The 72,089-nt window shown below is 40.2% G+C and overlaps 5 protein-coding genes across 5 annotated transcripts in view; 2 read left to right on the top strand and 3 right to left on the bottom strand.

Moving 5' to 3' along the window:
* The window catches only part of LOC147853457 (uncharacterized), a 2,474-nt gene extending 2,109 nt beyond the window's left edge, over positions 1-365 (top strand). The window contains exon 6 of the mRNA XM_087331811.1: positions 78-365. Coding sequence (XP_087187937.1) covers positions 78-184 — 107 coding nt within the window. The 3' untranslated portion in view covers positions 185-365. The remainder of the gene's footprint in view (positions 1-77) is intronic.
* A 2,869-nt stretch (positions 366-3,234) lies between these two features.
* Positions 3,235-11,251, bottom strand: LOC147853456 (thioredoxin-like 3-1, chloroplastic). Its single transcript, XM_087332658.1, has 4 exons — positions 10,848-11,251; positions 7,293-7,367; positions 7,133-7,209; positions 3,235-3,506 (listed from the first exon to the last, which is right to left on the bottom strand). Exons 1-4 carry the CDS (start codon positions 11,144-11,146, stop codon positions 3,499-3,501), a joined length of 459 nt encoding a protein of 152 aa, XP_087188784.1. The 5' UTR covers positions 11,147-11,251; the 3' UTR covers positions 3,235-3,498.
* A 29,701-nt stretch (positions 11,252-40,952) lies between these two features.
* Positions 40,953-44,051, top strand: NADK3 (NAD(H) kinase 3). Its single transcript, XM_087331873.1, has 5 exons — positions 40,953-41,107; positions 42,315-42,560; positions 43,027-43,107; positions 43,213-43,364; positions 43,460-44,051. The coding sequence occupies exons 1-5, from the start codon at positions 41,018-41,020 to the stop codon at positions 43,833-43,835; spliced, it is 945 nt and encodes a 314-aa protein (XP_087187999.1). The 5' UTR covers positions 40,953-41,017; the 3' UTR covers positions 43,836-44,051.
* A 1,960-nt stretch (positions 44,052-46,011) lies between these two features.
* LOC147853454 (polyprenal reductase 1-like) lies at positions 46,012-48,339 on the bottom strand. Its single transcript, XM_087331906.1, has 6 exons — positions 48,188-48,339; positions 47,503-47,774; positions 47,058-47,268; positions 46,879-46,980; positions 46,339-46,410; positions 46,012-46,238 (listed from the first exon to the last, which is right to left on the bottom strand). Exons 1-6 carry the CDS (start codon positions 48,281-48,283, stop codon positions 46,134-46,136), a joined length of 858 nt encoding a protein of 285 aa, XP_087188032.1. The 5' UTR covers positions 48,284-48,339; the 3' UTR covers positions 46,012-46,133.
* Positions 48,340-68,469: 20,130 nt separating this feature from the next.
* Positions 68,470-71,381, bottom strand: LOC147853453 (polyprenal reductase 1-like). Its single transcript, XM_087331841.1, has 6 exons — positions 71,283-71,381; positions 70,082-70,353; positions 69,676-69,886; positions 69,495-69,596; positions 68,978-69,049; positions 68,470-68,815 (listed from the first exon to the last, which is right to left on the bottom strand). The coding sequence occupies exons 1-6, from the start codon at positions 71,376-71,378 to the stop codon at positions 68,711-68,713; spliced, it is 858 nt and encodes a 285-aa protein (XP_087187967.1). The 5' UTR covers positions 71,379-71,381; the 3' UTR covers positions 68,470-68,710.
* Between the last annotated feature and the right edge of the window lie 708 nt (positions 71,382-72,089).

The following is a 72,089-nucleotide window of genomic DNA, read 5'->3' as shown; positions in this document are numbered from 1 at the left end:
ATATTTTCTTTATTATATTTGTGTATTTGGTTACTGTCAATCGACAATATCTTGTGAACTAAGGCACACTTTTGCAGGTACGACACTGTACCGACTGAACAATGATGGTATTATTTCATCTCATGAAGAGACATGGAATATCTCGATATGGACAGCTTTCCGTGAACTATTTACACCCTCTTGAAAGGATCTCTAGTGAAAGTGATGGAATGTTCTATGGTTAACAATCAAAAAGTAGTGGAGGTGGAATGTAAAATCAAACCTTAAGCTCCATTGCAGAGCTATATAATATAACTCTTGTTACATTAAACATTGCTTTGATTGTTGCTCAGGTGAAGAAATAATATCATCCTCTATTTCTTGAACACATGTAGTACAGGTGAAAGAAAATTTGTAGTGCAATCATTTGAGATGTGATAGTTCAGTTGTTGAAGGTTACCAAGGATTGGAATGCCATTTGAGCGACAAAGCTTTAAGGGAAGAAAATTGATCAAGACAGACGAGTTAAGAAGTGGAACATCCAAATATGTTGCTTGAAAATGGAAAATTAATTCGGATAATATCGTAGTTGATCTATAGCACCAAACATAGAACTAGATACATTCATAAACTGGGAAGATATATGATTTGACCGGATTTACAATCATTCAGTAACCCTTACCTTCAGGATGTGGTGTTTGTGCTTGAATCAATGAACTTACCTCTGACTTTGCTGAAGATGAAATGTACTTGCCAGAATCCTCAAGAGTATGTTCTTGATGCTTATACCTGTCAAATCGAGATAGTGGAATTGGGTACAAAGATGATAAGATTTTAACATACGCAAGTTGCGGTGAATTTTGGTAAATGGACATGCATTTTGCAATGAGTTTTGGTAAATAGAGTTGCATTTTCATTCCTGAAAAATCATTATTTCGAACTCAAATTTGCACTTCTTCATGACTTTGAAAAGATCTTTGTCGTCCACAAACACAACAGCCAGTACTAAATAGGAATTAACAATCATTGGAGTGTTTTTTGGTTGAAAGCCTTCGACAGTCATGGAGAGATTGTCCAGACCCCATGGGCATTAGGATACTTTGCTATGCTATTTCCTCTTTGCTCCATTGTTTGCTTGGGTAACTTGAATTAACATTCAACAAGTGTGGCATGACATTTTCCACTCATGGTGAACTTGATATCCAAATTTACATTGCATTTGGTGTGGGAGATGGCAAACATGGAAATCACAACACACAAAAAGTTCTCTTCATTAGGCCTCATATTCCTTCGGATAATTGTGTTTGGAAATAAAAACCTCGCAAACATGATGCATATGTAAAATTCTTAGCATTTGAACTTTTATTATTGACACGCTATTGCTTTGGCAATGTTCTAATTTGTTTGCATTTCTATGTGACCATATGACTATCTTTCTCGAACATATATTTCATAACAATTCCTTCCCACATACAAGGAGATGTTGCACTCCAATCATACCTCCTCAAAAGAGACGAGGGGGAAGAATTTTGTAATTGAGGGTTATTTTAAACGTTTGAAGGTTTTGGTGCGAGACAAGAGTAAGGCATATACACATAATATCATCAACATCAACAATGGAACCAATAATGGCAAATTCCCCACATAATTTCTAACTTTCTTTTCATTTAACATACTTTAATCCATTTTTCTTTTGGGCATTTTCTAATACATCTTTCCATTGTATTTCTGTGAACATGTATGCGCATTCTTCTAAATCTTATGTCATATTCACATTGTTTTGATGTGAGGAATCATAGATATTTCCAAAGTGTTTGAGATGTGTGTTTGTTGAGTATAGTGTGATTGTGTTGTTTCTTTTGCTTTTTTCCAACCTTTGAGTTTCTTGTCCTTTATTTCCTTTTGTTTCTCTACCAACATCCCACAAAATATCTACACATTTAGTGCAACATGAAATTATTCTTATAATTGTTTTTAAATTTTGAAAAACTTTGCAAATGAATAACTTTTATGGCCATTTTGCAAGAAAACTAATCACTTTTGCGAAATGTACTTCCATAACATCACAAAAGATACCTCAACAATCCTAATACTAAATGATATCCATTATTTTTATCACATGCACTGTTAGTCATTAAGAGAAAATCTTTTGCAACATTTGAATTCATAATCTCACAAATGTGACATGCATGTTAAATTGGGGATCCTATTGTCTTTGATCAAGGAGTTATGGGATCTTCTTGCCATAAAGAAAGATTTTGTTGTAATGGAAGAAATAAGCAGTCTGTGGTTGTAAAGATATTTACACATTTGGCATACAATTGAAGATTTTTCCCTATAGAATCTAAAAGCATAACAATTGGTATTGAACAAACTCTTATAAGCTTTGTCATTTCAATTTTCTCTTTTTGTTCTTTATCTATAATCAGCGTTTGTATCTTGGCATAAACTGACAACATATATTTTACGCATTGGTGCGTATTGAAGTAGAAACCAAAAAGGGATCAATCAACACGGTGATTGTGGGTTTGATTGAATGTATGACGTCTAGTGATTTATAGAACTTCACTTGAAAAGTTATTTCTTTTCTTCGTTGCAATTCTCCTGTTGCATTAAATAAAGCAAATAGTCACGTTTATATAGATGGTCTTAGTCATTAGTTTATTAGTTGATTTGTTGGCAAAACTCGAAAAACTTGTTAGCACCAAGTGTTTAGTAGCATTCAGATTGAGTTTTGGCTATTTATCTTTGGTGTGTATTGCTTACCCTAAATGTTATGGACATGAAGATTTGATATAGTTAGTCCTCCATCAATGTGTTAGAAGAGATTCGTCAATTGATTTCTCATCATAATGTTGATTTGTTGGCAAAACTTGAAAAACTTACTAGCACCAAGTGTTTAGTAGCATTCAGATTAAGTTTTGGCTATTTATCTTTGGTGTGTATTGCTTACAATAAATGTTATTGACATGGAGCTTTGATATAGTTAGTTCTCCATCAATGTGGTAGAAGAGAGTCGTTAGTTGATTTCTCATCATAATGTTGATTTGTTGGCAAAACTCGAAAAACTTATTAGCACCAAGTGTTTAGTAGCATTCAGATTGAGTTTTGGATATTTCATCTTTGGTGTGTATTGGTTGCCTTAAATGTTATGGACATGGAGCTTTGATATAGTTAGTTCTCCATTAGTGTGGTAGAAGAGATTCGTTTTTTATGCCTCCAAGGATTTAAGAATCAATATAAAAAAGATAAAGGTGAAGAATAAAATATATTGTAATAATGCATTACACGCTTTGCTTGGGCTCAAATTTTAGTATGTACATGGATGGAGTCTTTAGATGTACATCAACAAATTGTTGAGTTTATAGTACATTGATGCTAATGCACCCCCAATAAATGCAAAGTCAAAAGGAAAGGTTACCTCAAATGCTTCTGAACCATGTCTCTGACCTCGTCGATGACTAACCAAGCCTTTTGACCTCCAATTACTTCACCACATTTCTCACCATTCTTCCACACCTATATAGGTAGATATGTATTATAACTTCATAAGGATTATATATATGAACTACTCATTACTTTTGTAATTTGTTACAATGGTCCTTTACATACCTGGATGGTGGGCATTTTCTGAAACAACCACAAAGTTCAGATCGAAAATAGTTAGAATGAATGCTATCAAGTATACTTTTAACGAAGAAATTGCCTACTACATGAAGGTTTAACAAGACAACCACCATAATTCTGAAATTAATTACAAGTATTCAAGCCTTTGAAGTTGGCAAACCTCCTCTGAATAGATGGGACTAAGCGGCCGCCCTCTAAGACCAACACCTATGCACCATTAGATTTCAATCCTTCTTAAAACTAGGGCGATATGAAGCACAACCCGTAAAAAATATTCACATTTAAGGGTGGATGTTCTCCAATGCATAGTTTCATTGCTTTGACTGGTTATAGGAATCACCAAACTAGTAGAGATATTATCACCTTATCATTGTTATCCCATTCCTAGTTATGGGGTACTGCTCTTAACAACCAATAGAGTGTTAGAAAAATGGTACACTGCATCTTCAAAACATCACAGTGAATGGAATTTGCTTGAAGGGCCAGTTTCATGCACATTTAGGTACTGAAAGCATGAAGGTGTTAGATTGGTATTATATGTATGCCAGTCCACCTATTTATCACATGAGACCACCTCCACAAAATCTCTCACTAACACATGAACAGTAAAATAATCATAGGAGATAAAAGAATGCTTCTACTAACATGCAGTTATCATCAAACCTTTTCTCATGTGGATCATCTTACTATAGTTGAGCTCTACAATTACCACACCTCCCCCAAGACCAAAAACCAGATTTACATTCACAACTTCCAATGGAGAAAAACTTTAATGAGACTATATTTCCATCTTGTTTCGAGAAAAAAATTATGCATTACAAATCTCAAGAAGTAACATATAATATTTATTGGCATATGCATATCAGCTTTATGGTCTATGGTTTGATCCCAACTTAGAAATGCGCAAGATGACATGTCGTTACGAGCGTGGGAGGTATTAGGAACTCTACCATATGCTCATACGCAATGACTGTGCCATTGCATGGAAGAGACTACAGGAACCAAGATCACAAACACCCATTGCCTAATAATTGGCATACATATACAGAGAGACTTTACCAAGCCTTGAACTAGTCACACATTCCTAAGCCTTCTATACCTCGACCTACCATGGGAACATTTTTCACGACCTATAGGGTCACTAAGGTCATAAAGATTACAACATAGAAAGTTCATTGATCACACACAATTGCGGGCTGAACACATCATATATACTCGAGAGTGCCTAGCTCCTTTTCTCACTCTACTCTTAGAGTGTGCCTTCGTTGAGGGTTTTCCACCACAATGGCCCCTATACATAAAGGACGGGATCCCATGGACCCAAATACATATAGGACCATTATGATTGGTCATATGCTCGCTAAATTATATGGTGCGATAATATGGAGACATTAGGTCTTCAAGCACCCGAACAGGCCGGCTTTAGACAAAACTTCTCTATTATTGACCATATCTTCACACTTAGATGCTTAATTGACCAGACCAAGGCTCACAATAAGAAATTATATTGATAATTTGTAGACTTGCACAAAGCCTTTGACACAATCCTTAGAGGGCGGTTGTTTGATAGGCTTAAAAGCTCGGAGATAACCGGATGACATGGTTTAGGCCATCTATGCTTTATATGAGCAAGTCTCTAGGTGCATACGATGTCTGGGCAGCCTATCCAAGCACTTCACTAGCACTATTCATGTAAAAAAAGGTTGTCCCCAATCACCAACTCTTTTTTGGATCCACATTGATGAGATCCCTGATTTTATTCTTCGTAAGGGAGGCAATGGAGTAGTCCCAAGGGGTACGCAAGTCAATCTCTTGCTCTATGGAGACAACATGACCTACAAAGGCACCTTAACGCCTTAGATGACTTTTGCACACAAAGAGGATTGGTAGTCAATCCAAGTAAAACTAACGTCCTTATCTTCCACACATCTGCTTGAGTTAGGACTAAATGTCACCTAACACTCTCTCATAGACCACTTGAGGTAGTTAGGATCATATGTATATCTTGGAGTCACTTTCAGTGCTCGCTTAGGTAAATTTTCGATTACACGGGTAGCCAAAGATAGACTAACAAGAGGATACGTATCCCTCTCACTCTTAGAGAGACAATGCCACCAAGCATACTTTCAAGAGCCATGAACTAAGGGGTGGCTCTTCGACTCATTAGTGACCCTCATGTATGCATCGGTGGTATAGGCTCCAGGGCTACCACCTTTTATGTGGGCACAATTAGAGAGACCATTGGTGGCGATGGTAACACGTCAATTGTAAAGTAAATCAATTGTGCCTCATGACATCATTAGAACAGAATTCACTTTACCCCCTATGCTAGTAGAGTCACTTTTTGACCTAGTGGAGACAGCCAATCACAAGATAAGATATGTCGACAAGCTTTCAAGGCATCGCGATCACTCTATGAATCCAGTGATATAGCTCTTAGTATAACACTGTGGTAAGTTGGCTTTTGTAAACAGCCCAAACATTAATAACCTACCTCCTCTTAGGTATGACCACGAGACCGATAAGACTTTAATCTTTCATGAGGACCGCCATAAAATAATATGGCAAATTTACTCTAATCTAAAATGTTGTATTATATAAGGAACACTTCATGCACTTCTCTAAGTTAGGTTTAAGAGTTGCCATTTGAACAACTTAAGAGTATCATCTCACCAACTTGAGGTTGAGAATGGTCGTGCTAATGGAGTCCCTGGAGAGGAAAGAACATGTAGATTATGTCACATAGAGGTAGAGGACGAGTATCAATTTACATGCAAGTGTCTAGCTTATGTTGAGATAAAGGCAAACTACCGAGACATACTAGGACCCTCTCCAAACAATTAGATACCCTAGATATAAAGATGGGACAATGAGTGTGCACTCACCCACTACTCAGCCTCTCTCTCACTGAAGCAGAAAACCAACGAACAACCAAACACCCTCGGATGCCAAGCCTCAAAGCCACTTGTTGTGTAGAAGCAATTAAGAAGATAAGGGAACGTGAATTACACCGCCTAAAAGCTATGATCTGGGCTACCTTTTACATTGAGACCATGGGTCACACCCACATCGAAACCCTTCGACCTCCCGCTCCTTTTCGAGAGACTTGGATGGAAACGAAACTAGGCCTAGCACATAGCCATTTCCTTTATAGAATATGTTACACCATAACACCTTTTGTACAATGAACTATTTTATCTATGTTTATTTTATTTTTTATTTTCGATGATTGGGTACACATCCCATTTCGTTATAACCAATTGTCTCATGGGCCAAATTTGGTCATAGAAAACGTTAATATATCTTTCTTCCTTTCTCTAACCTATGAAACCCTTAATTATGCATATACATATGCTCATACTATAGATGCATTGTTAAGGTGTGTCCAACATTGAAAAGAATATTATAATGTAAAACCTATCAAACATTCCTCTTTTTTCTAGAATGATGGATACTGTCCATTTTGCCTTTTACTAAAACAATCAGCGATACATAAAACAAAATGTATAGCATGAAGATGAGTTAGGTTCAATTACTGTAACTTCAGCACGTTTGACCAATGCCTGGGGTACAGTATTTACATCCACATAATAGAATTTTACACTGCAAGAAAATCAGAGTAATATCAATATCTTCATAGCACCTTCTATAATGCAAAGAAAAAAATAGAAAGAAAAACAACTCACTCTGACTTAAATTCTGTTGCCAGCTTCGTTAGCTTGGGCTTCAAATAGATGCATTTCCTGCACCATGATGCCATCCTACGAAGGAAGAACAATGTCTATCACGATGGCATTCATCCTATCGCTATACTTTTAGTTTGTGTGAGAAAAGGCCTTAGGCAACTATGCACAAATGATGAGTATATGGACTACAAAACCAAAAAGAAAGAAGACATTATGTGATGCAATGCCTCTTGTATGTAAACATAGTAATTAAGAAACGCAAAATTTCGTACCAATAATCCTTCTCATGTTTCTTTTACTAAAATGTAAACAGAGCATAAGCATTCTTCTTCATTATATATATATATATATATATATATATATATATATATGTATGTATGTATGTATGTATGTATGTATGTATGTATGTATGTATGTATGTATGTATGTATGTATACATATAACTTGGTTATTTAGACCTTACATCAAACTTCTCGAAGTAGGCTTCTCAAAAGAAGAAAATGGTAACAAAAAGGAAAGCACCAATCCAAGAATCATCACAATGGTGCCTTTTGACATGCTTACAGAATTACACTCTTGGGGTTTAATAAGGGCTAGCGTGAGCGTATTCCATATGAGTGGTAGTTTGCAATTGTCCCTCTTGGGACAGTACTCCTATTCACCTTCCCATCTGAAATGAGATCTTGTATGAATATCGATATATTTAGTCTGTCCATGGAACACTGGATTCTTTGTGATAGTGGCACAGCTCTAGCTGTAATATCCTATCCACGTCCCACTCAATTTGCATCCTGATTTCCGCTATGAGCTTTCTTAGCCATATTGCTTCAACCCTTGCACAATGTACAGCCTTGTTCTCTACTTTCACTCAAGATAGCAAGAAAATCAATTGCTTCTTGCTAGTCTACAAAAATAAATTCCACACCTGAGCAAATAGAATTCAGAAGACGATCTACTCTCTACTGGATCCCCAGCCCAGTTGGAATCACAGTATCTGGATAGCTTTGTCTCCTGGTCAAGACTGATGCCACATCCAACGAAACCCTTCTAGCACCTAAATTGCAAATAAATAGATTCATGGGAAACTTTGCCAAGAATCCCACCAAATAGGCTAAGTCTACTCTTGACCAGAATTTGATATTGCACAAATATAGGAGATCCCGACCAGAATTTGATATTGTCCACTCTATCCAACCACCTGTTATCCTGCACACCTCAAGGGTCACTGCCATAAGTGCAAGGCTTGCAATAGGATGCACTGCACACTGCTGGCATGTGTGCTCCTGTATTCTTCTTAACCTTGGCGGACCCACGCGATTCTCATTTGTAAACTCTATCTGGAGCCAAGGTGAACCAACTCTAGAGGAGCCTCAACTCTCTTGATTTTCAATGGTAACACCTCCCAAACTTCTTTGCCTAGAATACAAGCCCAGGACACTTCAACTAGTTCAGATAAGTTGTCTACCAGCCCATTTGCTTGCATCTACTGCAAGATCCGAAACCTCAAGTGCCTAAAATATCCGTGCAATAATTTAGCATTCACAACAGTCTTGCACTCTTCCATGTCTAAGCTCAAGTTGTTAGTTCAAACAGATTGCCTCTCTGCTCATCAGATTCTGCAACTCATTTGGGTCATTGCAGATCTCCACATCTGCCTTATGAAAGACTATGCCATTGCCTACATCAACCAACTTTGCTACCAGCAGTACATCTTCTAGATGCTTTGTTCCTCCTACTTGAGACTTTATACAAACTCGTCTGCATTCCTCCACCAGAAATTTCTGGTTGATCCTCACAGTGATGAACACATTCCACTACATTCCTTGTATGTTGAACCAATGTCAACACCAAATCAGTTGTTCCCATGCATACAGAGAATAACAAATTTACTATTGTATGCCCGTAAATCTACTGTGAATAGTGGCATCATCTATGCTGGGTTCTGTGATTTATGGATCCCACTGGCTCCACATCAAGGCTAGGATGGTGTTTAGGATTCCATAGGAGTTCAAATCGTCGTGATCTTGAACTTCCGCAATGTTTAGTTCAACTCTACTAATTTTACCTCAAATATTGTTAGCAGCCATGGCCTGGCACAAACAAGAATCCCACTAGTACTTCCACCTGTTGACATCACTGACTGAGCATCCACAAACTTGTTTAATCACCATATCTTCTGCAACTATCTCCTCCTCCAAAGCTTTGTCAAGAATCAGAACCTCAAAAATCTGATATCATGTATATTCTGTGGAAATACGAGAGGATTTGTACAGGTAGATGCTTGACAAGAACACAATGAAGCAAAGACACAAGACGGAGATGTATAACACAGTGATTACAACAGGTGTTGTACAAAGAGAGCTATGTCTCATGTGCTCCACCATGAACAAATACAGCAGGAGTAGTTAGTGGAATGTAGTTAGTGTCCGAACCTTAGGATACAGCCTAAGGTTCTTTATACAGCAGGAGGTAGACCTAAATGCTTATCCCACCAACCATAATGAATATGCCTCTTCTTATTGTTCATACATGTGGAGTTGCTGGCACTTTTCACACCCAATTATGAGCATACTGATTCATACAGGATTAGGGGTATTAAGAAGAGCATGAATCCATTTGCTATCAGACAGCCTTCAGATGGTCAGAGTCCGGCAGATGATGTCTATAGTTGAGACACAAACTTTTGGGTAATCAGTATAAAAAGGCCGAGCTACCTTTTCCATTCTCTTCCGTATTATATGTTCTGTATAAACTCTCCCTGATCTAGGCTGTGAGCATATCTATTATAAATTCATATGTACACTGTTTCCAAGTGAAGCTGGATGTGTTATGGGATGCATTCACACTTTTAGCAAGGTGATGCGCCTCAATATATAGTTCAGGGGAGAGTGAGATGCATATCCTCGATTATTGATTTCATAAAACAGCAAGATACCCCCACTCTTTGGATATATACCAGAATATACCTCTGGTAATTTGGAAACTTTGTGGATATTTGCCAGAACCTACCTGAGGGCTATTCTGGAAAATATCCAAGGAGTTATGGGTATTTTTCTGTTTTGCTCTACACCCATCAGTTCAGGCATGATACTCTGGATTTCCACATGTTTTCATTGAATTAGTAATGTTAATATTAGGTTAAATAAGCAATTGAGGAGAGTGTGATCTTAACACACTTCATATGGATAAACGCTACACCATGGCATTAACTTTAAGAGACATAACCATAGATCCTTGAACAATTTCCCAAGGGTCTACAACATATTCAACGATCATCAACAACATATGAGACTTGAGTAAATGAACTTTATATAAAAATATCCATCAATCCTATATTGATATAATATGGGCATTATATACTACATCCATGATAATAAAGGAACAAAAACCATAGATCCTTTAAGCATCTTCCAAGGATTTCAAAGTTTAGAGTTTAAAGTTTTAGCTTTAGGGTTCAATTATTGATGCTGCACAAAAACTCAAATATCATCTGCAACATAATAAAATGTATGCTCACGCATACACACACGTAAGGTTAAAGAATAAGGAACTTACCAATCAATCACTATAGGTTTCGATTGTTGCTGGGCAACAGATAGAGCAGAGTTAAAGTTATCTTCATTGGCTATGGCTTCCATCTCCACATGAGGAGCAATACCCTCTTCGGTGTTTATGTTATTAGATATATTCCACATAGAGAACCCTCTTGATGCTGCACTCCTTCTTAATGTGTGGTTAAATCTCCTCCTTTCTGGCAATCTCTTGAGAGAGGAAGCTAACGAAGGGGAAGGTGCGGAGCGTGGAGCTCTGAAGCTGCTCTGTGAAGAGGGAAGGGAGGCCATAAGGGTAGCCATAGGATGTAAGTTAGTTTTAGTTAGTTAGATTGGGATAGTCAGGTGAATGGGAGCACTATGTATGTATGTATGTACGTATGTATCTTCACCCTGAGAGCCTCCACAGAACCATTATCATCATATCCATACCTCTGTCTCTCTCCCCCTTCATTTCTTTTATTTCAGTGTATAGGCAGACCCAAAGTCCCCAATACATACCTTCTACAGTTTCTTTCTTCTTCTTTTTTCCACTATAATTAGCTTACCCTAGTGGTAAGTCTTTTACATTGATAGCACTACATCTTGGGTTCAAATCCCAAATTTCTCACCTCTCCATTACTCCTTGGATATCTCTTATTTCACTAGATGTCACCATTGTGGAATGGAGAGGTTGAACCCATGACCACCTTGTCTCCATTACCAATTGAGCTACATCTCTCTCTCTCTCTCTCTTTCTTTGGCTCCATTTGGATGGATCTCTCCGAAACCATTTTGATCTCATAGGTCATATTTGACCTCCGAAGACGATAATATAATCAAGCTATCTACATATCTATCTCTTTGGTTCCATTTGGATCTCTCCAAAACCATGGCTCTGGAGAATGACCTACCCCACTCCCTCCCTTGGGTCATACTATGGCTATCGGAGACGAGACCAATTCGATGTGATGAAATGTAAACATAGGCACAATATCGTCGCCTAACCATTCCAAGGATGTATGCGGCCATCATCACCTTTTGACCACGACAACATGCAACTACTCATGGGCTAATCATATGGTCCAAATACAAGAATGTGAGTTCAAATTTGTGTAATCTATAATCTAGTTTGATGTATATATCATTTGCTAATAAGATAATCTAATTATGTTGTATTGTTGGCGTGTATGCATGGCTTTATCACATACTACTACTCCAAGGATATGCATGTGTGGGCACCCTCGCCTTTTCATCTCAACCATGGACATGGTTGAGAGACAACGTGAGATAAATAAGATGTAGTGTAATTGCTATGTGTGTATCCATTTCGTGACCTTAATTTGGGCAAAGGAATTTCGGGAAGCCCTGTGTGAAACTATTGCTTTTACGCATGCATTCCCTAAAGTTGAATGCTTCATAACATTGAATGGTATGGGTTCGAATCTCAAGTAATGGCTTATAAGAAGTAGATGTAGGAAATAAGATTGTACAGGAGGAATTCACACACGTCTATTTGGAAGACTTGATGTTCATTGAGATGGACAAGCACAATTGGCTTTTTCAATTTAGACATGTAATATGAACATGGATAACTTAATATATTTTCAAATGTAATTGGCATGGAAAACGGCACTACATTCTATATGTATAAAAGAGTTCTAGAATAAATGTCAATGTCATCCAAGGGAACACTCTATGTGTTCAACTACTTGAAATATGGAAAAACATGTTAAATATCAATTTTGTAAAGATATTTTTTAGTAGCATATTTTAATAATGAACACAACGTCAAACCCATGGCGCAAGTTATAAATCCACAACCTAAATGTTGCAAAACATTGCTCTACATTTGCACCGTTTGGTTCACATATTTGAATTTTAGAATAAAAACAATGGCTCATATTTGAAAACAATATTTTCTTGACACATCCAAAATCTCTTATTTGATCTAGGTTTTTCCACATTGGTTGTAGAACATAATGTCTTGTTATTTTGTAATTATATTTTTTTCTCAATTGTCTTACCTTGCTTTCGTCATGGAGATATGATATTGTTATTAATCATTCATTACCGATTAATGTTTTCTTGTTAATCTAAATCATTGAGAGTACTTTGGCCACATTGCTCAACCGACACGTGTAATACTAAATTGTCTCCTCTAGAATATCTCTTTTCTATTATAGATATGTAGTTTACATAACCAATGAAAGTGCAATACGACCTACTTTGTCATTTTTTGTTCTACTTTTTACAATGGAATATTCGTGTTGAGAGCTTTTCAATGTTTCCTAGAATTTGTACACTTTTAAATACACATAAAATACATATATGTCAACTTGTAACAATATAACTTCATTATAAACATAAATCTATTTTAATTGTTGTGTTATTAATGAACATAACCATTGGCATTGTATTCTATTAGAGCAATTGGTCAAATACACCCAACAATGTATCTTCAAATTACTAGTTAATCTTGAATCTTCTCAAGTTAATGGGAAGTGCAACTTATTCCTCGAAAACATTTATTGCCATATGGTTTTCTATAAGGAATGTATTGTTTTCAACCCATGGATCATGGAAAGTAAATTCACAAAGCCATTTCTAGGAGCATAGATTGACATATTCGCATTCGTGAGGCCTACCCCACGAATGCTTATGAATATGAATACATACATGTAAATGTATTCGTTTTCTTCTTCTTCTTCTTCTTCTTCTTCTTCTTCTTCTTCTTCTTCTTCTTCTTCTTCTTCTTTTCGAGTGAGTGAGCATCGAGCAACAAGGAGGAAGTCCCACCTTGCTCACTGTGTGTGATGTTTACACCCCTTGCATCTCTCCGCATCCTGTTCTTGGCTAGTTTCAACCGTATTTCTTCTTTTCGGCTTGCATCCTTTCCTCTCAATCATGCTCTATGCTAATCCTACATCCCGTTCTCAGCTGCAAACTCAGGGTTTCACGGAAACCCTAGGTTTACCTCAAGCCCTAATTAATTAATTAATTACTATTTTTTAATGAATTAAATAACATATTAGTAAATTAATTAATGTATTAGTGAATTAAATAATTATTATTGTGGTGTGCAATGTGCATGTGTTCCTTTGTGCCACCCTTTTAGCACATCCTTTTTAGCATGCATGTACCTAAGCCAACCCACCATTTTAGCACACCCTTTTTGGCACGCATGTAGCTAAGCCAACCCAAATAGGTACCTTTGTATCAACTATAAATTGAGCAAGAAGTAAGAAGCTAAGTAGGCTGGTTTTGATCTCTTATGTGCATTTCACAAGGTATATACTTTTATAGCGTGGAAGGGTTCATAATGTCATCGCATTGGTTTCTCATGAACGTTAATAGTGTATTTCTTTGATTATATGCACATATATAATCTGCTTACCTCAAGTTGTGCTAGGCCAACACATTTTACTTTGGTCCCATAGATCATGTTTGAGCTTGCTTTCTCCAGAATTTCAACCCCTACGTATACCTCACACATATTTCTCTTTTATTCAATGTCCACTTTTACTTGCAATGTTCATGAATAAAAAGAAACATTGAATATCGAGAGACACCACAACCCTCCCTCCCCCCAAAACACATTAGATATGAATGAATCATCATCAATTTGTCAATAAAATAATAACATATATTATTGTTTATTCACTTCCCATAAAAGTAGTGACAAAACGAAACACATGTTTTGTCCCTACTACAATGAGGGTATGTGTTAGATTCTAATGAATTAAGCAAAACATAATGAATTATTGACCAAAGAAAGGAAAGGGGGGGTGCTGTCAGGAATAGTACTAAAGCAGAGATGGAATTAGTACTAAAGAAGAGCAGTACTATTAGTACTAAGAGGACGGGACTGCGTAAGATTCCCGAGAGAGGAAGTGAGAAGAGGAGAGAGAGAGATAGCGAGAATGAGAGAGAGAGAAAGATGATGACAACAGCTAATATATTATGTGAAAAGATAAGTACAAAGTGGCTAAGAGGCTTAAGATTGGCATTGAACCAATTTGGTTCAAAACAATGCCTTGTGCCTCCTTTTATAGTGTTTTTAGGAATAATCCTGAGGCTTCTAGAATGTTCTAGAGAGATATGGAATATACATCAATTTTCCATGATAAAGCATAAATGAAAATAATATCCTACAAATTACAATTCATAGTCTAATGGTAAGAGCTCGACCCATGTAGCATAAGGTCATGGGTTCGAGTCTTGCCATATCATGACACTATCTCCCCCGTAAAGACGACGAGTGGAATGAGTCGGCGCTGAGTGCGGACCGGGTTTGTCTGGATACTTTCGGTGGAAATCAACAAGAAGATCCTGAGCATTGGCACTCGGACTATAACTGAGCCAATTGACCAAATAATAAAGTTTGTTGCGAACAAGTTTGGAATCGAGGATGGCAACAACTTCATACTCCGGGCCAACGTCCAACTCCAGCGGGGGCGGCGGTGGTGTCACATAATCGAGAATGGTGTTTGCTTTATAAGGTTCAAGAAGAGAACAATGGAAAACCGGATGTATTTGAAGCTGCGGAGGGAGATCAAGGCGGAATGTGATATCATTAACCTTACCCGTAATACGGAAAGGACCGAGTCGTCGATAATCCAACTTGTCGCACGGTTGAGTAGTCTTGATGTGACGACATAAGAGCCATACTCGATCTCCGATGGCAAAAGAGGAGGGAATTCGATGACGATCCGCATAAGTCTTCTGTGTGTGTTGAGCATGACGAAGGTGAGTAGAGAGATCCATCTGGATCTTGCGTAGCCTCTCCAAATGATCCTCGGCACGAGGGTTGGTAGGTAGCTCCGGGGTGTCGATCACCGACCAACGAGGATGGAAACCGGTATAAGCGAAAAATGGGGAGACCCGAGTTGAGGAGTGAATAGCATTATTATACGCAAACTCCGCAAAGTGGAGAATCTCGGCCCAATCATCCTGTTGATAACTCATGAAACACCAGAGATATTGCTCCAACGTTTGGTTTGTTCGTTCCGCCTGCCCATCGGTTTGAGGATGGTAGCCCGAGGAGAGGTTGCAAGAGACCTTGAGCATCTTGAAGAGATGCTGCCAAAATTTGGAGACAAATTGCGGTCCTTGATCACTGATGATACTGTCTGGGAGGCCATGATGCCGAAATACCTCACGCATGACAAGGGCGGCGGTTTCCTCGCTAGTGATGGCCTTAGTACATAGTACAAAATGTGCCATCTTCGTATAATGATCGACGACGGTTAAGATAGCATCGAACCCTTTTGAGACCGGCAGATCTGTGATAAAATCAAGACAAATAGACTGCCACGGCTTACATGGAATCAGTAAGGGTTCCAACAAGCCATATGGATGGTGTCGTAGCATCTTTGCTCGGCAACAAGCATCACAGGTCTGAACGTAGTCGTCAACAAAACGACGCATGTGGGGCCACCAAAAAGATCGTTGCACTAGCTCCAACGTCTTAGTACTACCGAAATGTCCTGTTGTACGGGTGTCGTGACAATGCTGGACGATTTGAAGGCGACAAGAGCAATCAGGGACATATACGCGCTTTTTAAAGAATAACAAACCATCATGATATTCGAATTGTCAGTAGTCAATACCTGGTTGTTGAGACTGAGAACAGGATGCCCGAGAAGTATCAATGTGCGCCAGGATGTCTTGAGCAAAACTATCCCTCTTCAAGTTTGCATGTATGTCATCGGTAATCTGTGAATCCATCGGGGTGTGAAAAATCTGCGTCGTGTGCAATCATGTTGGTCCTAAGATTACTTGATTTTGATTATCAAATGTTCGATCACCAGGACGAGGTGCAAGATATGAACGTCGTGATAGTGCATCTGCTTTTCCTTGGTGCTTCCCCAGTCGATATGTGATTTTGAAGTCGAAACGCGTGAGGAATTGCGCCCACCGAGCTTGCCGTCGATTTAGTACGCGAGCATTCTGGAAATAAGCAAGATTTTTATGATCACTAAAGACAATGACTTGATGTGGAGAGCCCTCTAAGAAATGCCGCCATTGTACAAATGAATCCAAGATGGCTAATAACTCCTTGTCATGTATTTCGTAGTTGATTTCTGCGATATTGAATTTGCGCGAATGGAAAGCCACAGGATGCAACTCTTCTTTATCTCCTTGTTGAGAAAGGATGCTACCGAGGGCGAAATCTGATGCGTCGGCCTCCATGAGGAATGGTTTGCCTGTATCCACATGAGCTTCAATGGACCAAAGAAATGCTTGGCCCTTCTTCGTAAGTTGTGTGAGAGGTAAAATAATCTTCGAGTAATCCTGTATAAACTTACGGTAGAAGTTAGCAAAACCTAGAAAACATTGTACATCTCGTACCGACCGTGGAATTTGCCACTCTAGTACAATTTGGACTTTAGCTGGATCCATGGCGATGCCCTTTGAGGAGATGACGTAGCCTAGAAATTCCACTTGCTTGCAGTCAAAGCTACATTTTTCTAGCTTGGCATAAAGACCATTCTCGCGAAGTCACTTTAGTACTAATAGTACATGAGAATCGTGCTCTTCCTGGGTCTTCGAATAAATCAATAGATCATCTAGATAGATGATCAAACAGATATCCAAGAAGTCTCTGAATATATCATTTGCCATGTGTTGGAAGACTGCGGGTGCATTGGTTAGGCTGAATGGCATAACAATATACTTGAAATGCCCATACTGCGTGCGAAAGGCGGTCTTCCATTCATCTCCTGGTCGGATCCGCACGAGGTTATACGCTCCTCGTAGGTCGATTTTAGTAAAAAACTTGGCACCATTAACTCGCTCTAAAAGACTTGATATAAGAGGAAGTGCATACCTATTCCGGATGGTGACCTTATTCAATCCGCGGTAATCAACGACGATACGAAGTGAGCCATCTTTCTTCTTGACAAAGAAGATGGGTGCACCGGCCGGAGATTTCGAATGACGGATGAACCCGCTTGCCAATCTCCTCTATGTAGGCTTGAAGGACTTCTAACTTGGTGGGTGATAGGTTGTAAATTGGTCCCCATGGTGGCTCGGTTCCTGGTTGTAAATCGATGGGACAGTCATAGGGACGGTGATGAGGAAGGGTATCGGCTTTTACCTTGTCAAATAAATCGGCATAAAGATGATATTTTGCCGGAAGTTGTACTGAGGAGTCCTTCTTAATAGTGCTGGAAGGATGTACTGATATTGCAAATAGGAACATTGCCTCCTTGGGTCCTTCTTCGCGTAGTTGATGGAGTGAAATGGTCGAAACTCGGTGAGTAGATTCTTGGGGTGGTCGATATCGGACTTCTCTTGCTCTCCAATCTATGGCTGGATTATGTAATTCAAACCAAGGTAATCCTAAGACAATGGGATGCTCTGGACTACTAATTATATTAAATGATATTACACACACAAAACTACCTAGGACAACTTGAATGGGTTTTGATTCTTCTACAATATTCCCGGAAGCAATGGGACGACCATCAATGACTACTACAGATGCGGGACAAGGAAGTTTTCTTAAGGATATCTGAGAAGCTTGGGCAAAATTTCGATCCATGAAACAAGAATTAGCTCCGGAATCTAAAAGTGCTAGGACGAGTACTGGGGGAGTACATTTAGTACTAACAATGACTTGGGCTAGGAACACATTGCTAACTTGCTTGGAAGGAATGGAACCACCAATGGGCTGTACAGATCTAGGGCTGCTGTCCAACCAACTGGCTCCTATTTTGGCTGGACTCAATCGTTTAACTCTTCATCTAATTGACTAAGGATTACAAATTTATTTGAGATACTTGGGCTATTAGTACTATGAATACTATCTGACACTCTATTAGTACTATTAATACTATCAGACACTTCGAAAGGAAGAATTGAGTCGGGTTTAGTACAGGCGACGATTTGATTTACCTGTCTTCTTGGCCTATGGGGACAATTGATGGCGATATGCCCTGGTCCACCGCAATAAAGACATAATAGATTGGCACGTCGTCCTTGCTTTTCTTCTTCCGATAATAGGTTGCGTCGACGCATGGTGTCGATCTCCATCGGTGTCGGAATATTGGCTTGAGGTACATCGCGTGCAAACGGTTTAGCCGTGACTGAGGCGTATGTGGGTTTCGACCAAGAGCGTGGTATTTGTAATTGACATTCCGAACGCCGTTCGAAAAGGCAGTTGTCGCATCGGACCGCTCGACTGATTGCCTCCGTAAGAGACTTTGGTTCTTCGAGGAAGGTTAAAAGCAAGTCTTTGACATCGTTGCGCAAGCCGTAGTGAAACTGCTCCATGAGGGCTTGATCATCCCAGGGGATATCTGAGGCGAGTAGACGGAAATCTGCTGCGTAGGCAGAGGCTGGACGATCGCCTTGACGCAATCTGTGGATCTTGTTGATCGCCGTCCTGATGTTGTCGGTATCTCCAAAGCAGGCTTTAAACTCCCCAATAAAATCTTCAAAGTTATTAAGCAAGGGCGATTGTTTTTCTAGAAGCGGAGCGAACCATGCCAAGGTTGAGCCGCTAAGTAACGTGCCTATTAGGCCGACTCGAGATGCATCAGTGGGATATCGGGAAGGAAGCATCTGGATGACTAAGCATACCTGATTAAGGAATCCCCGGAATTGCGATCGCGTTCCATCAAATTTCACAGGAAGTCTAATCTTGGGCTCTTTATGAAATCCTTGGGGACTTGATCCTTGGAGAGTGACAAGTAGGCTGGAGGAGGAGAAATTGGTTCAAACTGTCAGGAATAGTACTAAAGAAGAGCAGTATTATTAGTACTAAGAGGACGGTGTCGCGTTATTACGCGCGTGCGTGGAGAAAGGCGGGACCACGGGGGTCTTGGACCAGAGAGTGATGGAGCGTAGGAAGTCGTGCTTCACTATTTCTGGGGCATCCCAGAAGCACACCAGAAGCAACTGAAGGGAGAGAGAGAGAGAGAGATTAACACCGACTCACGCACACACACGCACACACACGCACACACACCCTTATGTACAAGAAATGCAGGAAAGGGGAAGCACCCGACGCCAACAACGACACGAATATACACAAACAGACGCAAATGTATATATATATATATAAAAGAATACATTCCCGGCTTCGAGCCGGACCGAGGTAGGTTACAGTAGTCGTCCGCTGCCAAGCCGCCGTCGGGGAGCTCTCGGCTCGTCGCGCCGATCGGGGTCTTGCACAGGAGGCCGCCCAAACAAACCCTAAGCAGAACACGAAGGGGGGAGAAGAAGAAGAAGAAGAAGAAGAAGAAGAAGAAGAAGAAGAAACTAACCCTAAACCTAACGGTATACCCTCTAATGCAAAATGGGCAACCCTTTCACAAAGGGCGTTCCCTTCCTTTTATAGAACAAGGAAAGGGATGCGTTACAATGTGGGACAAATCCTGACTTACATGGGATTGTCTGCCCCGACTTGACTACTCTTCGGCGCCATAAATGCGCCCTCGATATTCACACCAAATTACATGGGTGCGTACGCTGCACCCCGCCGATGTAGACAATGTTTCCCGGTTTCCACCTCTGGCCGAAATTCTTCACAACAACGGGACTGCGTAAAATTCCCGAGAGAGGAAGTGAGAAGAGGAGAGAGAAAGATAGCGAGAATGAGAGAGAGAGAAAGATGATGACAACAACTAATATATTATGTGAAAAGATAAGTACAAAGTGTTGCAAATTGAATGAAGCCATGGCAACCAAATCATGCTTCGCCGCTAGCATAGAACACTACAAGAATATGAAGAGGGGCCAACATATAGAATCCCTTTAAATATCAACAAACTAAACAAAGAAAGTAAAAGGGAGCACTAAAAACCGTCAAGTCAATAACATGTCATGCTATTTGATGGTCAACTTCCTCCACCTCCCATGTCAAGTTAATGATTGGGCTACTATAACGTTAGTCGACACCAATGTTAGTGTGACAATATTTCAGGCTTGGTTGACCTAGACAATATGGAGCTTCATTATTGCTACGACACGTTGATAGGTTTTAATGGTTGCACTAAGGCCTTCTATCTAGGACTACTCACATGTGAGGCATGAATGCAATCAAGAAAAACCATGTTACATTTGAAGATTTGAGAAACATTGAGAACATGTGTTTTAGGACAAAGGTTGATGGAAAAAGTGTTAAATGCACCTCTACTGACATTAACAATATATGTCATGGAGACAACCATGTCCAAAAGCATAACGGTTGAATATGTTCCATGTCCCATGCATATGCCATATGAAGATAGATGCATGCCCTCATTAGCAAACTTGTGGTGGAGCTCGTTCATAAACACAAACAATGCCTATTGGACATGAGTCACCAAAGTTACACCACTCTCCTTCAATGGTGAGCCTTAATGTAAGTACTTCAACATTAGTTGTTTATCACATTTTTTGTATTGCAAGAAGATCACAAGCAATGTAACAACCCCAAAATCCTTGCACCAATAAACATGGCAAAACCAATACCAAGTGTATGGACGATGCCTAAAAATAGACCCATGTCCCAAGGGTACATGCATCCAAACATGAAGCATCGCACAAAGCACCTCCCACCACACTGCTCTAAGCACATCATTTTCCTCGCTTAAAAAGCTGCCCTTTTCTCCCATCCCTTCTTGTCTTCATAAGTTGAACATTAGCACAAGAGAGAGAGACCTCATGGGCAAGTGCTAATTTATATTATTCTCTCCCATTCTTAATTATTAAGTGGTTAATGCTATGTCTATCCAATTAATAGAGTGTTGATTACGTATTTAAGCATTCAATGTTCTCTTTGATTATTGATCTTGTCTCTTGAGTATAGGACGTAACTAAGTGTTACATACTATAATCACATTAAGAGGGCCAATGTGCTAAGTGAAGTAGGTCACCATATTAAATGACATAGATCTAAACTACAACAACATGAACTTGTATGCTTTAAATACAAGTCAAATAGCTAGTATTCCCCTAGCTACAATTTAAGTATGTATGTAAAAGAGGCTATCCTATTTTAATTCTTGTATTACTATCATTGAGAACAATCACATATCATAAAGTCATTTGAAGATTTATTATACCACTATAATAAATCAAAAACACCCAACGATGTATCTTAAAAATATACTGTATTTCCTTGTTGAGTTAATGAGGACTACCACTCCTTTCTTTGACCCATTTATTACCATTCCCTTTTCCTTTTTGGTGAAGGTACCATTCTCTACCTCGGGATCATGGAAAGTGACTTCGTGAAACCATATTTACTAGAAAACCATTATGAGTGTATTATGAATTATAATAATAATAGTTAAGTTTTAAATGAGGTCATGTATGTCTGCCTACAGATACACTTGTGTAACATTGGAATAAAGAAAAACGACTGATGTAACCGACCCTCCTTGAGCTATGAAGGGAGGGGGGGAAGACCGTTTTGGGGATCCGTCATTTTGGGGGGAGGTGCTGCCGATTTGTGTTCTCAAGTGTTATAGTTTTCTGTTCTGTGCGTTCGGTTGGATAGGGGTGAGGCCTCTGCTCGTTGTCGTGGAGGATTCCGGCAAATGGGAGAAAAGCTCGTTGACCGTGTGCAAATGGGGATGTGCACATTTGCACAAAAAGGTCCTTTGTGTAAGAACATGTAAATAAAGAGAGTATTAAATAAGTACAAGTCAAAATAGTTATTAGGTACTTTTGCGATCCCATTAAATGAGGGGGAATAATAGGATATGATGGTAGGGAACTGAGGGGAATCGCTGACAGAAAACCGTTGTCTTCATTTCTATTGTAACGGCCTCTCCTTGTGCTATAAAAGGAGGGGAGAGAGGCCGAGTGAGGGATCCATCGTATTGGAAGGGATGACGTTGTCGGATTGTGCGTTGAGTTTTGGTCTTCTCTTATGTATATCCGGTTAGGTGTTGGTGAGGTTTCTGCTTGCGTAGGAAGCTCGTGTGATCCTGACCAGAGGCTCACTAGCGTGCGGGGTGCGTGTGTGCGCTCTTCTCAAGTCCGTGTGCTCTTTGTGTGCTCTTCTCTTCGTGATTCGAAGTTCGAGCTGGATTTGATACAAGTTTGTGAACCCTTGTGCTCTATCAAGACATCCGACAGTCGAGCCGGATAATCACTACATGCTTTGGTCTCTCTCCGACTCCTTAGTCCAAGGCCCCCACAGTCCTGCCCAATCCGACTCGTACTTATGGATTTCTGCGACATATTTGGTGAACCCGACATGAAGAGGGTGGCAAAGGAGCTCCAGGATGAGAGGAGGCGAGCTAGCAGAAGCAATGGCGGCCGTCGTGGATCGCCTCATCAATGCTTGAGAGAGCTCAACAGGCCTCGATAAGGCAGTAGAAAAAATAGTCAGGATGACGAGCCAATTTAACAACAAGGATGTCACAAATTATCTGGAGGCCTTCAAGGCCAAAATGTTGGTGAGGGACATTCCGGACAACAAGCGGTTGTCCGTGTTTTCCCAAGTTGTCACACGAAGCATCCATGTCGAAGTGCTTGAGGTACATGCCAACTACTGTAATTGACAGGGGTTCGAGGAGCAACTCCTGGAAAGGTGCTGCTTCGACAACTCACTCTGGTTATCGAAGAGGGAGTTCATGGAGTGGGTCAAGCTCCCCGACAATGGAAGGAACACATGGGTGCTTCTCCAGGAGTTCGAGAAGTGATTTGTGTGACCTTCGGCGCTGGATTAGACAGTGCTCAACATGAGTAAAGTCCTTTTTATCAAATCGGTTGATTGGGGTCATGGTCAAAAGGGTTTAGTCGTTTCAACAAACGACGTGAACGGATTGATGAGGGGTCATCGTCGACCGCCCTGATTGCTGGGAGGATGACAGGAGAGATGCCGACTCGGTCGGACAAGACCAGAAGATGGCCTGAGTCAGGCCTAGTTCTGGCCAACGTGGTCGATGGACCGTCAGGAGGCGCAATGTTGGATGAGCTGGCGAAGATGGTGCACAATCTTCAAATCGTTCAGGCTCGAAGGGAAGGCAAAGGTCAATCATGTGACCAACGCCCGCCCAATGACCTTAGGTGCACGTGGTGCAATGGTGTTGGCCACATTTGGAGAGACTTCGTCAAGGTGCTAAGGAACAACGTGGTGTACCTCCGGAATGGCCGGGTACAAGCGAGCGAGACGCGAAGGCCTCTCGAAATGAACACCGGCCGAGGCGGGATGAAGAGGTTAATGGAGGAGGCCGCAACGCGACATGTCGAGGCCATCCATTACTCGGCGTCGACAAGAATTTGGGTCAGAGGAGAAAGGAACACTGGCTCCGGAAACGACGCTGGATTTTGGCCATTCATACTTGAAGGCTTCTTTGGGAAGAAGTTGAAGAAGGAGGAGGCGGACCGTGTGGAGAAGCGGGTTCAGGAGGTCACTAAATGGAGAGATTTGGTTGAGGAGAAGACCGACTTCGTGGAAGTAGCGTGCTAGAACTACGAAGTTCTGGTTGAGGACAAGGAGGGGCATGCCCCTTGTGTTGGTAGACAGGTCCCTCCGGATGGGAAGGGAGAAGAACAGTGCCGACGAACAAACTGGGCCGAGGCCGACAGGCCGAGGCCGAAATGGAGAGTCGGATGGTGTAGGCCCGGTATGAACCGGATGAGGAGTACCCGACTGCGGAGAACCGGATGAGGAGTACCCGACTGCGGAGAGTCGGATGGTGTAGGCCCGGTATGAACCGGATGAGGAGTACCCGACTGCGGAGAACCGGATGAGGAGTACCCGACTGCGGAGAGTCGGATGGTGTAGGCCCGGTATGAACCGGATGAGGAGTACCCGACTGTGGAGAGCCGGATGGAGCCCATCGAGGCTACATTTGTAAATAGCCGAAAAGTCATATTAGTATAAATATGACTGGCTTCTTTTTTTCTAAAATAAATTCCGATTCGCTAGAGAGAGATCAATTGCTTGCTTGCTTGCTTGCTTGCTTGCGGGGTGGAGTAAATGGCCAGTGATACCTCCACTGGATATGCTTCGTCCGGGAATGGTAGGCCGCATTCTTAGCAAGGTGGATGGCACTTTGACTGTCGCAGTAGAGTTGGTATTCCTCTTGCCGGATACCGAGCTCCCCGATGAAGTCCTTCATCCATAATATTTCCTTGCCGGCTTCCACAGCCGCCATGTACTCCGCCTTTGTGGTTGACAATGCCACCGTCTTCTGCAGCCTCGACTGCCACGAGACAACTCCCCCTGCATATGTCATCACATACCCGGATGTAGACCGGCTGGTATCCACATCAGCCGACATGTCCGAATCGGTGAAACCGTCCAGTTGAGGTTTTCCGGTGCCGAATCGGAGACACATATTTGAAGTGCCCTTTAAATACCGGAGTATCCACTTGACCGCATTCCAATGCTCCTTGCCGGGATTACTCATGAACCGGCTCACCACTCCGACTGCGTATCCAATGTCCGGTCGGGTACAAACCATTGCGTACATCAAGCTCCCAACGGCAGAGGCATATGGAATCTTCATCATATCTGCCTTCTCTCCTTTTGTCTTCGGGCTTTGCTTGCCGGACAACTTGCAGTTTACAGGAAGTGTCGATCCGACCGGTTTTGCATCTGACATGTTGAACCGGTGAAGCACCTTTGTCACATACTTCTCCTGTGACAGCCATAGTTGCTTCACTGACCGGTCCCGAATGATGTGCATCCCCAACATCTGTCTTGTCGGACCCAAGTCCTTCATTGAGAAGGTCCGGTTGAGAGCCTTCTTCAGCATTCGTATTTTTCCTTGGTCTCGTCCGACGATCGACATGTCATCCACGTACAGGAGGAGTATCAGGAAGTCCCCTCCTTCGAACTTCTTCACAAACACGCAGTGATCGGCCTGCGTCTTGTGGTACCCTTGATCGGTCATGAAGGAGTCGAACTTCCGATACCATTGCCGGGGAGCCTGCTTCAGTCCGTATAGGCTCTTCTTCAACCGGCATACCAGGTGCTCCTTCCCTTTCTCCACAAATCCTTCCGGTTGCTGCATGTAGATTTCCTCTTCGAGGTCGCCGTGGAGGAATGCCGTCTTCACGTCCAGCTGCTCTACCTCGAGATCCATGCTTGCTGCTATACTCAGCACCGTCCGGATGGAGGTCATCTTTACTACCGGGGCGAATATTTCGTCGAAGTCCACGCCCTTCTTCTGTTGGAACCCCTTCACCACGATCCTGGCTTTGTATCTCGGGGGGTTGCCGGCATCTCCCGGTTTCAACTTGAAAACCCACTTGTTTCGGAGTGCCCGCTTTTCTTTCGGCAGCTCCACCAATTCGTACGTATGGTTCTCATGCAGGGAATCCATCTCATCCTGCATGGCACTTAACCATTTTCGGCTGTGGGTGTCTTCCTTCGCTTCTTCGAAGCTTTCCGGCTCCCCCTCATCGGTTAGCAGGACATGCTCTGCATCCGGAAATCTCCGGGGCGCCCTTCTCTCTCTGAGAGGATATCTACGTCTTCGGGCTTCGGTAATCGGTTCCTCCATTTGCTCTTCATCCGAATCCGATTCGGGATCTTGACCGGTTCCGGTCTCAACTTCCTCTACTTCTTCTTCTGCCGGTTCGGTATCCTCACCGTAACCGGCTGGTTCCTCGAGTGCTAACTAGTCTCTTGCCGGTTGGGTCTGCTCATTGTAGAGTCTATCCTTACCGGTTGACTCGGAGTTCACTATCTTCTTCTCCGACTCCCAGTCGGCGAGCGACTTGTCCTCCATGAAGATAATATCTCGACTCCGGAATACCTTCTTGTCGACCGGGTCCCACACTCGGTAGCCGAACTCATCGTCACCGTAACCGAGGAATATGCATGGCCGGGTCTTTGGATCTAGCTTTCCTCTCCGGTCCTTTGCTACATGCACGTACGCGAGACACCCGAACACCCTTAGATGCCGGTAGGACACTTCCTTACCGGTCCATACTCTCTGTGGCGTGTCTCCGTCCAGGGGTACTGAGGGTGATCTGTTTATCACATATGTCGCCGTCGACAGTGCCTCAGCCCAAAACTTCTTGGGTAGTTTTGCATGCGCTAGCATACTCCGGACCCTCTCCATTATGGTCCGGTTCATCCTCTCGACCAGTCCGTTTAGCTCCGGCGTCTTCGGCACGGTAAATTCGAGCCGGATTCCCTTCGAGCGGCAGTACTCCTCGAACTGCCCCCGGTACTCACCTCCGTTATCTGCTCGAACCGCCTTCAGCTTCCGGCCGGTTTCTCTTTCCACTCTCGCGTGGAGCTCTTTGAAGACGGATAACACCTGATCCTTCGTCTTCAGCGGTGTGGCCCACAGCTTCCGGCTGTGGTCATCTATGAACGTCACGAAGTACTGCGCTCCGGCATGTGACTTCGTGTCTACTTGACAAACATCCGTATGCACCAACTCCAGTGGTGCATTACGTCTCATCGGTGGCCTTGGTCGGAAGGAGGTCCGGTTCTGCTTACCGGCCAGACAATCAGTGCACTTCTCTAAGTGCACGTTCTTCACTGGAATGAGGTTGTCGTCTCCAAGCCTCTTCATCCCCTTCTCACTCATGTGACATAGCCTCTTGTGCCACAACTCACCGGCAGTGTCGGAAGCCACGTTCACTTCTTCCGGACATAACCGGGCATTCATCAGGTACAGTGTGTTTACCTTCCGGGCCCGAGCCACAATCAGGCTCCCTTTGCTGAACTTCATGACACCGTTCCGGATGCTACCCGTGTAGCCTTCATCATCTAGCCGACCGGCTGATATCAGGTTCAGACGAACTTCCGGAACGTGTCGGACATCTTTCAACAACAACTTGCATCCGGTTGGTGTTGTCAGCCACACGTCTCCTATGCCGACAATTCGACATGTTCCTTCATTTCCCATCCGGACACAGCCGTGATCACCGGCTGAGTAGGATGAGAAGCATTTCCGGTCCGGGGTAAGGTGGAACGACGCTCCGGAATCTACCACCCAGGTCATCTCATCCCCGGCATGGTTTATCTCACTCTCCTCGGTGATGAGCATCAAATCCTCTTCACTTGCCGCAATTGCCGTCGTTCCCTTCCGGTTCGGCCCCCTCCGGTCTTTACCGTTCCAGTTCGGGGTTTGCTTCGAATCGGTACCGTCGGTTTCCTTGTCTTTTCGGAAATGCCGACAGTTCTTTTGGAAGTGTCCCGGCTTGCCGCAATAGAAGCAAGTAGGCCTCCCCCTTGACTTTGATCGTGTCCCCGACGTCTCCCGGTTCTGGGGACTACGGTTTCTATGTCTTCCGCGTTCCGATTCGGTAAGAAGCGCTTTGGAGTCGGAGCTCGTATCTTTGTCTTTCCGACGAGCCTCCTCATCTAGCAAGCTCGACTTTACTCTTGCTAGGGATAGCCGTTTTCCTTCCGGCCCGGCGTTGCCCAAAGTAACAACCAACGTCTCCCAGCTATCCGGGAGGGAACCGAGTAGGAGTAGCGCTAGGACCTCATCGGCAAGAGGTACTTCCAATGACGTTGCCTGGTGAATCAGCCCCTGGAAGGCATTCATATGCTCCACCATGCTTGAGCCATCTTGGTACCGGAGTCTTACAAGCTTCCGGAATACCGACGCCTGATTGACAGCATTTTTGTTTTGGAACATCATGCTGATCTTCTCCCAGAGCTCATGAGCCTTGCTCTCTTCATTGAAGTTGTTGTACAGGCTCATGTCGATGAAGCACCGTATGTACGCCGTTGTCTTCATGTGCATCACCTCCCATATCGCGGCGTCGATTTTGTCCGGTCTCTTGTCCCCGAACTGAACCGGCAGCCAGAGGTCTTTAACCACGAGCATGTCCCTCATCTTCGACTTCCACACTGAATAGTTGGAGCCGGTGAGCTTGAACATGCCGCCAAACGATTCGTCCATTTTCTGTGTCGATTTCGCTCTGATACCACTTGTTGAGAACTTGACGTTCCTTATGTCCGACGCTCGGCCACAACCGAGATTCTTTACATACACAGAAAAAACAGGTAATGAAAACGCGACGCAAAAGAGGAGAAATGGTACACAGGAGGTATACGTGGAAAACCCCAAAATAGGGGAAAAACCACGGCAGCCCACAAGCTGCAAACTGTCACTATGTAGAAATATACAACAGTGAGATCACTGAGGCAACGACCTCGTGCTCTCAGATCTTCGCCACAGGCGGCGGTTACAACAGAGGCAACGACCTCGTCTCTCTCTCTCTCTCTCTCTCTCTGTACAGTTACGCGCTCTGATTTCTTCTTGCACCAACAAGAAGGAATAACAACAAGAAAAATGACAACACACTACTAAAAGTTTGCCCTAAGTCATATTTATACTAATATGACTTTTCGGCTATTTACAAATGTAGCCTCGATGGGCTCCATCCGGCTCTCCACAGTCGGGTACTCCTCATCCGGTTCATACCGGGCCTACACCATCCGACTCTCCGCAGTCGGGTACTCCTCATCCGGTTCATACCGGGCCTACACCATCCGACTCTCCGCAGTCGGGTACTCCTCATCCGGTTCTCCGCAGTCGGGTACTCCTCATCCGGTTCATACCGGGCCTACACCATCCGACTCTCCGTTTCTCCCTTCCCATCCGGAGGGACCTGTCTACCAACAGGTAGATGACCAGGAGGTTCGCATTGGCGAAGATCCACACGGCCGAGAACGGGTCAGATATGCTGACCAAAGTGTTGACACCCGACAAGCTGGACGCATGCCGGAAGAGGATCGGGCTGGAAAGACACCCCATGCCGGAGTGAAGGGGGAGTATAAATATGACTTAGGGCAAACTTTTAGTAGTGTGTTGTCATTATTCTTGTTATTTTCTTTTTCTTGTTGGTGCAAGAAGAAATCAGAGCGCGTAACTGTACAGAGAGAGAGAGAGAGAGAGAGAGAGAGACGAGGTCGTTGCCTCTGTTGTAACCGCCGCCTGTGGCGAAGATCTGAGAGCACGAGGTCGTTGCCTCAGTGATCTTACTGTTGTATATTTCTACATAGTGACAGTTTGCAGCTTGTGGGCTGCCGTGGTTTTCCCCTATTTTGGGGTTTTCCACGTATACCTCCTGTGTACCATTTCTCCTCTTTTGCGTCGCGTTTCATTACCTGTTTTTCTGTGTATGTAAAGAATCTCGGTTGTGGCTGAGCGTCGGACATAAGGAACGTTAAGTTCTCAACACCTTGGGCAGGTATAACACTCGGAGTGGGCCGAAACGAGGTGAAGGGTGTCAACCCTAAGGAGAAAGAAAAGGGGAAATTTCCGAGCTTCCGGCTAAGCTCAGAGATAAAGAAGTCAACAAACCTACGAAGGGTCTTGGAGGAGCAAATCCTTGACAATTGAGGGAAGTATTGGGCATCGTGAAGAAGGAGTTCCACGACACCATCATCGACCTCGTGAAGAGAAAGAAACTCTTGGCCAAGCTAGAGAGTGAAAAACCGGCCACACTGGACAAGGGCAACAACGAAGACTTTGGTTTGAATTGGAGACGTGAAGGAGCCGGTTGTGGTGCTGATCGACAACGGATCAAAGATAAATTTGATGTCAATGGACTTCTATAAGAAGGGGAAATGGCTGATCAACACCAAGCACAGGTGGAAGATACGTTGTCATGGAAATCCACATGTGCATGTTGGATTGGGCGGAACCCCGAGGGTCTCAGACTAGGGAGGAAAGGGGGAATGAGAGTTTATCTCTTATGGGCTTACGAAAGGGGAGGAATAAGGTGTGAAGGATTGACACAACAAGAACTAGACTCAAACCAGGTTCATCAATCAAATTACATTACGAAATCCATCATATGACTTACAACCGCGGCCATATAGGCCAGACTCAAGCACCACTAGACGACGAGACAATGACCAAAGAGAGAGTGAAGGAAACCCTAAACCCTAAACCTTACAAACTACTACCATGATGATCAAAACGAAACTCTAAAACGAAATAGGGACAAGATGATGAAGAAGAAAAGAAACTCTAACGATCTACCTCAAAACGACAAAATGGCGACCCCCTCAATAGTGCCTCCTCACCCCTTTTTATAGTGGAAAAAGGTGAGGCTTATTACAAAAGGAGAGGCCAAAGATTCCTCTCTTTTCAAAGAAGAATATTCACCTTGATCTTAGGAAGAGAGATTGATGGGGCCTGAACTCCCTCTCATCTCATTCTCTCTCTCTCACACACACACACACTACCATGCCCTATGCACTCTCTTTTCCTACGTGTGCATGTGCACATCACATTTATACTTTACGAACTTTTTGGTGTACTTTAACACCTTACATTTCACCTTTCCCTTTACATTTTCTTTCTTATTCTTATTTACAAATTCCTAAGTGCATGTGCAATGTTGCACATCCCATTTTTATTCGTCCCACTCGGGTTTCTCACCGTAGCCGAAAATCCTCAGGACAACGTGCAACAACCCGCACTGCTTAAGAGCTTCACGGTGCATGTCCGAACATCCGGGTGAAGGTTGGTGATGTCAAGATCAACAAACACTTCTTCATGCAGGAGCCATCCTCACATCAGGTAATCTTAGGAGAACCATACATTACGGTGGCCCAAAAGGAGACAAAGGTGTTGGACAACAATTCGGTGTATGCGAAAGTGAAGAGCTATGATGGTCGGCACTCTGTCCAGTTCTTGACGATGTGGCCGAACCACGAGCGCAACAGGGACACTCTACGTAGCGAAGGCCGAGAGGATTTTTCAAGAGGGCTATTAAGGCGTGGGGTTGCGGTAGTCCGGACGACCAGAAGAAACCTCACACTTGTACGATAGGTAGGAAATTTTGGCTCTTCGACAATGGAGGTTGTACAACAGTCGGCATCGTCAATCGAGAAAGATGAAGGGTCGAGGGATGCTTAAGGGCATGCGAAGCCATGGGCCTCGATGACAAGATCAACGACACCGTGGAGGCGGTCTCATTCAATGCCACCCTCGGGGAGATTGAGAGGATGATTCCGGTCCATTCGATCGACATGCATGAAGAGATAGTGACGGATGGTCGGGGTGGATCAGACCGCCCATGTAGACACAAAGTACAAGATTGTGAACCAGAAGGTGAGGCCAATTGTGGCACCCTTACTGGAGGACAATTGGGAGTGGACGAAGGGGGTCACGACAAACCCAAGTCTGAAAGACCCGCACGACATGGGGCATTGGTTCACCGAGGAGACGCTAAGGAAGCTCAAGGTCGGTGGGGGTGACTCCTTACTGACTACGAAGGAGGATCGATTTCGAAGGATGATTGAAATTCAAGGGAGGGCTTTCGCGTTCTCACCGGAAGAGATTGGGTGCGTTGACTCGATTATCATTGAAACGATGATGATGTTCATGATACCACATGTATCGTGGAACCTGAAGCCGATTCCGATGCCGAGAGCTCACATCCCAAATATGATGGAGCTACTCAAGGAGAAGATTGAGATGGGGATCCTCGAATTGTCGAGTGCCCCATATTCAAATCGGTGGTTCACAGTGCCAAAGAAGAATGATATGTTGCGCTTCATACAAGACGTGCAACCTATCAACAAAGTGACAATCCGAAATGTAGGGGTCGGGCTAACCATCGACGAGTTTGTAGCGGCCTTCGCTGGAAGGTCGACCTACTCGGTCAGCGACTTATACTCCAGGTATGACCAATTCCAACTAGCCGTCGAAAGTGGGGACATCACGACAATGCGAACCCCTCTCGACTTAGTTCGGATGTATACCCAGCCACAGGGAGGAACAATTTCAGTGGTCCACATGGTGAATGCGATGAATAAGGTCCGGGACATCACCATGCCATTCTTGGACGACATCCCGATAAAGAGGTGTCCAGAGGATATGAAGGATGAGACGGTTGGGGAGGACGGATCCCAAAAGTTCGTGGCCGACCACATCGCCGATTGTGAGAAGATACTACAGAGCCTCAAAGGTGCACGTCTTACCTTCTTGAGGGATAAGTTAGCATTTGGACAATCGGAGATCCTAGTGGTCGGTCACTTGTGTGGACCCTACGGTTAGAAACCTCTCTGAGGAAGGTAGAGGCCATCTCAACGATGAAGGAGGAATGCAGGTCGACCACGGAGGTTCGACAATTCTTAGAAGCGTGTACCTTCTACCACATTTGGATTGCCCACTACGCGCATATTGTAGAGTTGTTGTACAACCTACTGAAGAAAGGGCGGAAGTTCGAATGGGGAGAAGAGCACACAAAGGCAATGAGGAGATTGAAGGGGATGCTGACGAAGGCTTTTGCTCTCTGGAAGGAGTCCTCGATATACGTGACGTGTCCAACTAGAATCAGGTGGGTGATCAACCAGGAGGACGAAGGTGGAATGAGGTTCGCCATCCGGTTCAGCGACAAAGTTTTGAGTGAGCGGCAACGAGGGTACGCCCAAGGCAAATTTTGGGATTAGCTCTAAAGTGTAGTGGACTAGCAATAGGTAATTGCTTCTTTTGCATTGTTCAAATGGAAGATAATACTCATAGATTTATACAATGTCCAATTGCTTTTCAGATTTGGAGTTACATTTCTCAAATTTGGCAAGTTCTATCACATAGTGTTACTTGATATTTAGTGTCATCAACATATATATTCTAGAATATTCTAAAGCCTTAATGTATTCTAGAAATATTCTATGGTGTATTCTATACGAGTATATTCTAGAGATATTTGTCAGGTATATTCTAGAGATACTCAATCTCAGAACTTGTATAAATACTTGTAACCTCCTTGGTCCCTTTTAAGGGATTCAACGCCAGTCATTGACATATCAATCTAGTATTCTTGTTCCATTCCTTCTTGTCTCGTTCTTCATCTCTGTCTTCATGCTCTCCGTAGCTCCCTAAGTTCATAGTCTCATCACTCACAGCTTCTAGAGTTATTTGACACCTGAATCTAGTATTGTCGTTTCGTCCCATCTTCTCTTGTTTATTTACATCTCTGTCTTATGCTCTTGTGTCGTTCCCAACTTCGTAAGTTCCTCTTCTTGTCGCTCCCAACTTCCTGAGTTTCTAGCCTCATCACGTCGAGTTCCATGTTCGTAACCTTATCGATCGTAGCCTCGTCATCTATGCTTTGTCATAGTCGAGCGTGATTCCATATTGTCTCGTTCTTCATCTCTGTCTTCATGCTCTCCATAGCTCCCTAAATTCATAGTCTCATCGCTCACAACTTCTAGAGTTCTTTGACACATCAATCTAGTATTCTCGTTTCACCCCATCTTCTCTCCTTTATTTACATCTATGTCTTATGTTCTTGTGTTGTTCCCAGCTTCTTAAGTTCCTCTTCTCGTCGCTCCCAACATCTTGAGTTTCTACCCTCATCACATCGAGTTCCATGTTCGTAACCTTATCGGTCGTAGCCTCGTCATCTATGCTTTGTCGTAGTCTAGCGTTGGTGTGTCTGTGACTCCTAGACAATGGGTGTTTGCACAATTTACACACCAAAATCAGAGATGGAGATCGTTTTTTTATTTTTGAGATATCGGGGATTGCGTCGTAATTGGAATATGTGCAACCCTTTTGTATTCAATAGTAGACATGGAGTGAAAGCATATCTACAAAAGTTTAAGGAAGTACTAATGTGTCAATTTTCTTTATTGGAGCAAATGGAAATTCTTTCCTCAGGGGAGTGTTTGTCTTGCCTATTGGCAATTCAACATGTTCCACTACCCATGTAGTGTAGTTAGTGGGTAACCATACTCCATTGGCACACCCATTGTAACTAGACTTGTTTTTTACACACATTTATTAATATAATAGTGCGTTTTCACCAAAAGAAGAAGAAGAGAGTTAGTGAGTGACCATACTCCATTGTGACACCCATTGTAAATAGTGTTTTTCACACACATTTATTAATATAATTGTGTGTTTTCACCAAAGAGAGAGAGAGAGAGAGAGAGAGAGAGAGAGAGAGAGAGAGAGAGAGAGAGAGAGAGAGAGAGAGAGAGAGAGAGAGAGAGAGATTTCATTATGGTACATAAAGGTGAAATATGGCCCATTGGAGGACCACAAGTACAACCAATAAGATGGACTTGATTGTATGAATGCTTGAATATGGCATATATAATCGGGCGAAACATAGGCAATTTTAAAGCTCCGTCAAGGTCTTCTTTAATCCCACGATGTGCCCTTGGCCAATCCCCCCCCAAAAACAGAGATTATGAATTAAATTGAGCCCATGTATAGGGCATACCCAATTGAGAGGCGATAGACAATTAATCCAAATGATCTCTCTAACAATGTGTATACTCATTTCAAGATTGACCAAGGGCATCTGGGATATATACTGAAAACTCAAAAGAATTTTGTGGAGATTGATCAAAAAAATACTTGTGTGTATTACATACATAGTTTTCCCCGTTATTCCGTTAAGTCCTCGAGACAAGTTATACATTCTCGAGCATTTCCATTTCAATAAGTTGGCACTAACATTTATGCCTTCAATACGTTTTCATCGAGTATGAATTGCAAGCTATGACAATGAGAGAGGTATGGAATGAGGGTTGCACTCTCAACCCATTTGATTAACAACAATTGTTCAATTACAAGAACTTTGTGACTTCTAATAATAATATTACCAATGTTAGTGCATAAGAGAATTCTAATTACTCCTTCAAGTTATATGATCACAACAAATCATTAACTTTGGATGAGCTTCGTCCTATCTAGAAACGACTCATGATACCACTGACATGGGCATCAATATATTTATCCTTACGGATAAAGTAAACAATGGAACATGTTTGTATTCATGGATTCAATCATTGTTAGGGATGAGGAATAGATTCATCCACGTATCTATTTTGGAAGATTCAATCATTGCTAGGAACGAGGAACAAATTCATCCATGTATCTATTTTGGACGTTTCACCTTGAACACTAGACAAGTCTACATGATAAATATATTCCCTCACCTATGGTATGCTTGAGCTTCACCATAATGTGATGGACAAATGGTATGATATCACAAGGAACCAACATGTTTGTCATGGGATTATTGGGCGGAGCACATTTCTATTAAAGGACGGGCATGTAACCCCTTCCCATCCTCAAACACACAAACACGTCTCTCTACCATTGCGCAACCCTTTCAATGCATAGGAAAACTTCCCTCTCAACGCACCTTACTAAAGAGGTTATTGATGTCAACATGTAGGGACCCATGTGGGACTTCTCGAGACGATTTACAAAGTGCCTTCCCTAGGCATCCACAATAACTCCTACACATCTGGATACCTAACAAGGGCCTCTTATCGGTGGTCACTATCAGCCACGCATATTTTTTACCATTAGCATTTTTTTCACGGGGGTGTTGGACAAGACAATCAATCTGTGTGTGCATCAATCATGATGCCCTTAAAACAGATTGGTATCAGCCGGGCGGGGGCGGACGGATGGTCACGACTCACACCTTCTAATTTGTGATAAGCACACATTCACACATGCCAATAATCTATGTATCCATATAATTATTTTTTGAATGATCTCTCTCTCTCTCTCTCTCTCTCTCTCTCTCTCTTTCAAAGCTCTCTGTAAGTTCACTCCGGCCATCGTTTTTTTTTCTACGTTCTATAGCTCGTTGGAAAGCTCTTTGAGAGAGCTTTCTAAAGAATGTTCATTTACTGAATTCCGTTACCGTAGCGAGAAGTTATGAGCATTTTCATCCGCAGCCATCTTTACCCCACGGTTCCTCAAACGGAAGGTAGATTTTGAAGCCCTAAATCGAGTGAAAGGTACATTCTCTCTCCTTCCCTCTCTGTCTCTCTTTTCCCATAGGGTTTGTCCCTTCAATGGCAAATACTCGTAAAACCGCCGCAAAGTTTGGGGGTATAATTGATAATGAGCCGAGATCACCAACAAATCTTGATTCTAATGCAATGGACAAAATGCTTATGAGTCACTTGATTTCTCTTCAAGAAACCATAAACAAGCAAGGTGAAGAGATTAGGACGTTAATGAAAGAGAATACTAAGCTCCAAAGTGTTGTCATTGAGAATGAAAGTCTTAAACAAGTGGTTGCAAAACTTCAAGAAGAGATTCAAGAATGTAAAAGAGCTTCTTTTGAAACAAATGAGCGCCTTAACAAGATTGAGTTAAAGGAAGCATTAAAAGAAGAAAAATTGGACACGATGAGGCGGGATGTAAGTGAGATGAAAAATGTATGTACAACGAAGTCATGGGCCGATGTATGTGGTGGGGATGTGCTATCAAACTCATCTAATATGCATGTGATGCATCAAGAGAAGAATATCGAAAACATAGATGTCCGAGAATTGAAAGAACGTGAACGACGATCAAAGAACATTGTCATCCGTGGGATTAAAGAAGAGAGTATTGAAACACCCGCATCCCTTGGAAAGGCCATTGGTGAATTTTTTAGCATGCATTATGGGATGTCAGATGTGAATGTATATGGGGCACACCGAGTTGGGAAACATGGTGTTAGTCGCTCCGGAGAAAGGCCTATTGTATGCACAATGACAGATGATACAAAGCGGCGGATCATACTCGAAAATAGTTGGGTATACCTCAAAGGTACACAATGCTTTGTGAGTGAAGATCGTACTATCTCACAACAAAATGCTCGTCGTAAAGCATATGAAGAAAGATTGAAAAACAAGGTTAAGGATGTGCCTAAAGATGGAAATGTAGGCAAATAGGGACACGTGATCTATGAGACTAACCCACGCCTTTTACGACTATGCTTTTGGAATTGCAATGGATACCCATGGAATGCGGGATTTGGCATAGAGGAGTTCACCGATGACTCGGATATCACACTTCTTGTTGAGACATGGGAGCATGATACTCAAAGGATTCAAGGTTTAGGAAACTATAATGTACACTCTTTGATATGGAAGAAAAATCCAAGACAAAGAAGAGGACAAGGAGGGGTGGCATGTTTGATTAAGAAGGAAATAGAGAAATATGTGTCAATCATAAAAAATGATGAAAATAAATGCTACATATGGCTCAAAATAGAAACACCTAATGATTTGCCCACTTTTGTAGTTGGATGTTACATCCCTCATCAAGATTCTAACTTTTATGCTTGTTTGGATAAAGATCAACCTTTTGCCAATCTAGAAGATGATATTGCTTATTTCAAATCCAAAGGGGAAGTTATTGTCTTTGGTGACATGAATGCTCGTACAAGAAGTTTCCAACTTGATTCACAAGAATCTTTCATGCCACATATCTCAAGGATGCAAGAGGATATGCAAATGTATAACCGCTCTTCTAGCGATGAAAAAGATCCGGACCAATTTGGGAAATTACTCCTACAAATGTGCAATAGTACCGGATTGCTTATTGCAAATGGTATTTCCTTATGGCCCAACACTAATGGTTTTACATGTAGAAAACACAATGGAAATAGTGTGATTGACTATGTGCTACTTTCCGAATGTATTTTGGATCGTATACATAAATTCTCACTTGGTGAATGGACACCGGAATCCGATCATAGGCCTTTATGTATCGATCTCAAATGTATGCATAGGTTTGATTGTGAGAAGGCTATTGAAGATAATAAACAACCGCACTTGAGCATGAACCTTAAGCGAGCACCCATGTATTCCAAGATGGTTGAGGATATGTTACAAATGACAAAGATACAACATGGTGCCACACTAGAATGCAAATGGGAAGCTTTCAAGAAAGTCATTCTCTCATGTACAAACAAATGTTTTTCGACCAATCGCACATCTTGGAAATGCACCAAGAAACTTAGGAAAAAATGGTTTGATAAAGAATGTCATGAAGCTCGAAAGTGCCTTATGGTTTTGGATGTAGTTAAGGATAAAGAGAATTACCAAAAGCATTTGCATGAGTATAAAAGGCTTATTCAAAGAAAGAGAAGAATATGGGAAGTTACTCAACAACTTATCCAAACGCAAGAGAAAGCACATGCATGTGCTAAATTTTGGGGAAATCTAAAGGGAAAACGTATTGAGAGTTATGGTGACTTAACTCTTCACGACTTGTCTATGCATTGTAAGAATTTATATGAGTTATCTCTTGCCGGAAAGATGATGTGTTATGGTTCTCTTTCACATATGCCTCCCTTCTTTACAATTGAAGATATATGCATAGGACTTAAGAAATTGGCCTCTCGAAAGGCAAGCGATCTTCAATGTATAAAGGCTGAAATGCTCAAATGGACGGGAAAGGAAGCACATATATGGATAAGCGATATGTTTAATGATGCATTGCAACATGGTATGCCGTACGATTGGACTACAAATTGGATCAAACCTTTACATAAAGGTGGAGATATAAATAATGTAAACAACTATCGAACCATCATGGTTGGCTCATTAATGGCAAAACTATTTGGATGTATAATGGAATCAAAGATAAGTGTATGGGCTGAAAAAAGTGGTAAGAGAGCTTATGGACAAGCTGGCTTTCGGAAACACCATAGCACCATTGATCACCTTATCACCCTTCGAGTATTAATGGAGGAAAGTCGCCTTAGAGGTAAAGGTTTATATTGTTGCTTTGTAGACTTCAAGAAAGCTTTTGATATGGTACCTCGTGAGCATCTTTGGAGGCGAATGGAAGAACTTGAGGTGCCAAGTGAATATATGCTTGCAATTTCCCGAATTTATGAGAAGGTTATATGTTGTGTGCGCATGAGAGATAAACTTTCAGATTTTTTCAAAAGCACTATTGGTGTTAAGCAAGGATGCCCACTCTCACCAACACTATTTGGTCTATGCATTGATGAATTGGAAGAAATGGTTACCAAGTTTGCAAAGGAAGAATGTGTTGAAGAAGTTGCCATTGGGAATGTTGTGATTATGCTTTTGCTATATGCAGATGATGTAGTGCTTTTTGCAAATACTTTAGGAGATGCACAAAAGCTTATGAAGGCATTGGAAAAATTTTGTATGCATACTAAATTAAGTGTCAATAGCTCTAAAACAAAGATTATGCTTGTGAAGAGCCAAAAAAGAGATAAACCATGCATTATGTACAACAATGAGCCACTTGAATGTGTGGAAAGCTTCAAATATCTTGGCCTTGAAGTTCCTTCAAATCATAGATGGAATGAATGTGCTACACGCCGCTTAGAGGCGGGCAAGCGAGCATACTATGCATTTGAGAACACATGCAATCTTGGAGATATTAAGTGTTGGGTCCTCAAGAAATATCTTTTCGACACTTTGGTGACACCGGTTCTTCTCTATGGGGTGGAAGTATGGGGCGGTAGCATCCCTAAATCTATGTGGAAAGAGTTTGAAAATGTCCAAAAGCATTTTCTTACCAAGTTTCTACAAGTTAAGAAACAAACGCCCTATACCCTCCTCCTCCTTGAGACGGGATCGCTTCCCATTGAGATCATGGCCATGGAAAGGGTTGTTGAATACATGCTTAAGGTTCAAAAAAGTCCCTCACATCGACTTCCTAGAATTGCGTGGGAAGCAAGCAAAAAGATCCAAAAGACGCATAAAAGCAAAATTTTGTGTTCCGGTTGGATGCAAGATATAGAAAAATGGTTTAGTAGATGGGATGCGAGACACTTGCTTCATGATGCATCATTAGATTCCTCTGTAAATGAGGCATTTTTGCAACGCCAATGTATCATGACATGGGACAAATGTGGAGGCTCACGCTTCACACATTATACTACACATGTTGCACCTAACTACAAAACCATATTCTTCGCGGAACGGGGAAATCGTACACATCCATACATGTTAGAGCCCATACCGTTATCTTCCATTCGAACCATTGCTTCCATGCGACTTAGCTCACATGCATTGCGATGTGAAACAGGGCGTTGGGGTATAAGTGATGAGAGTGGTCGGTTATGCGCACTTTGCCCTAAACAAGTTCGCGAGTCTGAGTATCACACTTTGATACAATGCTCTGCCTTTGATCATATTCGACCATGCTTTACACATCTCTTCGATCGAGCCCAATCTTTGCATGAATTCCTCTCACAACCACAATGTGCACTCTCGATTGCAACATTCATTGGTAAAGTTCTTGAACATCGAGAGTCACTACTCACTTTCACACATATCACGTGAAATGTAATATTTTTGGTCTCATAGGTCATATTTGACCTCCGAAGACGATAATATAATCTATCTATCTATCTATCTATCTATCTCTCTTGAAGAAGCCCTGTCAAATTTCAAAGTAACAAAGCCCTAAACCCCCCTGTCAATTTTCAAAGAACAAAGCCCTAACTAAAACAATCTGTCTGGTAACACAGCCTTAAAATCCTGTCTAGAAAACTCTGGTTGCTTCTGTGATGCGTCGCGTTCTCCTCCTTCTGAAGCGGAGTGCCTACGATCTCTACATTAAGCGCCACAACGAATCCTCCATTACCGCTCTGCACCAGGTAAACAATCTTCTTCTTCTTCTTCCCCTTCTCATACATTGTTCCTTGTTATAGTATAAGCCGTTGAATTCGGCAAATTTGTTTTTTGGGTTTTCAATCGACGCCTACAAAAATGTAAAAGTTTAATTATGACAATCTAAATACTCGACAGATAAATACAATTTGATTGATTTTCTTTGATCACGTTCTTGTATGGAGAGTCTGAATTCGGATTGTAAATTGATTGCATGTTTTCTTATCACAAACCTGTTAGACTAGAAAACATAGAATTCATGTATTTTGTATATATAAATTCCATTAATTTTCGTTCACATATTTGCTGTTATATAGGAGCCATATTTTGGTTAACGATTCGATCAATTACAGAGCATTCTTCCCACACGTTGAGTGCATTTTGTTAATAAATGAATCTGGAAGCTGGAAATAAATCAGTTCTCATAGTATTGGTGTTTACCAAATATAGAAGCATCTGACTTTATATTTCTAGGTTATGGTTTCAGAGCTTATGTGTTTTATGTTTTATGTTCTTTGTTGATTATTGTCCAACAAAATATCTGGTTATACCTTGAGAGATAATAATTGAAGCATATGTTTAGTTTACATTTTGATACTATTTATTAACATTTAAGAATACATATCTCCATGGTGTCTTCTGTTGTGGAGAATCAATTGGTCTCTTGTATATCGTTCGAACTATTCTATTTGCCATCTGATTCTTTAAAATATGTGGCAGTTTTTTGTTCTATGAGAAAAAAGGTGAAGCACACAACTGTCTATAACATTCTTGACAACTTTGGGTTTTCTTCTTGTCTATGGAATCTATCGATGTGCATAACTTGTTTTTTGTTTTGAGTTTGTATTTTGCAATAAATCGATCTATTGCATATCATTCTGACTGTTCTATTTGCCAGCTGATTCTTTTAAATTGTGTAGCTATTTTTTGGTCTATAAGCAAAAACGTGAAGCACACAGTTGGTTGTCACTTTCCTGACAACTTTGGGCGTTTTTTTGTTTTGAGTTTGTATTTTCCAATTACTTCAACATGGAATGAAACATTCATATTCAGTGATGATGATTTTATTTTCATTTGTTGATTAATGGATATACAGCCATTTTTCAAGCTTACATACAAATTTTGTTTGAGAAAATTTCCTAGACCATTTGAACCTTTCAATACACATTTAATTTTTTTCAACATTTTTGCTAGACAGAGAGCAACCTTCAAGATCGACATATAATCCACGAGGCTGCAGCTCAAAAGTGTAAGGATGTCCTTGAAAGTAGGAATATTTCATTGAAGCTTATTTTTCGGGATGAGCTGCGAGAACCCATCAAGGATGTTGATCTTGTTATCACTGTTGGTGGTGATGGGACTCTATTGGAAGCCAGCCATTTCCTGGACAGTTCAATTCCTGTCCTTGGAGTTAATTCAGATCCAACCCAATGGAATGAGGTGAAGCAGTTATTCTTCATTTCCCATATGCTTGTTTGGAAGATTGCTCATCATATGTACCCACAATTTTGTTTTTTGAATAGCTATTTACGTTTGTCTTACTCTTATGTGATTTTGTTTTCTTTTAGATCATACCTATAAAGTTATCTTACTTAATTTCTTACGCCGGGTTTCTCCCTTTAAGCAGTAGAATAATCGAGGAGATTATATATCTCTAATACGATCTTATGTGCTTTCGCGATTGTTTTGTGTTCTGACTTGTCCCTATTTTGCCCTACTTTTTAGTATTTAGAACTGTTGTGATGATCATGTCTACATCTCTCTCTTATATGATCTGATACAAGAATTGATTGATATTGATAAAATGACTTACAAACACTTACTGTGCTCTTCTCGGTACAATATCTCTTGATGCATTCAATGCACGTGGTTTTAAATTGAAATATATTAGTAATTATTCTTCCAGGTAGAGGAAAAACTTGAAGAGTATGATGCAACACGAAGTGCTGGCTACTTATGTGCTGCAACAAAAGACACCTTTGAACAAGTAAAATAAATACCTAGACTACAGTGCTGGCATGGTACAAATTCACAGATCAAGAAATTTTTATCAATTTTATTATTTAACGCCAGCATACGTGTTTTTCAAAAGGTTTTGCAGGAAATTATCGAAGGGAATATACATCCTTTACATGTAAGAAGAATACTCACATGTATTAATGGGCAGCCATTGCGTATGTATGCCTTGAATGATGTTCTACTTGCGCATCCTAATCCTGCTGCTGTAACAAGATGCTCATTAAGGTATTTCTGCAGGATGTGATGTGCTCCAATTGTTTTGCCTTTTTTGTTTTGTGCCTAGTTTCCGGTAAACATGCTCTCTTTACTTAATGTTATAGAGCATACAAAAGGGGTTCTGAAAAGCCTATGTCGCCACTAGTTCATGCTCGATCAAGTGGATTACGTGTATGCACAGCAATTGGATCTACTGCTGCTATGCATTCTGCTGGTGGATGTATTATGACATCTTCATCTACAGATTTACAGTATATGGTCAGAGAGCCTATCAACCCTCATCCATTGCATCAACCTTACATGCATAAGTTTATTAGAGAGGATGAATTCCTGCGTGTTAAGTTCAGTAGCAGACAAGGGGATGCTTATGTTGATGGATCACATCTTTATTTCAGTGTTGGGTTTGGAGATGTGGTTGAGTTCTCGACAGAAGCGCCTCAACTTCAGATTTTTTTAAAGGATGAAATTTCATGCCTGTGATTGAGTTCTTATGGGTATCGAAATACCACTTCAACGCCAGATTTTCTCAAAGGATGAGTCTTTTCCTGGTCGCATAATATCATTTATGTTGTGTATATCTCAAGAGTTTTTATATGTAACTGCTTTATGTTGGTATTGTGTCATATATTCCTGTAAGGTTTACCTGTCTGTTATTGAAAACATTTAGTTTTTCACATAATTGATTATTTTACTGCATTGATATAGATTGTAACATCTGTGAAGCAATGTTTATATATCAAGGTATTATGCCCAAATTTTAAAGTTAATTTGTGCACTTGTAAGTTTGTCAATATTTTCTGATTTAGGTTGCAAATGTTATATTGAGATAGATGGACCAAGATATAAACCCTCTGACATGACGAATGAACTAATAATAAGGGCAGCAATGGTAGCGTCAGCAAAAGGCCTCACAAGAGATAAAAGTTTATGTTCACTTTTCCTTTAGTATGTAATCAGATCAGTGTCATAAGGGAGTCCCTGATGGGTTGATAGGATTTGCTTCCCTATCAATTGTATTTCTACACATTGTAATTAGTACATTATTGTTTATGAAATAAAAGTACACATTCTTTGTTACTGATCTATCCAAATAATATGAATAGCGTGAACTATTGTGCCTAAAGACTCAAATATAATAACCCTATTGTTGTCTTCCCTAATGATTTGAGGAACTCAAGTATGATGAGCTAGGTGAAAAAAAAATCAATGATGCATGACAATCCTTATAAGTTTGGTCATGCACTAGTAACTCTAGGAGCTGCCAAGAATCTTGCCCTTGATTGATGTATGAGTTCTTTTGACTACAAGAAGTTTCTCAATAATCTCTATCTAGTGCCAAGAGCTTGCAGTTTGGAATATAAATTCTTCAACTACAAGATTGATGTGTATTTTTTGTCCCCTTTGGATTGCAGTAAATTTTGTGAAAGTCTCAACTGAAACTTTGGATCCATGGCGATGTGTAGTTTGCTCGATCAATGGCTGTAAGTTGCATGGCTTGTCAAATAACTTTCTGTCATACGGCAAAGACCCATCCAAAAACAGTTACGATTCATCTAGAGGTGACAATGCAAACCCTTTCAATATATCAAGATTGTCATATTTCAGATGTCAATTTGGCTCAAAAAGCAAAATTTGTTGTTGCAACCAAAATAACTTAACGGTGCAAATGTTTCTCTTGGTATTCAAAGGTGTATGGCTGCTTTAAATAGTGGTAAGAATTGTGCTCATTGAAGTTTGATATGTGAGGTAGTGCAAGAATATGAATCATGATCCATATGGAATCCAAACACATCTAACAATGATGTATGATTAGGAGACAGAGTGGAAGGTTTGAAAAGAGAATCTGAAATTAATAGATATATAGCAAGGGTGCTATTTTTTCTAAATTTGTTCTTGGTTGTGAAACTATGATTATGCTATGAAAATAATATTAAAATTTAATGAGCTTCCTCATTGTTGTTATGTTAACTAGGTTAATTTCAATATAAATAAGGTTGGTATTTGCTCATGTGAATGGATTATGTAAAAACTAGCTACGAAATTTTTTAGGGAAAAGTACTAGGATACCCATGGAAGTTCGTCTATTTACCAAAATGCCCTTGGAAGTTCCAAATTTACCAAACTACCCCTATGCCCAAAAAATTACACTTTATTAATATAAAATAATTATACACTCAAATCTTTGGTAAATAGGACTTGTAGATTTGAGTGTATAATTACTCTATAAAGTGTAATTTTTTGGACATAGGGGTAGTTTGGTAAATTTGAAACTTCCAAAGGCATTCTGGTAAATAGACGAACTTCCAAGGGTATCCTAGTACTTTTCTCGATTTTTTATGATGATGTTTGACAATATGGATTATTTGGGAATTATTTCAAATTTATTGGGAAAATCTCCATTTATGTCATCACATGGAATTGTTCTGTCTCTATTCTGTTGCATTTTGCACGTCATCACATGGATTTGTTGGCATTGCCTTTCCACAGTTGACTTGGATAATTGATTTTGACCAATACATTATGACTTGGCCCACTTTCTGGCTATTTTTAAATTGCGACATTGAAGAATGCAACCTCTCATCCACAAATACATTTTTGCTTTCAAATTTGTTCTTTGAAAAGCAGTAACAACAAAGAATTGTGTGTCGAACATCGATTTAAACCATGAGAAACACTGTTCAGTTAATGTCTTCGGAAATTTTGATAGACGTGATTCAAGAGTCTCATGAAACAATTTGAAATGGAAACATAAATGTTCAAGGACAACGCTAACTTAAGTCAATATATGAAAGGTATGATTGCTTTACGAGATAAAGGATAGTCTTCAAACTTTGCTTTGTACCATTTGTGTGTATCAATGGCAACAATCCAAAGGTTTAGAACCTGTAAGCACATCAGAGAGCACTTTGTTTCAGACTAGAGAGAAAACAAAAGAAATATGGAGTTCAAACTAAAAATATTCAACAGGAGAGAACAAACTTACAACAACCGCAAATAAGAGCCAAGTATCGATGTTCTGCCCCCCCGTTGCGACAACAAAGCTGAAATACATTACCTACAAAAATGACACAAAAATGACAATTTACTGTGGGTGCCAAATTTGCTCATAGCAACACACATCCATATGAACCATTATAAATGATGCCATATGTATGCAAAACATCAATGTAAAGCTGCAGATACACATGACCGATTTAAGGTCACAATGTGGATGAAAAAATCATAAAGATTTATATTGAAAGAAACTTGACAAAAACAATAATGTCAGAAATGTACTAAATGCATTCTACTTGAAACAAGATATCAAGACCCATTCTATTCACTTAATCATGCATACAAACTCTACAAAATGGCATCTACTACATGCATCCCCTTGAAAAGAAAACTGGATTAATGACATTCTACATTCTACATGTACATGTGACTCTTCAACTCTGCAAAGTAATGACATGCTGATGGGACAGATTGATGACATTCTACTTTCTACATGTATATGCAAATTGTCGACTTGCACAATACTTACAAACTCTGCAAAGTAATGTGCTGATGAGACATATTCGAACCAATCACCATATGGTATCTTGTAAGCATCACGATCTTCTTTACTCTTTGATCTTAAGGAAGCCTGGAATGAGGATTTAGAAACCATTATGTTGACATTTAATACAGGAGAAAGATTTTTTTATGCTCATTGAGACTTACCAAGATCATATGACACCGAGACTGATGAATCCAACCCCAGATAAACATAGCACCACCTAACCAATAAAGCCAGCCTATTTCAAGAAAGGGTTTCCATGCCTCCATATTGATGTGAAATTCCTCACGCCTACAGGATTTTAGCCCTCGTGATGTTTTTACGAGAAATTCCTCTGCCCTTGGAAACAATGATAAAGGCGCCAAGATGTAATATCTATGCATAAAACAAACATTAGCAATGAAGATAAAGGCCTCAATAAGATGGCCCTCACACACACACCTCGTGCACGCACGGCATCACTTATCATAATGACTCGAAATTAGATTTTTGAAAGACCAACATTATAGCCATGAAACGAACAAAAACACAGGATTAGTAATGCATATAAACTTTATGTTGCTGTGATGAGTTTAAAAAAGCAAAGGTTGAGCAGCACTTTTAACTCACAATATGCCAAAGAGATAAGTGAGAATGTGCATTCTCGCATATGGGCTGAAGTTTGTGAGGAATAAGTTCTCGTAGAGCCTTCTCAAAACTTGCAGCTCTAAGAGGAACAGCAATACAAGAGATCTCCATGCTTCTTTCCCTCCCATCTTAAACTCTCCCATGAAGGAAGGCATACAAAATATGTAGGAAAGAATCATCAAGATAAGCAAGCTATTGAAAAATGTCCCCAGTATGTAGAAGTGTATAAAGAAGCTCTGTGGAACTGTTAGCCTCTGCATAAACAGACACACGCATTCATGTTTACCCTCAACCAAATGCAAGTCAGAACATTATCATCCACTTCAAATACTTCCACACATATATCACAACAGAAACGGTAGGTTTCCTCTCTGTAATTTAAATGCTGAAGACACCTTTTACAATTAGATGGTAAAACCACAACTCTCCGAAGTGATGGGAGAAGAGTCTCTTTAAAACAGTGAAATACCTCTCTAAAATGATAGAGAGGAACCTCTCCGAAAATGACAAAACAAATATGTTTCCAAAAAAATGGTAACTTGCCATTTTAACATAATAAGAAACCTCTGAACCAAAACAGTAAAAAGAAAAAGAAAAAGAATAGAAGTAGAGCTGGATTGATGTGTGTGCACATTTCTTTTACATGCATGTGTATGTGGATACTTACAAGAAATGGGGATGGTGATGATATAACTCGCTTGCCTCTGAAGAGCAGGGAGTGAAGGAATGTTTGAAGAGGAGAGGGGAAGAGGGAGAAAGACATGACCAGGATGAGAGGTATGAATATGCAGTTTGCCAGAGTTAGAGGAGGAGGCAGGGCAGAAGCTTCCATCGCCATGGACATGACCATGCAGAAGAGGTTTTCCGCTGAAAGTGTGTATGTATGAAGTATGTAGGAAATCTGTCTGGTTTTTTAATTCTTTGCATGAGGGGAAATTGTGGGACATTATTTGTATTTATGGCACCAAAAAAAAAATAGAGGAACTGTTGTGTTTCTTTATGTGGTGGGTTGGTTCCTTGGAAATTATATGAAACCCAAGGTCCACCCCACCCCACCCCGTCCCATCCCAGCCAGAATGTGTGTAAGTGCGTGTGAAAGACACGTAGAGAGAGAGAGAGAGAGAGAGAGAGAGATGAATTAAGAGATATGAATAAAGTATGCAAATTGCAATACAGAGGTGACACAGTACAAGACGTAGTGCTTGTAGTGTAACAACTTACCACTAAGGTAAGGTAATTATGATAGATAGATAGAGAGAGAGAGAGAGAGAGAGAGAGAGAGAGAGAGAGAGAGAGTGAGTGAGTGAGTGAGTGTGTGTGTGTGTGTGTGAGTACTCATCGGTTTATACAATGTCTGATTGCTTGTCAGATATTGGAGTTACATTTCTCAAAATTGTGTGTGTAAGTGTATGTGAAAGACGCGTAGGGAGAGAGAGACAAAGAGAGATGAATTTAGAGATATGAATAAAGTATGCAAATTGCAATAGAGAGGTTAGACACTACAAGACGTAGTGTAACAACTTACTGCTAAGGTAAGGTAATTACAATATATATATATATATATATATATATATATATACAGAGAGAGAGAGAGAGAGAGAGAGAGAGAGAGAGAGAGAGAGTCATTCCGCCTAATTATGGGTTTATTTGGCAACAACTACAAAATATTGCATTGATGCAAAGTCCTTTATATATATATATATATATATATATATATATATATATAGAGAGAGAGAGAGAGAGAGAGAGAGAGAGAGAGAGTCATTCCGCCTAATTATGGGTTTATTTGGCAACAACTACAAAATATTGCATTGATGCAAAGTCCTTTATATATATATATATATATATATATATATATATAGAGAGAGAGAGAGAGAGAGAGAGTCATTTCGCCTAATTATGGGTTTATTTGGCAACAACTACAAAATATTGCATTGATGCAAGGTCCCTTACCTATACATACAAGAGAACAACCGTGGATTGATTGGCAAACGTCATTGTTACAAGTGACTACTAATTCTTTTGTATCATTTCTCTGTTGAGTCTCTTGGATGGTTATCATCTAAGGCTGAAGAAGAATGAAGATTACACAAATCTGATCATGGGTGGTGGCAGATCTTACAACGTAGTTGGCATTCTAAATTGCCACTTGTAGCAAAGGTCTTCATTTGGAGAGTTTTCATTGGAGGATTGCCTTTGGGATTAGCTCTAAAGTGTCATGGATTAGCAATGGGTAATTGTTTCTTTTGCATTGTACAAATGGAAGATAGTACTCATCGATTTATACAATGTTCGATTGTTTGTCAAATTTGGAGTTACATTTCTCAAATTTGGCAGGTCTTATCACGGTGTTATTTAACACCTAGACAGTGGGTGTTTGCACAATTTACACAAGTTTACCCAAAATCAGAGATGGAGATCGTTTTTCTATTTCTGAGATATTGGGGATTGTGTTGTTGAGGAAATCCTCGCGTGTTCACGAAATGAAGTGGAACCACCGACGTCCTGGACCGGAAGGATTCGATGTTTTTAGCAACGTAAACGAGAAAGTATTGAAGATAGATAGATGGATGAAGAGAGATTGAGAGAGATTGAGATAAAGATTGAACCCTTGACTTTAGTTTTACGAGACAAGATACATCACCATTAGGATAACTCAGATCTTTGATTAAAAGTTTCTTTTTTACTTACATCACTTGCCTCCCTTACGCAAGCCCAACTATAGGCTTTTATAGGTCTCTCCATGCAAAAACTATGGGCTAAAACCATGGGTTAAAACCTCGAGCCGAAACCATGGGCTAAAACCACAGTTTTGTGCCCCCGGTTTCTATATGTTTGCTTCCTACAAAATATTGAATATAAAAAGAAAATATACAAATTCTAAAGCACTTAGTAGTGGCTTTAGTGGTAAGTTAATTTGTTTCTTATCTTGGAGGTGCAAGGTTCAAGCCTTGCTTGCACCTCTTTCTATGCTCAAAATATTACTAGGCTTTAGTCTTATATTTGCAAATGTTTGAGTACACATTACACCTTGATTTTGTTCGTTTCACACAAATTTCACACTGTTGCCGAAAATCTTCATGACATCCACCCCCACCAAATTGTACGTCCTCTGGTACGTGCCAAGAAAAGAGAGTGTGAGATTTCAGCTACGGTGATCGTTACAATTCCTCCATTTCAAGCATGTCTATTCCTTTCACTCGAACCATTGTCGCCACCCAATCCACCATATCATTCGCTCATTCTTTGATTTACCATGACCGGTTGTCATGGTCCCTTGTTCTTCTTTCGAGCATATCCGTTTAGGCTTTATGGATGTTCCACCTTTGTCCCGATCGTCTCCTTGCTCAAGGCACTTTGACCCGTCACACATTTTTGTTTTGTGTTTTTCTCCCCAAGCCTTTATCTGAATAATGATATTGACTACCCCATGCAGTACCTTCAAGTGCATGCCCACTTCGAGATCCTTACGCAACCATGCTCTATGTTTCTAACTTTGTCCACTTTCATGGTACAATCTCATGTTATTGTTGACAATCTTCACAATAGTGTCTTTGATAGATGTTTTGATCACATCCTTCGGATCCTCATGGCTCGCTTGGCCATCGCCATCCCTTGTCATATTTTGCTCAAACTCTTTGTTGCACACATCAACTTTAACCCAGTCACTATCCTTCTCTTGGGTCTTACATCGATTAATGCCCAACTCATGGGCCTCGTACCCATTGATCCTTTTTATTGAGCAAGCCTTTATTATGCTTCTCTCTTCGTCGCATGTATTAGCTTCGACCTTCGGTTCTTCGCCATCACCTCCCATCTCTTGGGTCTTACATCGGTTCTCAGACGCAACTGCCCAAGTCTCTAGAACAAGTGTAAAGAAAATTTGATCGTCGTCATTGTCTATCCTTCTTGTGATGTTCGCTCCCACCTCCTTGACCTTGTCGTTTGGGGCTTCCTCATCAACCATTACATAGGCTTCGCATCCATTGTCCTCTACAATAGATGTCGAGACCACATCCTTCGGATCCACATGGCCCACTTGGCCATTGTCATCCCTTTCTGTGCTTGGCTCGGCCTCTTTTTTGTGCACTCTATCTTGCCTTACTACCACCTTCCATCTCTTGGGTCTCATGTTGGCTTTTTGCAACTACCCAAGTCTCCGGAACATCTGTGAAGGAATCCTCGATGTGGCCATCTGCCATTAATTCTTTCATAGCCACCTCTGACTTGATGTCATTTCTTATGGCTATCTCTTCAATCTCATGGGCCTCGTACCCATTGACCCTCTTGATTGAGCAAGCTTCGATTATGCTTCTCTCTTCGTCACATGTATTCTTTTCGACCTTCTGCTCCTCGCCGACACCTTCCGTCTCTTGGGTCTCACGTTGGCTCTTTGACACAACTGCCTAAGTATCCGGAACATGTGTGGAGAAAATCTGGTCGTGATCATTGTCAACACTTATTGTCTTGTTCATAGTCGCCTCCTCGATGTTGATTTTAGTGGCGAGATCCTTCATCATGTCGATCTCACACTCTTTATCTCCCTTAATGCAAGCTTCGATTTGGTTTGCTCCATCATCTGTTGTTTCGCACACGACGCATGTTCCAAAACATTTGTCCTCCTTTGAAATGACCGTCATCGTCCTCGAGTCATCATCAATCTTCTTTTCATGTTGGATGCGTTGTTTAGGCATCTCGACTTCTTTAGATGGTTTTGATTTTTCTACGCTTGGTCTTACCAAGTCAATATCATCAAGCCATTGATGACGCATGTCGATCTTGTTGCATGCTTGCTTCACCGCAACCACCCAGTTCGCCACAAGCCCGTTCGCTTGGGTATCATCTTCGAGGAGAGTCCCCAACTTTCATCTATCCTTCATGTCCACAACCTTCAAGAAGTACAAAGTCTTGTCCTCCTCAAGCAACACTTGGTTCGTGGCGGGGAGACGACGAAACATTTGGTCGAACTCGTCCTACACCCTCGAAGCGCTCATCCTCTTATTCTTCTTTTCTATCCACTTCATCAAGGCATGTCAAGTCATCCTCGACAAATCTTCCGTCTCGAACTCCGCTAATATTGCTTTCTTGAACTCCGACCACGTTGTCTTCCCTTCTTGAAGCTCGATGGCGCGCCTTTGAATGTTGTTGGTGACCACTCTCTTGAAACTTGTGATTTGACACGCTTCAGACATGTCCCTCTGATTCATCTCCCTTTTGTATGCATCAAGGAACTTTGTAATGTTCCTTCCGTCAAATTGACCCTCGAGCTCCACGACACGGTCGACGGCCTTCTCCACGCTCGCATCGTTGTCTCGAGATCTCATCATTTGTTCAACAATCAGCATCATCATTTCGAAGTCTCCCGCTTGATTGCTTGAGGACGCCATCTCCAAGTATCGGTTGACCAAGTAAGATGTCGAGGAAATCCTTGCATGTTCACAAAATGAAGCGGGACCACCGGCGTCCTGGATCGGAAGGATTCGATGTTTTTAGCAGCGTAAGCGAGAAAGTATTGAAGATAGATAGATGGATGAAGAGAGATTGAGAGAGATTGAGATAAAGATTGAACCCTTGACTTTAGTTTTACGAGACAAGATACATCACCATTAGGATAACTCAGATCTTTGATTAAAAGTTTCTTTTTTACTTACATCACTTGCCTCCCTTACACAAGCCCAACTACAAGCTTTTATAGGTCTCTCCATGCAAAAACTATAGGCTAAAACCACGGGCTAAAACCATGGTTTTGTGCCCCCGGTTTCTATATGTTTGCTTCCTACAAAATAATGAATATGAAAAGAAAATATATAAATTCTAAAGCACTTGGTAGTGGCTTTAGTGGTAAGTTAATTTGTTTCTTATCTTGGAGGTGCAAGGTTCAAGCCTTGCTTGCACCCCTTTCTATGCTCAAAATATTACTAGGCTTCAGTCTTATATTTGCAAATGTTTGAGTACACATTACACCTTCTTGATTTTGTTCGTTTCACACAAATTTCACACCGGTTTATAAAAATGTCGGTGTGTGTGTGTGTGTGTGTGTGTGTGAGTACTCATCGGTTTATAAAATGTCGGATTGCTTGTCAGATTTGGAGTTACATTTCTCAAATTTGGCAAGTTTCATCACAGTGTTATTTGACGCCTAGACAGTGGGTATTTGCCCAAATTACACAAGTTGAAATCATATCTACAAAAGTTGAAGAGAGTATTAATGTGGCAATTTTCTTTATTGGAGCACGTGGAAATTATTTCCTCAATGGAGTGTTCATCTTGTCTATTAGCAATTCAACATGTTCCACCATAGTATGAACCATACGTGCATTGGCATTTGAGTATGGTAAATACCACACTTTTGTATTCATTATTTATTATAAGGTTAAAAAAAAATTTAAGGTAAAAGTGTAAAAAAACATAAGAATGTTTTGATAACATGCGCATTCGTTTGCATTCATACGAAAAAGAATGTTTGCCAATGCATTCAACTATATTACATACTATGTGTTCCACTACCCATGTAGTGTAGTTAGTGGGTGATTGTACTCCATTGTGACATCCATTGTAAGTAGTGTTTTTCGCACACTTTTATTAATATAATTGTGTGTTTTCACCCCAAAAAAAGGATTTGGCTATTGTTGCGACTCATCCACAGAGTAGTGTTTTGCATGTATGTGTCCTACTCTTACACCACCTTGGAGGGTTTGTTTCACTTGCCATAGAATTGTCGCCATTGTAGTAGAGACAACGTGGGCTTTTCGTCTTGTTGTATTTGTTTTCTATATATATATATATATATAGAGAGAGAGAGAGAGAGAGAGAGACCGTGTACAAGTTGACTTTTTTATTGCTAGGTAGATGACATGTGAATTTGACGTTTGTGCCATTTTTACCAACGAATATTGCAACCAGAGAGTAAGCATCCATTAAAACTTGACATTGGATACAAATGATTTCAAACCTTTGCAACCAGACGTACTTTGCCCAAGGTATAACTATGTGTTTGTCTTAATTTCCAAGTGATTAGGTAGGTGCAACAACTTTAACTAAGCATAGATAGAAGGCTTTTTCAAAATTTGAATTCATACACATATAACCATCCTTTGCTAATTTCACTTTTATAAATCACCCAATAATGCATGTAAATGTAGTATGAAATGTTATTGAGTAACTTGATGCACTTTAATCTCACATGTGGGTTAATTGATATTGTGGTGTGTATGTGTTCCTTTGTGCTACCCTTTTCGCACACCTTTTTTAGCATGCACATTTTTGTTAGATAACATGCCCCTCTGGATGGGAAGAGGAGTTCGAATCGAAGGAAAGGGAGAACTGATTCGAATGGAGTCGATGAGTAATTCGGCCAAGGACAAAAACCCAAAACCCAAAATCGAGTAATCGATTTTATGACCGATTCGGGAGACTATATTTGTAAATAGTCTAAATGTGCCCCATGTGGGCTATATTTGTAAATAGCTAGAAAGTGTTGGATAACAAGTCCCTCCATATGGAAGTGAAGCTCGAATCATGGAACATGGGAGAACCAATTCCATGGAGTCAATGAGTATTTTGGCTGAGGCCGAAATCAAAAATCGAGAATCAAGTACATAATTGATTCGGGAAACTATATTAGTAAATAGTCTAAATGTGCCCCATGTGGACTATATTTGTAAATAGCCAGAAAGTTGTATAAGTATATTGTATAAATACAACTAGGGCAAACTTTAAGTGTTGGTGAATCATTGTCGTTGATCATTATTTGTGTATAGTAACAAAGAAGGTAGTTGCCTTAGTAATTGTGTAAGATTGAGAGAGAGTGAGAGTGAGAGTGAGTAACTCTACAACAGTTTGTCTGATGAAGGAGAACTCAAGGTTGTTGCCTTGGAGCTTCACGTTTTACTCCTCCCCATATAGTGATCTAGTTTGGAGTTCAAGGACTCTCGTGGGTTTTCTTCCCTTTTTCGGGTTTTCCACGTAAAAGATCTTGTGTCTTTGTACTTGTTTTTCTGTCTGTGTACTGTCTTTGTCGATCTTTGTACCCGAACATTGGAAGTAAAACCGGTTGTGGCCGGTCACGATCCTATCAAAAAGTTGTATAAGTATAAATACAACTAGGACAAACTTTATGTGTATAACAGTCATTATTGTAATGTTACATTCTGTAGTTGCCTCGGTAACTAAGTGTAAAAGAGAGAGAGTGAGAGTAAGAGAGTGCCTACTCTGTAACTGTCTGTCTAACATATGAAGGAGAAGATCTCAAGGTCATTGCCTCGGAGTTTCTTATTGTACTTCCTCTCAACATAGTGATTTAGTTTTGGAGTTTGTGGACTCCACAAGGTTTTTTCCATTCGGGTTTTCCACGCTAAAATCTTATGTCTCTTATCTTTTCGTGTCTATTCTTCGTTTTTCTGTCTATGCACTATCCTGCACATTTCTTTGCACCCGAATACACATATGATCAACCGGTTATGGCCGGTCCCGATCCTAATAAGTGGTATCAGAGCAATGGATGATTATTTCAACGGAATGTTAAAGTTAACCGGCTCCAACTACTCAATGTGGAAGTCGAAGATGCGGAATATACTCGTGTGCAAAGACTTGTGGTTGCCGGTGCAATACGACAAGACCAAGCCAGACAAAATCAAAGCATCGACTTGGGAAGTGTTGCATCTGAACGCGGCAACATACATAAGGTGTTTTATAGACATGAGTCTATACAACAACTTTGATGAAGAGACGAGTGTCGACATCCTCTGGAAGAAGATTGGTGTAATGTTAGAGAACAAGAACGTCGTGAACAGAATCTTGGTCTTTAGAAAGATCATGAGACTCCAGTATCAGGATGGCACAGCATGGCTCATCATATGAACACCTTCCAGGGACTTATCAACCAAACCACCTCTCTAGAAGTACCTCTATCCGACGGGGTATTGGCATTACTGTTCCTGGGATCCCTTCCGAACAGCTGGGAAACGTCACATTGGGTAACGTCGGACCAGAAGGGAAGCATATATCCCTAGAGAAGGTGAAGTCGAGCTTGTTGAATGAAGAACCTCGCCGGAAGGACAGAGTCCATTGCCGACCCAATGGTCTTAGTCATGGAAATTGACATGAACTGAGGAAGAGGCTGAAATAGAAGTCCCCAAAATTGAGATAAATCGGGGGCGAGGTCGAAGTCGAGGCGGAGGCCCACGTGCTTCTATTGTGGGAAGTCAGGGCACTTTCAAAAGAATTGCCGACACTTTCAGAAAGAGAAAGGGGGAGTGATGGTGTAGAGCCGAAGAAGTTCCCAGACAAAAAGAACACCTCAACAATAGCCGCGAGTGAAGAGGAGCTATTGTTTATTAGTGAACAGAATGAAGCAAATCTCCCTGGCGAAGAATTGACATGGGTGGTCGATTTGGGTGCGTCATTCCACCTAACCCACGACCAAAACTGCTTCTCATCGTACAAAGCCAGAGACCATTGTCTTGTGAAGATGGGAAATAAAGGGCCTGCCGAATTGTCGGCATAGGAGATGTGTGTATGATGACATCAACCGGGTGTAAACTAGTGCTAAAGGATGTTTGACACGTTCCGAAGGTTCAACTAAACCTGATATGAAACCGAGCACCCGCTCTCTACCTTCTGCTTCGTTTTGTTAGCACGGACACCTCTGCTCGTGTAGGAAGCTCGTGTGCTCCCGTCAGAGGTTCCCTATTGTATCTTGGTGCGTGAGTGTGTGAGTTGTTCGATGAGCTTGTAGCTCGGCCCCGACTGAGCCAGTTGTAATTACTCTATTTCCCTAATTAATCGTTGGTACCTGTCTTGCTGATAATGGTGTGTCGTTTCTCTTCTTTCCCTTCTTGCGCTCCTTGGTCTGAGGCCTCCATGGTCCTACCTTTGTTTCGCACACACACGCGTAAATTCGCGGCACCGGCCGAAAACTGAAAGCAATCTGAGCAGACAATGGCAGTGAATACCGCGAGCAATTCGAAGAGTACTACCGAACTCAAGGTATTCGTCATGAGTACACAGTACCAAAAACGCCAAAGCTCAACGGGTTGGCCTAAAGGATGAACCGGACCATAATGGAAAGGATCGAAAGTATGTTAGCACATGCCAAGTTATCCAAGACATTCTAGGTTGAAGCGTTGATGACGGCAGCGTACGTGATAAATAGATCACCCTCGCTACCCTTGGACGGAGATGTTTCACAGTATGGACCGGCAAAGATGTGTTGTACTGACACCTGAAGGTGTTCGGTTGTCTTGCCTATGTGCATGTGACTTAAGATTGAAGGGGAAAATTAGATCCAAAAACTCGGCCATGGATATTTCTCGGCTACGACAATGATGAATTCAGCTATCGACTATGGGACCTAATCGATAAGAAAGTGATTGGGAGCTGAAATACTGTCTTCATGGAAGAAAAGACACTAGCCGATTGGGAGAAGGAAAATAAGCCTCTAGCCGTTGATTCGAGCCAAGTTTATGTTTGGTCGAATCGGACAGAAATCAATTTGATCGAAGTCGAATTCGAACCAGTCGGCCGATTAAATACTAGGCAAAATCAAGAACTAACTGAGGAACAAGTGGAACTGTCCGAACAAGGATCCGAATCCGAATCGGATGAAGAACCGACCGAAGGAATCGGACAAGAGCTGACTTTGACCGAATCGGACAGAAATCGATTTGATCGAAGTCGAATCTGAACCAGTCGACCGTTTAAATACTTAGCAAAACTGAGAACCGACTGAGGAATAAGTGGAACTGGCCGAACAAGGATCTGAATCTGATTCAGATGAAGAACTGACCAAAGGAGTCAGACAAGAGCCGACTATGTCGAACGAAGGCCAAAGATATCCTCTAAGAGAGAGAAGGTCGAGGATATCCTCTATGAAATATCATTCATAGTGATTATGTGCTACTAATTGATGAGGGGGAGCCAGAAAGCTTTGAGGAAGCTAATAACGATAGCCACAACTGAGAGTGGTTGAGTGTCATGCAAGACGAGATGGATTCCTTGCATGAGAACCACACATACGAATTGACCGAGTTGCTGAAAGGGAAGAAGGCACTTCGGAATAAGTGGGTTATACAAATTGAAGTCAAGAACAAATGAGAATCCACCCAGTTATGAAGCCCGAATTGTGGTGAAAGGCTTTCAACAAAAGAAGGGTGTCGATTTCGACAAAATATTTGCCCTAGTTGTAAAGATGACGTCAATCCAAACTGTGTTGAGCATAGCGGCCAACATGAACCTCAAAGTCGAGTAGCTAGGCGTCAAGACTGCCTTCCTTCATGGAGATTTGGAGGAAGAGATTTACATGCACCAGCAAGGAGGATTTGTGGAGAAAGGTAAAGAAAACATGGCATGCCGATTGAGGAAGAGCTTATATGGGCTGAAGCAAGCGCAAGCACCTCAGCAATAGTACTAAAAATTCGAATCCTTCATGGTGGATCACAATTTCGACAAGACACAAGCCGATCATTGTGTCTTTGTTAAGAAATATGATGGACTCAGAAGATTTTCTTATCCTCCTATTGTATGTTGTCAATATGCTAATAGTCGGACGAGACACAAAGAAAATCAGAACCTTGAGGAAGGCCTAGAGTAGGTCATTCTCGATGAAGGATATGGGTCCGGCAAAGCAAATACTGGGAATGCACATTGTTTGGGACCGGACAAAGAAGCTATTGTGGTTGTCACAGGAGAAGTACGTGACAAAGGTGCTCCAAAGATTCGACATGGAAAGCGTAAATCCGGTCAACTCGACATTGCCGATGAACTGCAAGCTAAGTAAAACCCAATAACTAAGTGTAAGGGAGAGAGAGTGTGAGTGAGTGAGTGAGAGTGAGTGAGAGTGAGAGGGTGTCTACTCTGTAACCGTTTGTCTAACAGACGAAGGAGAAGATCTCGAGGTCATTGCCTCAAAGTTTCTTATTGTACTTCCTCTCAACATAGTGATTGAGTTTTGGAGTTTGTGGACTCCACATGGTTTTTCACATTCAGGTTTTCCACACTAAATTCTTGTGTCTCTATCTTTTCGTGTCTGTTCTTCGTTTTTTTGTCTATGCACTATCATGCTCGTTTCTTTGCACCTAAATACGCATACGATCAATTGGTTGTGGCCGGTTTCAATCCTAACACTTTTTACCCCGCATCTCCACCAAGATGTGAAATGCACACAAAGAGATCAAAACCAGCATGCTTATCTTCTTACTTCTTCTTCAATTTATAGTCGATACAAAGGTACCCATTTGGGTTGGCTTAGCTACATGCGTGTTAAAAAGGGTGTGCTAAAAGGGTGGGTTGGCTTAGCAACATGCATGCTAAAAAAGGTGTGCTAAAAGGGTGGCACAAAGGAACACATGCACACCACAATACGAAGGTTGTATAAAATGTGATACCAAACTCCACACTTTTTAGCTAGATAAGATATCTACCCTATTCAAGAATGCTTACAAGTCACTTGGGCGAATGTGCCAAATTCTGGTCCATTTGCACACAGAAGGCTTGGATACATATGTAGGTCCCATTGAGTTATCAATGAATAATAGACATGGATGGTTTCATATTTTATAAATGTAATTGGGAAGGAAACTAACTCTACATTCTAGATGTATAAAATATTTCTATAAGAAATGTTAATATCAATATGAATGTCATCCAAAGGAACACTATCAAGTTATACTCCTTAATGTGTTATTAGTCAAAAGAACCATTGCCTATCATCAAGTATCTTCAAAATACTCTATTTAATCCTTCTTGTCAAGTTAATGAGAAGTGCAACTTCTTCATCTAAGACATTTATTAACATTGGCTTTTTCATGAGTGTGGTGTTTTAAACTCATGGATTATTGAAGGCAAATTATTTTATTTTATTTTTTTAAGTCAAGATTCATCGTGGTATTAATGAAAAGATGCCCAAAGGCTACAACATATCCATACAATATATTACAACCCTCCTACCCACATGAATCAACATGTCTAGTAGCGGAAACCTCATGCAAGGTCTTTTCAAGACGGGGTGGCAGAAAAAAGCCATTTTGGTGTAGCATATCTCCATTTTATTATGTCCCCAAAATAGGTGAAGACCTCTGCCTTTTTCCAAATTTCTCTAAATTGTTGTTGCTTGCGAAGCACCACATGAAGCTTGCCATGTATTGCCTCATATTGACCTCTTAGAGTATGCAAGAGCATCAACCATATCTCCTTGACTAACTCAACCGCATTCGGTTTGACATTTTGAAATACACACTTACGTCTTGCCTTCCATAATATCCAAACTACTAAAGAAGATACAGTAGACCAAACCTTGTCTTCTTCCAAACAATGGATTGGTGTAGTATAAGAGGCCTCCAACACATGTCTTCCATAAGAGAGGCGAAGAAAATCAACACAGTCCCTTTCATGATTCTGTATTTCTTCAACCAACTTTCCCCATCTCACAAAACCCCATCCCATGTGTACACCTGTTTACCATAAATAGGATGCAAAATTCTCAACACTCTTTTCCATACTACTCTAGCTATAGGGCATACCCATAAAACATGGTGCACCGTTTCATTGGGAAAACCACAATTGTCACATTTTAAATCATGGCAATGCCCCTTCATCCATGACTTCACAAGGGTGCCATAATGTACCAACAACCATCTAAACAACATAGCTTTTCTAGGAATTTGCATGGCCCATAGCCATTTCCAATAAGCATTTAACCAAGAGTGTCCTACATTACCCAAGTTCCAAAATTGCACTACAGTATGATAGGTAGTAGTAGGTATGCACTCTACAAGATGACAAGCACTGAAAATGATAAACACCCCACAAGCCTTTAGTTCCTCATATATATACTCAGGCTTGGAGGGATCATATTAGGCCGATCATTTGGCCTATCCCTTAGTGTGTCCTATACACATAAGTATGTGTGGTTAATAAGATTAAATTTAAACCATTTCTACCTTACCTAAAGATTAAATTACTACTTTGCAATTTGAAATTAATGTTGTGATTTCACCATTTAAGCATCATATCACTCTCTTGTTATTGTGTGTGTCAAATTTGTGTGTGCATGGGTGGAACCCCTAGGATTTTGGACTAGGATATGGTGAGATGGACAAAACTCGAGAAGAATAACTTGGTTAAATGAAAGAGAGTATGGAAGATTAGGGTAAACAAAATTTGAGTAGCAAAGGCTAGAGAGCAATTTGAACTCGAGACCTTTTTGCACAAGTAAATAGGATAACTCCGAGAACAATATTATAAGATAAAAAGTTATGTAGTGTTTCCCATGCAATCAAGGTTGAACATACACAATTACTTGGCGCAGATTCTTTAGCTTGCACACCCAACACCATTGAGTATTTACCTTATTGTAAGATCCTCATTATTTTCGTAGGGACAATAACCTATTTATATTCTCTTTTGAAAGAGCTAATTAACTAGATAGATAGCTTTTGGGTGTCTACAAGAGATTGGTTGTGACCCATGAGATGGGCGTAGCCCAAGGCAAAGGTCGAACTTTGAGATTTCTCAATTTTTAACAACCAAAAAGGGGGGAAGGTATAGATTTTATTTTTATTTTCAAATAATAGATAATTCATTGCATATGTAGCTAAATATCACGCATGTGTAAATGTTTCACCAATTAGGTATCATATCAATGACAACATTAATGATATATCTTTGTAAGATATATATTGATTGATTCACAAATCTATCTTCTCCCATACGTGAAAGTTGTTCACCAATTAGGCATTCCATTGGTTCGTTGTGGACATAAATAATATGTTTCTTTGATTATATGTACATATATAATCAGCTTACCTCCACATGTGCTATTCCAACATGTTATAATACTTTGGTCCCTTAGACCATATTTGAGCTTGCTTTCCCCACAATTTCAACCCTGATGTATACCTCGCACACACAGTCTATATCTTCTCTTACTTGCAACATTCATCAATATAAAAAAGCATTCAATATCAAGAGACACACCAATCCCCCCTCTCCTCCAAACACACACACACACACACATGATATATGAATGATTCATCATCGATGACACAATAAAAATAAAAAACTATCTTATTGTATATCCTTCACTTCTCATAAAAGTGGGGACAAAATGTATAACATGTATGGTCCCCCCTCTCCCCCAAACACATACACACACATGATATATGAATGAATCATCATCGATGTGACAATAAAAATAAAAATATATCTTATTGTATATCCTTCACTTCTCATAAAAGTGGGGACAAAATGTATAACATGTATGGTCCCTACTAAAAGGAGGGTATGATAGTGAACCATATATTTAAAAGTGTATGGGTAGAATTCTACCTCATATTTGTAGTTACAAAGTATGTGAAGGAAGGAACAAGAATATGACTACCTATCAGGACAAGATTTTTTATGGATCAACAAACTACTAATGGAATTTGGATGTGATGTAATTTACATGTAGAAGGGCAATAAGATCTAAGGTGTTCAAGTGCATATGCAAAATGTGCTTGAAAAGAAGACCACCAATTGATGGATGACCACTCAATTACAACTCAAATTGAGGTTAGGTTGTTGGCACAAAACCCCAAGCATGACTGGGAATTCAACCAAGACGATAGATCATGGATAAAATTTAAACCCAATTACCTTCATCCTTTAGCCATGAATCTCTTATGAATTGGATTCGCATGCTAGTGAGATTACATGAGATGTATCCTGCATGTACCAAGTGTTGCGATGAAGAGGGAAACCACATCATGCTTCACTACTAGCATAGAATGCTACAATGAAGAGGCCCAACATAAAAAAAACCCTTAAATCTTACCAACTTAATAGAAATCCTACAAGTTAATAACATGACATGTTATGCAATAGTCAACCTCCTCCAAGAAAACCATGGTACACATGAGGATTATGCTCATAACCATACATTGAGAAGCTTGCATTTTAGGACAAAAGGTTGGTGCAAAAAGAGTAAGTGCACATCAACTCACATTAACAACATATGGCATGGAAACAACCAAATCCAAAAGGAAAACAATTGAATATGCTCCTTACTCCATGCAGATGCCTACCCTCATTGGCAAATTTGTTGCAAAGTTCATTCATAAACATAAAAGCTATCGACACCACTCTCCCCCAAACGTGATCCTTAGTCTAAGTATTTTAACATTGGTAATTTGGCACTTCTTTACATTACCAGACGATAACAACTAATTCAATAACCCAAAATTCCGTACCAAAACATCTCATCACTTTACCCCTCTAAACATATGGAATGGTTATTGAGACCGCATAATTGTGGTAACGCAAGCAAATGATTTTTAGAAGCTTGGCTTTGATCCTCCAACTTAGCTTGGGAGAGCACAAATAACTAGCAATCGAGCACAAACGTTATCTTTATAATGTCATGAATTGCATCTGAGTTAACTAGGAGGTCTGTTTTACTGTTGGTGAGTTATGGGGTGTTGTGGTCTTGATCACCGCTAGTTGGAGGAGTGCCTCGGTCATTTTGTGTCAAGAGCAAGAGCGGAACCCTAACGATGTGGGATCTTTTGAGTTCTCCCTATTAGCTCGTTCTCCAACGAATTCCATGTGTTTTCGTATCCTTGGGCTAGAGGTGCTAGTATGTGTTTAGGTTGTGGTGACGGATGTGGTGCTATGTGCCATCATTTGATGTTGTGGGGGGGCTTCCATCATTATCCTTTAGGAGTACCACTTCTAGTACTCTACCAAGTGTATTGATGACTCCTAGAAATAAATGCATGTCCCAAGGGCTTGTGGACTGGACCATGAAGTGACGCATAAAGCACCTCCCACCACACTCCTCTAAGCACATTATTTTCCTCGCTTAAAATAATACCCCTTTCTCTCATACCTTCTTGTCTTTCCATGAGTTCAACAATAATGGAAACTATGCATAATCTTAGAGGTTCTTTGGATAACATCAAAAGTAATATGCATCAAGTGGGTCTCAAAAGATTGGAGTTTCATGCTGTATGGGATAAAGGAATATTTTATAGATGTTTAACTCTACATCAAAGTATTTATTTATGCCAAGAATTAGAACTTAGAAAGGGGCTCATTACCAAAATGTTTGTCTTTTATGTATAGACTTAGGGCGTTTCTTAATATTAATATAGTATCTGTTTGGAAAAAAATTAATTCAAGTGTTGATTAAGTATTGATTAAGTATGTAAGTGTCCAATATTCTCCTTGATTATTAATCGTGTCTCTTGAGTGTAGGATTTAACTCCATGTTACATACGATAATCACATTAAGAAGGCCAATATGCTTAAGGCCTAATCTAAGTGAAGGAGGCCATTAAATGACATAGATCAAAGTACAATGACATAAATTTGTATGCTTTAAATGCCATCAAATACATATAGATATAGTGGTAGTGACAATTGAACTATTCAAAAGAGGCTAGCCTATTGTAATTCTTGTACCGTATTACTAAGAAGAACCAACACATATTATAAAGTCATTCGAAGATCTATTGTAGCACTACCATAGATCAAATACACCCAACAATGTACTTAAAATTACCTTGTTGAGTTAATGAGGACTATGACTTCTTTCTTTAACCCATTTATTACCATTGTTTTTTGTTTTTAGGGAAGGTAACCATTTTCAACCCAAGGATCGTGGAAAATGACTTCATGAAGCCACTTTAGTCGCAAAATCATTTTGAGTGTACTATGAGTTAGAATGATATTAGGGTAGTTTTAGTAGAGAGAATATATACCGACACACACATGCATAACATCGGAACAGGGGTATTGATACCTCAAAGGGACCTACATATCTGTGAAAGCCTTTTGTGTACATATGCATCAAAACGTGAACAAATTTGTGTACATATGTATTTGTGTATTTAGCAATAACAAAGGTTCCTACCTCCTAATTACATAGAAATTAAGATAAGCACATAGTTATACCTCAAACATCACAAAGACTTTAATTTCTACCAATCTCAATATTTAATTGTTCCTTACTTTGTAGTTGCGACATTCATTGGTAAAAATATCAGCTACCTAACAATAAAATAAAAGTGAATTGTGTCCATTGTTTGTGTATGTGTGTTGTTATACTATAAAACAAGCATGACAAGTTGAAAACCCCATGTTTCCCCTACTACAATGGCGAGGATTTTATGGCAAGAGAAACAAACCCTGTAGGGTGGTGTAAAGCGAATAGATATAAATGCGAAGTTTTCCTTTAAGGTACTATGTAGTGTAAGGCTTTAAGACATAAATGCAAAGCTTCCCTCGAAGGTGGTGTATGGCTTTCAAACTTAAATGCAAATTATTCATCCATAGAGAACTTGTAGAAACTACAATATCTCTTGATTGTTGGGTTGGTGGTTTACACCATAGCATCAAAATCATAAAATTGAGAGAACGCAAGTTTGATTCTTACCATAGGTTAGGGCCCATCCCATAGATTGCAATCAGTCTCTCTCTCTTATTTGGTCTTATAGGCAATTTTGGCGTCTTAAAAGACGTTAATATATCTTTCTTTCTTTCTCTCGCTCTCTCTCTCACACACACACACATTCTCATTCGGACATTAGGAGGCCTTGGGTTTCATATTTTCTAATGAACCACATAAGGAAGACACTACCCTTGTTTTTGTGCATGAATGACCCCAAAACACTTGGGTTTCATATTTTCTAATGAACCACATAAGGAAGACACTACCCTTGTTTTTGTGCATGAATGTCCCCAAAACACTTGGGTCTCATATTTTCTAATGAACCAGATAAGAAAGATAGAACTACCTTGCTTTTGTGCATGAATGTCCCCAAAACACAAAGGAGGAGGAAATTTTAACAGTCAGGGAACTCAAGCCATATACATACATAGTACATAACATTCTCGAATGCATTTGCAGAACATTCTTTTTTCATACGTTTTCAAACGAATACGTATGTTATAAAAACATACTTATGTTTTGTTTATTATATTTTTTAACCTTAACTTTCTTACCTTAGAAAACAGTTTTAGCTTATAATAAATAATGAATACAAAAGTATGGTATTGCTGCTATTTACCATACGCGAATGCGAAGGCACGTATGGTTCATACTATGTATACATATTTTATATATAGTTCAGCTGAAAACCTCTCTGTATACCTGTTTTGTGTGTAATGATGGAGCTGGAGGGCTCTCCCCTGTTTCCTCTTCCCCGGACTTTGGCAAACAATAGCTAGGATTAGAGCTATGAATTATAGAAAATAGAACATAGAATAGACATATCTTGATTTACAAATTCCATTACCTTTTTATCACATATTGGCTGTAACTTAGGAGCCATATTTTGATTATCAAAGTGATCAATTACAGAGCACCATTTTCATATTCATTTTGGTTGTAGTTTAGAGACCAGTTTAACGACATTTGATCAATTTTCGGATTTAGGTATGTAAATAAGCCCAGAGTATATAGGGGCCAAAGTATAAAAAGAACGTAAAAAATAAAAAAAAACAGCAAAAGGTAAGAATACAGCCTAAAGCAACGATATTTTCTCATTGATCTATTTACCATTATAAAATAATACACTGGCTGTTCACGTCATTTGGGATAATCAATAGGCTTATATCACTCACTTGGCTTCCTTTGGATTTTATGCTCTAGTATCACGTTTCTGGAGACTTCATTAAGCACCATAATCACCATGCCTTGAATAATAAATGAGTTGCATTTGATGAAACCACTATGTGCATCTATAACTGGTTATGTATTTTGTTTTGCTGGCAAGTGAGCTATAATGTATCATGCCAAAATTTGAGTCAACAGTGTTATTAACTGCAATGAATGGGTTAAACTTTTATACAAAAATAGCTTAAATGGCTAGACAAGTCCGTTGTATTGGTTTTTGTCAAGTATACAAAGCATCTGAAGCATCTACCAAAACATTCATTTGAAGAAATGCTTGATTATTTATACTTGGATATGGTTTCAGAGCTTATGCATTTTAGTTTTTATATTCTTTATGGATTATTCTCTGATAAAGAACATGATTATACCTTGAAAGATAATGATTGAAGCATTCATACTTATTTGTGCATGTTTCATACATATGTTGATAGTAACCATTAATATTTAAGAATACACATCTCTTGTATATCATTTGAACTGTTCTATTTTATAGTGGATTCTTTATAAAGATATAGCAATTTTTTGTTCTATAAGAAAAAATGTGAAGCACACAGATTCCTATACCATTTTTGATAATTTTAAGTTTTATTCTTGGTTATGGATCCTATCAATGAACATAACTTGTCTTTGTTTTTGAGTTTGTATTTTACAATCAATTCATTTCTTGTGTATCATTCTGAGTTTCCTATTTCCCAGTTGAATCCTTAAAAATATATAACAATTTTTTTGGCCTATGAGAGAAAGGGTGAATCACAAAGCTACCCTTTAATTTAAAAGAAGAAGGGTATATCAAAATTTGACTGACCTTTAATAAAGCCATTACGAAAATTTTAGTACAAAAGATAAATTAGATCTATTTTTCTTTTGTGGATATTGGTATTTCGTAAAGTTAGGAGGGCGTAGATGATAGTAGGTCATAGACGCGCGAGATTTTCGATACTAACCCTTTTATTATATGAGACAATCTAGTGCTTGCTCAATATATGTAGGTTAACACAATTTATAAGTTCATTGTGATGTTGGACACATTTATTTTATATACCAATATGTATTATTCACAATAAGTTGTTTGAAACTGTGGATTATGTTGGAATTTGTGTTGGCAATATGTAAAAACTAGGGGGGGGGCATCTCTAGTTATATGCCAAGGTGCTTCCTTTGCATGTCATCACATGAATTTGTTCGCCTTGCCTTGCTATAGTTGTTGGCTTAGACAATTGATGTCGAATGTTGCATTATGATTTGGCCTACTTTCTAGCAGGTACTGCAGCTTGTTAATATTGAAGAATTTAACATTTCATCCACAAGTTCTTTTCTCTTTTCGAATTCCTTTCTTAAAGGCATAGAGAAGAGTACACCAAGCAACAAAGCATGGCAAAGAGCACTTACAACAAAGAAGTGTGTGTAGAATATCGATCTAAACCATGACAAAACATTGCTGGACTCATCATCTTTGAAAATTTGATAGAAACTACTCGAGAGTTCTCATGAAACAATTTGAAACCCCAATAAATGTTTCAATGACAATAGGTCCAATCAATATACAAAAGGTATTATTGCTTTACGAGATACAGGATAGTCTTCAAATTTTGCTTTGTACCATTTGTGTGTATCAATGGCGACTATCCAAAGGTTTAGAACCTGTATGGGCACCAACCAATATTTTATTTCTTCAAGGCATGTGCTCTAGAGAGAGAAGTAACAGAATACAACACTCACGAGGAGAGAATCACTAGAAACAAAGAAGAAGAAAAGGAGGACGGAGTATTGATGGTTTTACACAAAAGGAGAGAACAAACTTACAACAACCGCAAATAATAGCCAAGAATCAATATTTCGACCCCCTGTTGCCACTATAAAGCTGAAATACATCACCTACAAAAATATAATTTGCCAATGGTTGGTGCCAATCTTGGGTTTGGATTAACCCCGTTCTAATTTGTAAGACATGCAAAATATGAACTTTGTATACAGTTTTAGCTCATTGCAAGAAAATATACACATAAGTACTACAACATGCATCATAAATGATATCATACGTATGTATAGCACCAACATATATGCACATGATCAATCTGGTGTGATGGTGTGGGGAAAAAACCCATGAAGACTTACATCAATGGCAACTTGACAAAAGAAAATAGTGCCAAAGGGTACTAAAGGCATCCCCTTGAAGCATGACATTGATGCCCATTCAAATCACATACATTTACAAACTTCGGACAATGGTATGTACTTAATGCATCTCTTTGGGATAAAACTAGATTGATGAGATTCTAATTTTCTACATGTACATATAAATCTTCATTGTAATACTTACAAACTCTGCAAAGTAATGCGCTGAGGAGACATATTCGAACCAATCACCATATGGTATCTTATAAACATTGCGATCTTCTTTACTCTTTGATCTTAAGGAAGCCTGGCATGAGGATTTCAAAACCATGACATTGGCATTTAAAATACGGGCGAGAAGATTTTTCATACTCTTTGAAACTTACCAAGATCATATGACATCGAAACTGATGAAACCATCCCCAGATAAATATAAGACCGCCTAACCAATAAAGCCAGCCTATTTCAAGTAAGGATTTCCATGCCTCGCTATCAATGTGGAGTTCCTCATGCCTATAAGACTTCAGTCCTCGGAATGTTTTTACAAGCATTTCCTCTGCCCTTGGAAACAATGACAAAGGTGCCAGGACATAGTACCTGTGCATAAAACCACAAATAAAAAAATGTTCTTTGTGAGAAATGGTAAAGACCCCAATACAATGATGCGTGCACGCGCATACACATTCATTTATCACATTTGGTATTAGATTTTTGGAAGATGAACATTAATGTTGTGTGTTGGTGTGACAGGTCCATAAAAGTTATGGATAAGCGACAATTTAACTAACTCACAGTAGGCCAAGGAGATAAACAAGAACATGCATCCTGGCAAATGGGCTGAACTTTGTGACGAATAAGTTCTCGTAGAGCCTTCTCAAAATTTGCAATTCCAAGAGGAACAAGAACACAAGGGATCTCCATGCTTCTTGCCTTCCCATCTTGAACTCACCCATGAAGGAGGGCATACAAAATATATAGCAAAGCATCATCGACAGAAGCAAGCCGTTAAAAAATGTCCCTAGTATATAGAAGTGTATAAAGAAGCTCTGAGGAACTGTTAAGTTCTGCACCCAAAAACAAGATGGTTATGGTACAGTAACTCTCTAAACATTGGTAAAGAAACCTTTAAGAATGGCAAGGTACCTCGGACCCAATATGGCTAAAATGCATGTTTAAACATGATTCTTATAAACCAGTCAGCTTTACAGTTTCTAAACAAACAAGAGTGCTCTCCGGTGATTTTACAAAGGTTCAATAAAGCATCTCTAGTTGCTAGAGACAATTGTGAAGTTGTCTTTCTTGGTCTGGAAAAATCTAAACCTTCAGAGCTTTTGAGCCAAACCCCATAAGGTGTGGTCAAGAACTGCAAACCTCACACTTTCTATCCAATAGATTAAATCACTGGGCATTTGTCAATGGTGATCATCCTGTAAATCCCCAAGGGAGTTAAATGACATCAATAAATCCTTTCTAATATTGACGTTAAAACCATTCATGTGTTATCTTTTTGCGACCATCAATAAAACACATCACAAAATGATAATTCTCTTCAGACACTACTTATATCATACAAAAAATGGCAGCTTAATGATAATTCTCTTCAGACACTACTTATATCATACAAAAAATGGCAGCTTACCTCTAATTTAAATGCCAAAAACAGCTTTCAAATTAGATGGTGAAACACGCCTCCAAAGTGGTCTAAAAAACATCTCTAAAAAGGTGAAATACCTCTCTAAAATGGTAGAGGGGGAACCTGTCCTAAAATGGCCAGATGCCTCTCCTAAAATGGTGGAACACCTCCAAAAATGGCAAATAAATACCTCTCTCCAAAATGATCAGATACCACTTTAAATTGATAAGAAAACTTCGATAAAACACATCTATAAATTAAAATGGTGAAAACTCGCTCTCTTTTAGAGAACCCAGTTCAAATAGAAAAAGATTTTATATGTGTGCATAATATTTATGTATACAGTATATGTATACTTACAAGAAGTGGCGAACGTGATAATAGAACAAGCTTGCCTCTGAAGAGCAAAGAGCGAAGGAATTGTTGAAGAGGAGAGGGGACGAGAGAGAAAAACATGGCTAGGATTTGTGATAAGCAAAACTGAGTTCCGTGCAATCAATTTACAATCTAAATACACACTCCCATTCGAGAATATGATCAAAGAAAATCAGCCCAATTTGATAAAGAAGCAAATGGCTTATAAAATAACAACTTGAAAAATGATCCCTTTGGAATGTTGCTAGCATTAGCTGCTAGATATTTACCCATCAAGTACTTACATTTTCATGATTAAGCAGTTTAAATTGTGTAAAACAATGCACTCCACAGATGACAATGTGTTATATCTGGGTTTAGGGTTCTAGACAGGGTTTTAAGGCTGTGTTATATCTGACAGAGGGTTCTTCTTCTCCTTCTTCTTCTAGACATCATCCAAAAATAGGCACAAACACTCTCTCTCATTAGCACCAAGTATGGCACCAAGTATGTGTGTGTGATATACAAATTAGAAGATTTGTTCATCCATTTGTCCGGGAGACATTGTCTTGCCTAGTGTTGCTGGATACATTGCACCATTTTGAGTCATGAAAGGGTCATAATTGAGACTTCCAATACATAAAATTGTCCTTCAATTTACTACCAATCTAGTCAATCAATTAAACATTTGTAACATCAACACCCGGTGGATGCCCCAAATGTCGATAAGTTAATCCTCGTGTAATCACTAACCCTCAGCATCCCAAACATTCCAAATCACTTTGTGTACAAGAAATAAGGCGAGACTTCCGC

The sequence above is a fragment of the Azolla caroliniana genome, unplaced genomic scaffold (genome assembly GCF_043228905.1).
Source record: "Azolla caroliniana isolate FFs.n. ecotype wild unplaced genomic scaffold, voAzoCaro1.0.p SCAF_16, whole genome shotgun sequence".
Lineage (NCBI taxonomy): Eukaryota > Viridiplantae > Streptophyta > Polypodiopsida > Salviniales > Salviniaceae > Azolla > Azolla caroliniana.
This window is presented reverse-complemented; position numbering and strand designations above follow the sequence as displayed.

Excerpts from the sequence above, each read along its gene's own strand:
- LOC147853456 (XM_087332658.1), bottom strand. The coding sequence starts at position 11,146 with ATGGCTACCCTTATGGCCTCCCTTCCCTCTTCACAGAGCAGCTTCAGA. Across the intron at positions 7,368-10,847 it reads AAACCTATAGTGATTGATTG|GATGGCATCATGGTGCAGGA; the intron begins GTAAGTTCCTTA and ends CTTCCTTCGTAG. Across the intron at positions 7,210-7,292 it reads GCAACAGAATTTAAGTCAGA|TGTAAAATTCTATTATGTGG; the intron begins GTGAGTTGTTTT and ends ATTTTCTTGCAG.
- NADK3 (XM_087331873.1), top strand. The coding sequence starts at position 41,018 with ATGCGTCGCGTTCTCCTCCTTCTGAAGCGGAGTGCCTACGATCTCTAC. Across the intron at positions 41,108-42,314 it reads CCATTACCGCTCTGCACCAG|ACAGAGAGCAACCTTCAAGA; the intron begins GTAAACAATCTT and ends CATTTTTGCTAG. Across the intron at positions 43,108-43,212 it reads CAAAAGACACCTTTGAACAA|GTTTTGCAGGAAATTATCGA; the intron begins GTAAAATAAATA and ends GTTTTTCAAAAG.
- LOC147853454 (XM_087331906.1), bottom strand. The coding sequence starts at position 48,283 with ATGTCTTTCTCCCTCTTCCCCTCTCCTCTTCAAACATTCCTTCACTCC. Across the intron at positions 47,775-48,187 it reads CATCACCATCCCCATTTCTT|AGGCTAACAGTTCCACAGAG; the intron begins GTAAGTATCCAC and ends CTGTTTATGCAG. Across the intron at positions 46,239-46,338 it reads GGCTCTTATTTGCGGTTGTT|GTTCTAAACCTTTGGATTGT; the intron begins GTAAGTTTGTTC and ends ATGTGCTTACAG.
- LOC147853453 (XM_087331841.1), bottom strand. The coding sequence starts at position 71,378 with ATGTTTTTCTCTCTCGTCCCCTCTCCTCTTCAACAATTCCTTCGCTCT. Across the intron at positions 69,887-70,081 it reads GTTTATCTCCTTGGCCTACT|GTACTATGTCCTGGCACCTT; the intron begins GTGAGTTAGTTA and ends TTTTATGCACAG. Across the intron at positions 68,816-68,977 it reads GGCTATTATTTGCGGTTGTT|GTTCTAAACCTTTGGATAGT; the intron begins GTAAGTTTGTTC and ends GTGCCCATACAG.